This window comes from Arachis ipaensis, chromosome B2, assembly GCF_059453495.1.
Source record: "Arachis ipaensis isolate K30076 ecotype BB chromosome B2, ASM5945349v1, whole genome shotgun sequence".
NCBI lineage: Eukaryota > Viridiplantae > Streptophyta > Magnoliopsida > Fabales > Fabaceae > Arachis > Arachis ipaensis.
Genome location: NC_142437.1, coordinates 19539368 through 19611456, shown reverse-complemented (window position 1 = coordinate 19611456; position 72089 = coordinate 19539368). Strand labels below are relative to the sequence as shown.

At 35.4% G+C, this 72089-nt stretch overlaps 2 protein-coding genes across 9 annotated transcripts in view; one reads left to right on the top strand and one right to left on the bottom strand.

Annotated features, from left to right (window-relative positions):
• Nucleotides 1-4367, bottom strand: part of LOC107625029 (putative methyltransferase PMT3) — a 5066-nt gene extending 699 nt beyond the window's left edge. The window contains exons 1-9 of one of the 5 annotated variants that reach the window (XR_015905184.1): nucleotides 4179-4341; nucleotides 3400-3508; nucleotides 3060-3280; nucleotides 2778-2942; nucleotides 2479-2661; nucleotides 1782-2376; nucleotides 1245-1357; nucleotides 640-860; nucleotides 57-174 (exon numbers count right to left, since the gene is read on the bottom strand). Coding sequence is in view for 3 of the 5 variants with exons in the window: in XM_016327554.3 (XP_016183040.1) it covers nucleotides 640-860; nucleotides 1245-1357; nucleotides 1782-2376; nucleotides 2479-2661; nucleotides 2778-2942; nucleotides 3060-3280; nucleotide 3409 (1499 nt within the window). In the remaining 2 variants the exon portion in view is untranslated. Of the gene's footprint in view, nucleotides 1-56; nucleotides 175-639; nucleotides 861-1244; nucleotides 1358-1781; nucleotides 2377-2478; nucleotides 2662-2777; nucleotides 2943-3059; nucleotides 3281-3399; nucleotides 3509-4178 lie in introns of all 5 variants that reach the window. The other 4 variants (XR_015905185.1, XM_016327556.3, XM_016327554.3 and 1 more) reach the window with 4 other exon arrangements.
• Nucleotides 4368-22968: 18601 nt separating this feature from the next.
• Nucleotides 22969-31728, top strand: LOC107625031 (Serine/Threonine-kinase). Of its 4 annotated transcripts, none has more exons than XM_016327558.3 (10): nucleotides 22969-23034; nucleotides 23907-24020; nucleotides 24100-24173; nucleotides 25178-25258; nucleotides 25362-25454; nucleotides 25703-25822; nucleotides 26115-26186; nucleotides 27073-27150; nucleotides 28181-28577; nucleotides 28729-29037. In XM_016327558.3, the coding sequence occupies exons 2-9, from the start codon at nucleotides 23930-23932 to the stop codon at nucleotides 28370-28372; spliced, it is 801 nt and encodes a 266-aa protein (XP_016183044.1). In that variant the 5' UTR covers nucleotides 22969-23034; nucleotides 23907-23929; the 3' UTR covers nucleotides 28373-28577; nucleotides 28729-29037. The 4 variants fall into 4 exon arrangements, with proteins under 4 accessions (XP_016183044.1, XP_020971273.1, XP_088361525.1 ...); XM_088505399.1 differs by lacking the exon at nucleotides 22969-23034 and adding an exon at nucleotides 31413-31728 and having other exon boundaries at nucleotides 23853-24020; nucleotides 28729-28799; XM_021115614.2 differs by lacking the exon at nucleotides 25703-25822.
• Nucleotides 31729-72089: the final 40361 nt, after the last annotated feature.

Below are 72089 nucleotides of genomic sequence, written 5' to 3'. Positions count from 1 at the left end.
TTAAGCCTTTGAGTCTAATATTAATAGGAAATCAGTATTTTGAGTTGGTAACTTGCTTTTTGTTTGTCAATAACCCCAACATCCAACCTCTGCTTCGCTGTTCGTGAATCGGATAGCACTAGCATTGTCCCCTAGGCGGAGTTTGCGATATAGATCAAAAGACACCACAATGCCCTATCAAAAATCATATTTGTATTTAGACAATTTATATTGAATCTTAGTAATTTTCTCTAAAGTTTTATTAGGTCTCTTTCTACCACTAGTAATAATACTACACTCGATCCACTCTTCTAACTCGAGCCTTGATAGACCTTCTCCAAACATATCCATACCACTTGTGACAAGATTCTACCATCTCTATAACCAACACTACCCTTACTCGATTTGTGATGCAATCATTTCCTAACCATATCTAACCTAGTGAGACCGACCACTCATCCAGTCTATCTGAATCATACGACACCACAAAATCCCAATGTAAACATCTCTAGTCAAATCTTTAAATTTTTAAAAAAAAGTAATAATGGCTCAAAATAGAATACTAAAAAGAAACAAAAATCAAAATTAGTTAGAACTGGCAGGAATTGCTATTATATGTAGCCTAGTGAAGAACATTCCTTTTACAAAGATGAGTCATACCAGTTGTGAACCGTTCCCAACAGTCCTCTGTCGTATATTATCTTCAGTGTGTTTGGCCCATTTTCTGGCACCACATTCATAACCCAAACATCTTTGTCCTTCAAAGCAGCAGCAAATGAACCTAACTTTGCCTTCATGTCCATCACATTCCGGATCGTGTCAGGCTTAATTTTATTGCCAAGCATGGTCCAATAATCATTGACTCGTTGTTGCCAAACTTCCTGCACAAAATTAGTCCTTTCATAAACTTGACGCTTATATACATGTCTTTGCTTTTGTGCCAATGCCCCGAGAGTATAGATAATCAGATATACTATCAAGCTAATCATGTATTCAATTCAATTATGGAAAAAAGATCTGATAGAAAATGACACTTCAACAGTCACCAGGATTGCGATGCAATCATCTCAAATAAATTTGATCTTATCTCAGTTATATCTCTCTGTATTTTCGGTATGTTAATAGTTTCCAACGGGTCCTTCTCCACCCTCTCAAATATTTTATCTGATATTTTTATTATCTTTAGTGTAGGTAAAATTTAAGAAATCACACTAAACATTATTGAAGAAATTAAAAGGGGGAAAAGGATATATATATTGAATTACCATGTCCTTGTTAAAAAAATCGGCAGAATAATTGAAGTCCGCAAGACGAGGAGGAGGGGTAGTCAATCGTGCCGGCCAAGGAGCCAAACCGCTTCCTCTTGCTTTGTGCATTTCTGATGAAACCAGCAGGATATGTAGTTATTGACATTGAATTTTCAACTTTTAAGATTCATGAATTAACATGAGAAATTGCTACTGGAACAAAACCAAACCATGCAACATTAATAGATATAAACAGAGAGATGAAGCATCTATCTAAAAAATAAAAAAGCTACTTATTTACATAATCAACTCTTCATCACTCTTGTAAGAAACCGTATGATCACAAGGCAGAAATTTGCTGCAGTTGTTTTTTATCCCGAAAAAAAAAAAAAAAACAAAAAAAGCTGCAGTTGTTTGTTTCATCTTTCAGATTAGCGTTTTTAGAGCAATGTAATGTATGGTTTCGGAACATTCTAATGAGTTTTATCCTATGCCCTCGACATTTTTTTATATATCAGAAAAATTATTGTAAGGAAGAGCGAGGTTATCACTTACGATCAGAGTAACGTGTGATGCAAGCTTCCATATTAACTCCCCAAACAGCATCAGGATCATCATTGGATTTGCAAAGCGGTGGCCGAGTATCAGGCTCTCTTCTTAAGTAGCAATCGTTTGTAAGTGGCTTCACCCATATAACAGTTTGGTTCTTCTTGGCAGCTATTTTCCAACACATCCGCTCCACAAGAGCACTCATTTCTTTCCAAATTCTCTTATCCTCTTCATCTTGAGCATAAGCTTCAGGAGATGAGTAGGCGAAGTAGCCTCCTGGTCGAAGCAGTCTATCCAGCTCAAGAAGAAGAATACCGTCCCTTTGAAGCCAATCAATTCTACAACGAGAACAATGAGCAAGTTCAAATGATCTACTAGGGTACGGTAGTCTTTTAGTTCCTAAAACACCAAGATATGCCGGAATTCCTCTCTCTAAAGCAAACTGGATTTGATTTTCATGAACATCGTTTGGTGCTAATGACATTGCAATTACATCAGAAGAAAGTAGGTATCCTCCAAAGCTTGCAACACCACAGCCAACATCAAAAACATTGCGGAGCCTTCCTCTATTGTTTATATTATTATCTGGGAAGTTGAGCATCTGCAATACCAGTCATGAAGGAGAAGTTATAATGTTTTTGATGAATAAATTAAGCTTTTGTGATTATTTTAGTCCCAACCCAAACAGGAGTAACTAGCTTACATTGGCAATTGATGCAATATATTTATCGGCACCGTGATGGAAGTGAGTTCCTCCACCAGGAAAAACAATCTTTTCGCCTTTTACAACCATCCAGTTTTGGTCAGATTTTTCAGTTGCAAGATGGGTATGAGGTATATTTGCCTTCCATACCTGATCTCTACTTTTTGGCCACTTAATTGGAATCTATAATCATCAAGAACCATATAAGACACTTAAAGCCTAAGAACATAAAAACTTCTAAATATTTCGTACTTTCTTAGTTCCATCTATGAAGAAACAACAAGAGAGAGGACAGTTACCTTGTACCCTGGCGGAGGGGGAATCAAACAATTATAACGCCTCTCGGGCATTGGGCAATGTCGTTCATAATGCTCCATCAAATTCAAATCAAGCTTCAATCTTGTTTGGTATATGAGATTTCTGTCTAGGCATGGAATGAGTTCCGATAGACGATCATCGCAGACCTTAAACATGTAGTAGAACAGTAAATATAACTTGAATGTTCACATTGGAAAGTAACATTTGAGACTAGCAGAAATCTAAACACTGTGTCCCGTTAAGTCCAGATCAAGATAACTCACTGGAATGGTCTTTGGTACAACACTGGTTCCGGATGAAGATTCATCATTAACTCCATCCCCCTTCCAGCTAAATTGTTTCAAAGATTTGTTAACAGCCGAAGACTCGCTGCTATTCTGAGAATACAAGTAAATCAAACCACCAATAGTCACGAAAACCAACATAATCGTGACCAACCGTTTTCTCGGGCTCCCATCTGCTCGCCCTCTCGCCATTCTGGCCACTACATAAGAATCACACTTATCACCATGACTTCAACTAGCATACAACTGAAAGGAACAAAGATAATTCAAAAGTAAAAGCAACTATTTTAGTTAAACAACCATCCCAAATTTTCCTCACCGCACTCACTCACTTCTGAGTTCAGGAGGGCAACAATCAAATAAATGAACTTGTTCCACAAACCAACTACTTGATGAAGTTGAGAACACCTTGAAACATGATCTGAAAACTGAAAAAATAAAAATAAAAAATTAAACACAAGAAGAAATGAAACAGCATCACCACCCATCACTTAACAGTTAAAGGACAATATCACCTCTTTGTAGGACCTGCTTCACATTCTCTCACCAAACAAAAAATGATATAAATTAATTTTTTAAAATTATAGCCGCAATAATGAGCATCAAAGCGAAATCTAATAAATAAATCAACAACAATTGAAGTATTGAACTATCTTTCTTTTTTTTGTAATATTCCAAACATGGAAGATGAGCAGAAATTTCAACTGGCACTGTCAAAACCAGCTATATGAATAAATGCATATTAAAATTACTTTGAAATGATGAAAAGGAAGCATAAGGGTAAAAAGGAAATCACCGACAGTTGGGGACGTTTAAAAGAATCAAAACTTCAGTGGAAACAAAATTTTGGGTGCCACAGGCAAAGAGACATATATATATAACTGAAATGGTGAAAAGGTTCGATTTTTGCAATGAAAGTGGCAAATGAAACACAAAAAATGATAAGGGTAAGAAAAAGGGCGTTGAGTAGAGGTTGAAAATGGATCTGGGGTGTTGAAAAGGGTGGAATCTGGTGCCATGGATATGGAGAGAAAGAAAGAAACAACGTTGTATAATTATTAGAGAACACAGCATAGTACTAGTAGCACAATTACGTACCTATGACTCAGTTGAGGCTTGAGAGTTCGTTTCAGTTCAGAGGTTGCAACTTGCAAAGAGAAGAGAAAGTGGAAGCTGTGACATTGGATTTGGAACTGCGTAGCATCCAAAACTGGGATAGGCACATGGTTCCTTTTGTGCAAAGGAATATCGGAGAATTTTCACGGATATATTGATATTTCATTAATTTTTAAACGTGAATCTTACTTATAAAAAATATATATAATAAATAATTAAGATCAATCATAACAATTATTGAAATATTAATGTACTAATATACTTAAAAAATTTTCAGGATTATTATATAAGTATTTTATGAAATATTTAAGACAATGCTATTTTAACTACTAAAAGTAATTTAATAACTCGTAATTTAGGATAAATTATTTAAATTGTTCTTAATGGTTAAATAACATATTTAAAAGAATAATTTAGATAAGAGATAAATATCAATTTGGTATTTAAAAAATTCAGTCGCTAATAAAATAGTATCTAATAGATATTATCAATAATATGGTCTCTGAACGATTTTTAAATTTAATAAAAATAAATATCCATCATTTAACTCCGTTTTCATTAACAGAAAACGCTGATTTGAAAAAAAAAAATTGATAAAATCTCTAATTAATCCTTTGTTTACAGACCTTAATCCCATCCTCTCTTGCCCCTAACTCCCAGGGTCACCAACCTCTCACCCTATCCCAATTCTTCTATCATTCTAACTTTTCACCACACAACTTTATTATCGTGTTATTTTTTACCAACAATAACAAGAATGAATTTTTTACATATAAGAAACGAAAGAGACAAAGACTTTGGATCTGGCTACATTTTTCGAATTCAAACACTTGGTTAAACAATTCTCTGCGAAATTTTCCAAAGGCTTTACCGGCAAATCGAACCCTACTGTGACAGTGAAACTCAAAAAATTCTCTATCGTCATCGCGATACTCGGAAGTAGGTATGGACGCCGCTGATGGCGAGGTTTCGAGTAGCGCCAAAGAAGGGTTGTAACTCCGTGCTTTTCTTGGGGGTTCTCTTTATTTCTATCACAATACGTTCTTAGAGGTTGGAATTTAGTATTTATGTTCTTCTTCTTCTCATCTTTGTTGTGGTGGTGTTCTTCTTCTCGTCTGCGGTGCTGTTTTCATTTTTTTTCTTCTTTTTTATTGTTACTTTAATGTGTTTTGTTTTGATTATATTTGATTGTCATTGTTTCTATTTTTTTTATGGTTGCATTCTCGTTGCTTCCATTTTTCTTCTTCCTCACCTCTTTGTTTTTGGGATTTTCGTGTGATTATGGATAAAAAAATTGGTTCATTCAAAAAAAAAAAAGAGTGACAGTAGAACAAAGGGTAAATTAAAATTTTTATCAATTTTTTTTTTACCAACTCAGTGTTTTTGGTCAATGAAAATAGAGTTAAACGATGGATGGTCACTTTTGTCAAATTTAAAAATCGTTCAGGAATTATTTTGTCGATAACATCTGTTAGGTACCATTTTATTAAGAGTTAAGTACGATTTTGGTCCCTAACGTAGAGGCCAAAAATTTATTTCGTCCCGGCCTTTTTTTTTGCTACAAAATAGTCCCGAAAGTTTCAGTTTGTTTTAAAATCGTCCTTCAAACAATTATACCCTCACCCCTATCACAGTTTCATCATCTCCTCTCTTGCTCTGTTTCTTCATCTTCTTCATCCGTGCGTAGTGATTTCCATAAACTTGTTTTCATAGTAATTCCTCGGATTTGAGTTGGAATCAAATTCAAACTTGTTTACAAAACTTGAAGATTATAAAAGCTGACCAAGATACTTAAATAATAATCAATAAATTCAGCAGCATCTAATATTCCATATTCAAGCCAAACCAGAAATAGAGATTCACCCAATCAACAGAGCATGACATTGCAGCAACATCAACAAATCAGAATATACATCAAGCAAAAAATTCAGATATTAATCAGACAACAATTTGAAAATAGATCTACGAGCAGAAAATTTCACAATAAATTTTGATTATGCAAGACAAACAAGAAATACAGTTCACACAGAAGAATCGGATTTCAATTTACTAGCTCAACCACAGTAGCTACAAGCAATGTCAACAGAAATTACAAATCAAGCCACAATTCAGTATGGGCGGTGAGGGTCGTGGAGCAGCGGCGAGGACCAGAAGCATCGGCGGCAATGGCGGCAGTGGAGGGCATGAATCCCTCTCTCTCTCTTCGCGGTCAACGACGGGGGCTCAACGGCGGCAACGAGCCCAGTACGACAACGCAGCTCAACGGCGACGACGGCAGCTCCCTCCCTCCCTTCTCCCTTCCCCCTCGTGATCCCTTCCCCCATATGACCCTCTGTTTTCTTTCTTTCTTTATTTTTTTTAATTTTATATTTATTTTATATTTTTTAATCAAGGGTAATTTAGTAATAAAAAATAAAATTTTGGTAAAAAAGACGATTTTAAAACAAACTAAAACCTTCGAGATCATTTTGTAGCAAAAAAAGATCGGAGACGAAATAAATTTTCGACCTCTACGTTATGAACCAAAATCGTACTTAACCCTTTTATTAACGTTTAAATCTTTTGAGTATCGAATTAGTATTTACCTCTTTAGATAATTTATTTATTGTTATTAATCATCAATGTATTTTTAGTTGTTACATCCTATTTCTCAATATTTGATTTTTGAATTGTTCCAAGAAAAAAAATACAAACATATGATTAAGTTATTTCTTTAGTAAATTTTTTTACTATAATATTCTTGTTAAGTGTCAAATGATATATTAAAAATAATATTATAATAATTTTTAAAAAAAATTACATTTGTAAAAAGTCTAATAATACTTATAAATAGTGGAGAAAGAAAAGTATTAAATCTAAATTTAAATGAGAAAAAAGATATATTCTACGTAAAACTATATGCTAAGAGTGAGTATAAATTTTAATTAAAATAAATCTTAACAAATATAGATAGAGATAAGTCTGAGCTTCTTTTAGCTGCTAGATTTATACAATACTACAACAACAATGTGAGATATCATTTCTTCTTTTTCGACTAAATTTGTGAATTTTTAGTGTAAAATTTTATTTGAGTAAAGTGACAAATAAATCTTTAAAGATTTATATTTTGGATAGATTAGCCCTTAAAGAAAAAAAAGTATCAATAAAGTTTTTTAGGATAATAAATGCGAACAAATGAGTTCAAATTAAGACCTCCTATCTTAATCGTATGGACTAATTTAAAGATAATATATCCATATCTACTATTCTAAAAGACTTTATTGGTATTTCTTTTTTTTAGAGACTAATCTGTCAGAAATATAAATTCTCAAAGAATTTATTTATCACTTTACTCTTTGTTTATAAAAGAAACACTTCTCTTAATGCATATTTTTTTTTAGTTCTAAAAGATCTGTACCACCAAACTCAAATTATCCATAACAATTAGGCACGGACCCATAGTAACGAGGGGGCACTTGCCCACTCCCATTTCATTTTTTTAAACCTATATATATATAGCCTCAAACTCACTTTATTTTTTTATTATTTTGACTATTAGTTAACTTAATTAAATTTAGTCTTCTTCTATTCTCAAATTTCAGTCGTTACTCATTTATTCTATTAAATCCTTTTCTTAGTTTTATATTTTTAATATTCTTTTTCTATTTCTTGTCTAGTGGTCATCTTCTCTTCATCAAAAGGTAAATTTTAAATTCTCTATTTTATTTTATATAGCTCTTTATGACTCTATGTATCTTTTAATTTCATTGTTTCTCTTTTTTATATTTTCAATTACAAATTTTAATTCAAATAATTATAGTTTAGGTATTAATCTATTTTTTTATTCTCTTCATAAATTTATATATTTTATTTTATTCTCAATTTAGTGATGCTTATTATTTATTTATTTATCTTTCGTTCTATTCTATTATATATAATTATGTTGCATATAAATTTTTAAAATGAATTGATCAATTTACTAATTTAGAATATATATTTTTTATTTTTAAAAATAGTAATAAAAAATATTTCAAAAGAAAGCTACCACTAGATTCTGAAGTCACTCCATTAGTCTCTTCTAATAAAAAGAAGTTCTTAGAATTCAATGTGAAAAACCTGGTAGCTGATCCTTGACAACGACCCAAAATTTCAAATTATGATCAAAATGACAGAGATAAAATGTGCACTTTTAAATTAATATATATTTTGATAGTAATGTGTATTATTTTTACCCCCAACATAAATTTTTTGGACCCGTCACTGCATAACAGAGACAAAATACCACAAAAAATGAGAAATACACCATAAAAGAATTAATAGATCAATAAACCTAAAAGAAGAACCAGAACAACAAATACATAAAACTAAAGGGGAGAGAGGGAGGGAAGTCAAGAGAGATCCTTTATATTTTCTATACAAGCATGTATCGTTTACTTGACATGTGATTTGCAGTTCTGAATACTTTGATGCAAGAATTAAAATTAAACTCCAAAAGACCCAATTTAATATCTGTTCATCTTGAACCACTCATTCCCATAATTTTAAAATAGACAACTGTTGATTGCTCTTTTTGACACATCGTTTCATATCCTATGGAAAAAGTTTTATAAGAAACTTTCTAATTGTTGAAATTTTTCACTAACTTTTACGTAGCTAACCATATTTTGCTGTAACTTATAGTATATTTGAACTTTGATTGAATTTCAACAAACACATATTTCATGGGGTCAGCTTTTTACGAACGACTTTTACCGCTTTTGTAGTTGTGACAAAATTCAACTTGGAATGGTCTTACGATACGATAGCTCTAGTATAAGTGTAACTATTATTGTACTTCCTTATCTTCCAATAATACTTCTCCCAGATCATACTAAACTGAAAAGTCAATCACAGTTTATTTTATTTTGTGTATATTGGACATAGAATATTATTAGTTCTGACTCATACACTCAGTAATTAATATTCTATAAATGGTATAATCTTTGATTGCTATAATTACATCTTTTTAGAGCTGAATTCAATTCTCACAACGAACTCACTATCCACAACAATAAGAGGCTCTATTACAATATCACAAAACAAAACTAAAGAATTCAAGACATAACGACAGGATAAAAGATCTTTAACAGCAAATGTATAAATTATAAATATCCATATCTTTAACCTCAAATACATACATCATAAATATTCAAATATGAAAATAGAAATTTATAAAAATTATAAATAATATATACACACACAAATATCCAACTTTCATATGCATTTAAGTACTTAGGAAACTGCAATGAATGCATAACCTTTAGATCCAACATGTAGATAAAAAATGATTACAATGTGTTCATAACATGCAACGAAAGAAAAGAAAGTAATCCTAAAGATTTATTTTGTGCTTAAATTTTATTCTAGTAACATAGATTATATCTAAATATCTAAGTATGTTAGTAAAAATAACTTTCTCCTTCGACGGTACAAAGGAGCTATGTGTATCCACATCGAGACCAACTTTTACTGTCAACTCTTTGATTAATGAATATTTGATATAAATTGAGAAACTTCTTTGCAACTCTTTACACACCATAAAATTTTTCTCCAAAAATTAGACTCACATATATTTATGAGTGTAGGGGTAATGGAATAACAATCTTGCATTGATTGGTCTATTTTCTCTACTCTTGTCATACATATATTGTAAGACTAATTATCAATTGTTTGTGATAAAATAAATCTTCAAAAATACTTGCAAGAACAAATCTCACTAAAGCCATTTGTCTAATGGCATCCCAACTCCTAAAGTTGTTTAATTTAAAATAGATCGCTCAATAAAGTATATTCCTACTAGCCTAAACAAAATTTTTTATTGCCGTATTATCTTATTTTAGGCATTATACATGTTCTCAAGATATTTAGTAATAGATAGTGAGTGGATGCGTTAGAAATTGAAACTCATAGCTTTCAAAACAATCTATATTGCAACAAAGTAATATTCCAAATACTTCACAAATTCTCACCATTCCATCATCGATTTTATTGGATGATATTATATTAGTAGGATTATCATATCAATGACAATGCAATCCTTTTATATATAAGAACAATTATTAAATTATAGCTAATTTATTACTTTCAAGTATGTCACATAAATGTGGAGATATTTAAAAATCTAAAATATAAAAATAAATTAAGAAATCTATAATTCTAACAAAAAATAGGGCAAATCACAAAAATAAGCCAAAGGAGAAAATAATTTACGTGAATCAGGCAAAATAAAAACTGCTTCATGAATCCACCAATGCACGTTTATATGTAGTTCGAACCAGCTAAATTCGAACTCCATTTCTACATAATTCGAACCAGCTTGGTTCGAATTATACACAAACACACGCACACACTAATTCGAACCAGCTTGGTTCGAATTACACACAGTAATTCATGGTATAATTCGAATTATACTGTTAAAAATTAATAATTTATTAAAAAAAAATTTATTAAAAAATTATTAAAAAAATATATATTTTATTTCATACGTTAAAAAAAGCTAACAAAATATTTAATTACGAGACTTCTTTAAAATATTAATGAGCTATCAATTCGAATTCCATACAATACTTTTCTGTCTATTTTTAATAGTTCACAAATATTTTTTAATAAATTTTTTTAATAAATTTTTTTAAATTATACTACAAAAAATATTTTATCCTATGTAAAATAATTTTAAAAAAATGGCTTAAAAAATGTTAGGAGTACTATAAAAATTTTTAATGTTCTAATAACTTAGGTAAATACATGCATGTACTCAAATTTTAAATAAAATATTCTACATAGTCAATAATAATTTAGAAATGAAAGAAAATATTTTATTCCATACAAAATAATTAAAAAATATATTTTATTCTATACAAAATAATTTTAAAAAATGACTTAAAAGATGTTATGAGTAATATAAAAGTTTCTAATATTCTAATGATTTAGGTAAATACATGATAAAAATATTTTTTCTTTAATTTCTAAATTATTAGTGACTATGTGGAGTATTTCTTTAATGTCCAAAGTCATTAGGACATTACAAATTTTTATAATACTTCAAACATTTTTTAAGCCATTTTAAAAATTATTTTATATAGAATAAAATATTTTTTTGTGTGGTATAATTTAAAAAAATTTATTAAAAAATATTCATGAGCTATCAAGAATGGGAAGAAGAGTATTGTATAGAATTCGAATTGCTCACCATATAATTTGAATCAGAGTGATTAGAACTTCTCCATGCGTAATTCGAATCATGTAATATCTCACCATATAATTTAAATAATTTTATTAAAAAATTATCATGAATATTTTTTAATGAATTTATTTAAATTATACCACAAAAAAATATTTTATTCTATACAAAATAATTTAAAAAATGGCTTAAAAAATGTTAGAAGTATTATAAAAATTTGTAATGTCCTAATGACTTTGGACATTAAAGAAATACTCCACATAGTCACTAATAATTTAGAAATTAAAAAAAAATATTTTTATCATGTATTTACCTAAATCACTAGAATATTAGAAACTTTTATAGTACTCATAACATCTTTTAAGCCATTTTTAAAAATTATTTTGTATAGAATAAAATATATTTTTTAATTATTTTGTATGGAATAAAATATTTTCTTTCATTTCTAAATTATTATTGACTATGTAGAATATTTTATTTAAAATTTGAGTACATACATGTATTTATCTAAGTTATTAGAACATTACAAATTTTTATAGTACTCCTAACATTTTTTAAGCCATTTTTTTTAAATTGTTTTGCATAGGATAAAATATTTTTTGTAGTATAATTTAAAAAAATTTATTAAAAAATATTCATTAGCTATTAAAAATGGACAGAAAAGTATTGTATGGAATTCGAATTGATAGCTCATTAATATTTTAAAGAAGTCTCGTAATTAAATATTTTGTTAGCTTTTTTTTAACGAATGAAATAAAATATATATTTTTTAATTTTTAAATTATTAATTTTTTTAATAAATTTTTAATAAAATTTTTTAATAAATTATTAATTTTTTAACAGCATAATTCGAATTATACCATGAATTACTGTGTGTAATTCGAACCAAGCTAGTTCGAATTAGTGTGTGCGTGTGTTTGTGTATAATTCGAACCAAGCTGGTTCAAATTATGTAGAAATGGAGTTAGAATTTAGCTGGTTTGAACTACATATAAACGTGCATTGGTGGATTCATGAAGCAATTTTTGTTTTGGCTAATTCACGTAAATTATTTTCTCCCTTAGCTTATTTCTGTTTTTTGCCCAAAAAATATTAAAATAATAAATGAGTACCTTGGTTATCAAGTTATTACTTATACCTATTTCAAATAAACATGCTTAAATTATATCAGATATACTTATAATCCTAAATAATTACTTGGTTCTTAGGCAATTATTTAATTAAATTATGTTTTATACCCCTAGATTGTCTAGGTTCGAGTATAAAATTAATTCTCCTTATACATCATAATATGCACAAACAAATTCTATCCTTGAATACAAGTATCCTAGTTGTCAGGCTCTTTATAAATAAAAGATAAATTTAATTTTATCAGTCTCTTAATTTTTAGGACTTATCTCCATTGTTAGATAATTTCTATAAATACTCACTACAAGAAAGGCGCTAAGAATCGTCGGATTTAGCGTCGACGGTTACCAGCGGATTTTGCGTCGAATACAAGGTAGCTTATATTTTTCAAAAATATTTACTGTCGGATTTTACATTCCGACGCTAATTTCGACTGTGATTAGTGGCACGAAATATGATTTTGTTGGCATGACAGTTACTAGAGAATTTACCGTCGATTTTAGCCGGCAGTAAATAGATTTAATGAAACGCTGTGTTGCACCAATTTACCGTTGGATTAATCTGACGCTAAAGTGTTTTAAGATTCAAACGTGAACGCTTCCTTCCTCACTTGTCCGAGTTCACTCTCTCTTCTCTCTCTCTCTCTCTCTCTCTCTTCTCTGGCTTTCTCTCTCTACTCTTGTGCTCCGTTGTCAAAGGAGGTGCTGCTGGCATCGCCGTCACCTGCCAGAGCCTCTAGTGCCACCGCCGCTGGACGTTGTTGCCCCTAGAGCTGTCGGTTACGGCCGGGGAGGTTGGACGCCGCCACTATTCTTGGTAGCCACTATCATCGGTGTTGCCGTCACTACTAATACTGCCATTGTTCCAGCATCCTGCAGCCACGATCAAAGGTAAGTTTGGAATAGTTTTTTAATTTTATTAAGATTTTTATGTGAGTTTAGGATTTTTTGGTAAATAGTTTATGAAATTATTGATTAAATTAGTGTAATGGAGTTTATGATTAGGATTAGGTATAGATTTTTTTGGTTGTTTTTCGGATTTTTTTTGTGACTTTAGAATTTTGTTAGGCATTTTATCAAATTGTTGGCTAAATTATGGTAATGGAGTTTGTGGTTAGGGTTTGGCTTGTGGTTTTTAGTTTTTTCAGATTTTGTTGTGAATATAGGATTTTGTTATGTACTTTGTTATCAAATTATTGATTAAAAGATTTTCTATCTCTAACTATAATCAATTGTTTAAGTTTTATGTTCGATTTTTTTTTTCTAGGATAGCATTTTAGGATGGAAGTGGAAGAAGATCGCGCAGAGGCACCTTCTCGAAACCTTTGTTTGCTGAAAAATTTTAGAATTATAAGGGGTTGCGCACTAGAACGGTTAGGATTTGATATGTTATTGAATTTGTGTTTGTTCTAATACATGCTTGCAATTGTTTTGTTTGTAAAAATTGTTCTATTTATTTGATGGATGTCTTTGAATTAAGGGGAAGTTCTGCCGTAATTTTGTACGATTTGTTTTAAAACTTGTTTGGTTTGTAGAAGATTCAAATTATAGGGTATGCTATGCCAGATTTTGTAAAAACTTTAATAATTTTGTCTTATTTGTCGAATTCTAGGGTGTGTGATTCAAAATAATTCCAAGTCATCATCTATGGATATATGATAGAAATAACAGTGGACGGGGGAATTAAAACTTGAATGCTTTGAGGGGGTTGACGCATTTTGTTGGGTATGTGTTCAACATGGAACCGTTTATGTCTGAAGGGGTATCTAAGTTTCTGTGTGAAAAGTGTCGGCTGGCTAAGTGGTTAAGACCTGTAGATATAACGCTTTACCTTTATCGTAATGGGTTCAAGGATGGGTATTGGATGTGGACGAAGCATGGAGAAGTGGACAAACAGGGAATTAACAGGCCTGGCTTGAATTTCAATAGGTCTAACTGTTGATCAATGAGGGTTCGAGTCGAAAGAGAACTAAACATCGAAGACATGATTTGGGAGGGTAACCAACAGAGATACAACGAGATGGTGTTTGATGCAATAGGTATTACAGAGCAGGAAGAGGCTGAACAAGAGCCTAACCTAGAGGCAAAGATATTTTATCATTTGTTAGAATCTGCTGCGAGACCATTGTTTGAGGGAAGCGTTCATTCGAAGTTGTTTGCATGTGTTAGAATGATGAATATTAAGTCAGAGTCAAATCGTATGCAAGAGTCTTTTGATAAGTGAGCCACCTTTTACAATAATTGGTACCTGTCAAGACCTCTGACATCCCACAAAGCCATTACAAAGCAAAGAAGCTAGTTTCGAAATTGGGTCTAAAGTCGTTGAAAATTGATTATTGCTTGAATGGGTGCATGCTGTATTACAAGGGGGATACAGACCTAGTTGAATGCAGATTCTGTAAATCACCGAGGTTTCAAGTCGAGAGAGAACAAATTGGTTAGCATCAGTTAAAGAGAGTTCCAATAAAACAGATGCACTACTTGCCGTTGATCCCTAGGCTGAAACGATTATATGCATCGATGAGTTTGACCCCTCACATGACCTGGCATAGTAACAACAAGAGAGATGATGGAACTATGACGCATCCGTCACATGGAGAAGCCTGGAAGTATTTTGATTGTGTCCATCCTATGTTTGCGAGTGAGGCTAGAAACGTTAGATTAGCTTTGTGCTTTGATGGTTCACACCAAGCTCCAATTTCGGTAACCCGTACTCATGTTAGCTTGTAGTCGTGAAATGTACATGAAGGACCCATACATGTTTCTAACTTGCATCATACCTAATCCCACCAATTCAAAGGCCAAAATAGATGTCTTCTTGCAGCCCTTGGTGAATGAGTTAAAGAAGTTGTGGATTGATAGTGTAGAAACGTATGATATTTTGACGAAGATAAACTTTCAACTGCGGGCTGCCTTGATATTAACCATTAACGACTTTCCTGCATACGACATGTTGTTAGGTTGGTCCACTCAGGGTAGAATAGCATGCCCCATTTGTATGAGGATATGAAGGCATTTTGGTTGCTGAATGGCGGTAAGAATTTGTGGTTTGATTGCCATCAAAGATTCCTCGACTATAATCATCCTTTTCAGGGTATCAGGGACTCATTCAAAAAGAATACAACTGAACACGAAAAGACACCCAAAAAGTTTAGTAATTGGCAAGTTTGGGATCGTCTCAGTAAAATCCCAAAGATCGTTGAAAATGGGGCAGCTTTGAGGCCTCCGGGATATGGCAGGGAGCATAATTGGACTAAACAGAGTATATTCTTGGAGTTGCTTTATTGGAGAGACAACTTGGTTCGACATTGTCTTGATGTGATGCACATTGAGAAAAACGTGTTCGATAATCTCTTGCACACAATAATGGACGATGAGCGAATAAAAGATAACGATAACGCACGGTTAGACTTAATGGATATTTGCAAGCGGCCAAATCTGAACTTAAGGAGACTTGATAATGGGCAGTGGGCTAAACCAAAGGAGATGTTTGCTCTAACTCAAATGTAAATATCATTGATATAGATCGTGACTATTTTTTTGTTCACCTTGCAGATGAGGAGAATTACTCTCATGCCCTTATGTATGGTGGCGGCTCATTATCTTATTGTTCAAAGGTGGAGACCATTTTTTCTTACATCTGAAAAGGAAGTAAAGAAGATTGCGACATGGATTAGATTTTGAACCTTCCTATAGAGCTCTATAATCCTTAATTCCTATGGAGACTGGGTGCTCTAGGCCAAATGCTTAAAATCGATTGTACAACATCTATTCATTCGGGAGGCAAATTTGCTCGCATTAGTGTTGAGATTGATCTTGCAAAGAAACTTGTCCTCGCATCTCTATCCTTGGGTGTGTACTCAATATTGAATATGAAGTACTACATCAGATATATTTTTCTTGTGATATTTATGGACATCAATCGGAGCTATGTGGTAAAACAGCAACTGCTAACGAGAACAACCAGGAAATGGAGAACATCCTGGGAGAGAAAACAATGTTGAGAAAGAGAATTTTGGTGAGAATCACGTTAATGATAATCTAAATTTGGAAAAGACTCATGCATCTGAGATACAACGTGATATGCGGACCAATCAGTCTCCACCAAATTTTGGCCCATGGATGATGGTGAGAAGACATTATAGGCATGGAAAGGAAAACATGCCTATGGGAGAAAATGCTAATTATCATAATTCTAATTTTGATTCCAAATACGGATACAAGGATATTTCGGAAGAACAATATATGAATAACAACTCGAGATTTAGTGTTTTGTATGAAGAGCATGAACATGAAACTAATATGCATGAGATGCATGAAGACAATGCTTCCTAAGAGTGCTAGGCCAATAATTGGGCCACAAATGCATAAGGCCGAGAAAGATGATGAAAGGACCCAACCCATCACGGGAAAAGTTCTAAGGCAAGGGGCTGGAAAGAACCCACAAGGAAATAAGAAAAATACTCTTATGGGGATTGGATCAGGATCTAAGGAGAAGGGAATTAAGCCCATGTCTAAGAATATTGACAAACAAATTATTATACAACAAGCCTCCAACAATGATGAAGCTCGACCTAAAATAAAAGAAAAGAACCTGGATGTGGTAGCTATGGAAATTGTGATTTTGAAAATATGATATGTCTACAGCAGGAACAATAAGATGCCTTTGAAGTTTCGAAGAAAGCTGATGCTGTTCTGGATAATTTTATGGTAAAGGTTGATATCATAATCCAAGTTGGGAAGCAAGATTTGTCTTAACACCAAGAATCTTGGGAGCAACTCGGAAAATGATTTAGAGAGACCCTCGGACAGGGATACGGTGATGTTGGATGAAGACCATACTAATTGATGAAGTGCCTCTCTTGTCAAACCCGTTTCAGGTAGCAGGGTTCATACCCAATCTTGATTTTTTAATCTTTGATGGTTGCTTTCTCCGTCTATGGTTTTATGATGATGAACATAATTAGTTTGAATTGTCGCGGTGCTGGAGGTAAATTCTTTCCTTCTCTTATTAGAGATTTGAATAGAGAGTATAATTCTGATTTTATAATCTTGCTGGAAACCCATGTGTCTGGTCCAAGAGGCAAAACTATCCGAGAAAAAATAGGTCTTGATGGATCGTTTATTGTGGAATCCTAAGGACATTCAGGATGCATATGGTGTTTGTTGAATTCTAGGTATTAGAACGTTAATGTATTGACTTATAATAATTAATTTGTACATCTGGAGGTATCATTTCGTAACGATCCTTGGTTAATTCCAGCTGTATATGGTAGTCCTAATCGCACCACAACACGCTCCTTATATACAATATCATATATCTGGTTGGACATATTAATCATTCCTAGTGCTTATTAGGGATTTCAATGCCATTCTCCATCAGCCTAAGCAAAGGGGTGGGTTTGTTCGAAATGCTTTGGATGCCTTTTCGGAGTTCTAAAATTGTATTTTTGAATGTGGATTAATTGATTTTGATTATGATGGATGGCCTTTTACTTGAAAAAAAGGCTACTTAGTAAAAAGATTATATTGTGGTCTCAGCAACTTGGATTAGCAAATCCGATTCCCTAAAGCTTGTATCAAGCATCTCCCCTCCCTTAAATCAAATCATTCTCCAATCTATCTACAGTTTGTAGCAGATGTTTCTCTTAATAGGGGTTGAAGGTCATTCCGCTTCTTGGTAGCCTGGCTCACCCACCTCGACTTTAAGAATGTTGTGAAAATTCTTGGTATATGGATGACTCTTGGTGTGAAGGCATCTTCTCTTTTAAAAATTCTCTCAAGGAATGTAATGCTAATATTTTTGGTGATATCTTAAAAAAGAAAAGGAAAATCCTGAGAAGGCTTCATGATATTTCTAGTAGGCTGAATCAGGAAAGTCATTCTTATTTTGAAGAACTCCAAATACAACTCTAGAAGGAGTATAAAAAGACTCTTGCTCAAGAAGAAATTTTGTGGCACCAGAAATTTAGAAGCAAGTGGATTGAATTTGGAGATTGAAACACAATTTTATCATGGTTCCATGATGATTAGAAGAAGGAAAAATAGAGTCAATTTTCTACAAGATGATGCTGGTAATTCTATTACTAATCTAAATACTCTTGAAAATATGGCCCTTACTTTTTTTCTCTGAGCTTTATAATGATATAGCACCTAACTCTACTTTTAATTTGTAGGGGACCTTCCTTGTTATTTGTAGAAAGGACTTGATGAGTATTGGCAAAAGCATCCTCCCTTTGGAAATTAAAATCGTTGTGTTTGGCATGGATGGTTATAAAGTCCTAGGAAGAGATGAGTTTTAAGCTATTTTCTTCCAAAGTTAGTGGGAAAAAGTGGGTAATGATCTCTACTCTCTTATTGGGGACATTTTTCAAAATCCAGCAAAGGTGAAAGATATAAATGAGACTCTTATCACTCTTATACCTAAGGTCGAGCCTGTCACTAGTCTAAAACAGTTGTGGCCGATAAGTTACAAGGTGATTACCAAGGTCTTAGCTAACCGTTTGAAGGTGATTATGGAGAAGTTAGTGAGACCCCCAATACAGCTTTATTCTAGGACGTCATAGCTCTAACAATATTATTATCAGTCAAGAAATCATCTACTCCATGAGGAATAAAAAGGACACAAAAGGATGGATGGCCATCAAAATTGATCTAGGAAGGCCCATGATATACTTAAATGGAGTTTCATTCAAGATATACTTGTTGATATTGGTATTTGCTCTCACATTATAAATCTCATCATGTCTTGTATTACCACGACTAAGATGAGGCTGCTTTGAAACGGCGAAGAGTTAGAGAAATTCATTCCATCCAAGGGCATTCAATAAGGGGATCCTATCTTTTCATATATTTGTGTCCTTTATATTGAGAGGTTGTCTCAGCTTATTAATGTCGCAGTTGAGCATGGCTTCTGGAAACCGATCTATCTCAAGAGGGATGGCCCCCAGATCTCTCATCTATGCTTTGCAGATGACCTTATTCTTTGTTGAAGCGAGTGTGGACCAAGAAAATATTATTACAAGATGCCTTGAAGCCTTTTGTACAAGCTCTGGACAAAAAGTCAGTCTTGACAAGACGCGAGTTTTCTTATCCAAAAATATTGGGAATCATGTCAGGACTAAAGTAAGCGAAGCCCTCCATTTTGCTAGGACGGACAACCTTGGGAAATATCTTGGGGTTCCCCTACTGCACTTAAAGGTGTCTAAATGTACTTTCAATGACATCATCAATAAGCTCAATTCCAGAATTAATTCATGGAAGGTCTCCTCTGTCTCTCTAGCTGGAAGAACTACCTTGGTGAAATCCATTCTCTCTTCTACTTCTTTATATACTATGCAAATTGCTTTACTTCCAACTGCTACTTGTAATGCTATTGATTGTAAATGCAAGAGTTTCATTTGGAGAGATACCAACCAAGCTAGGAAAATTCATCTCCTGAGTGGGAAAAAAGTAGGCAAGCCAAAGAAGTCAAGTGGCCTAAGGATTCTTCAAGCAAGCAAAATGAACCAAGCCCTAATGATGAAGAAAGGTTGGGGCTTTATAGCTAAAAAGGATGCCTTGTAGACCAAAGTTCTTAAAGCAAAATATGATGCCGGCAATGACATTATTCCTATTGTTGAGTGGAGGAGAAATAGATCAAATCTTTGGAAAGGAATATGTAGTTCCTAGCCGGAAGTTTAACAACACAACATATGGAGAATCGGAGATGGTTACAAAATAATTTTTTATTTTGGAACCATAATTGGGTCCCAAATTTGGGAAAATTAGAGTCGTATGCTCTCCAGTAAATGCTGATATTAATCATGGCAATAATTTGATGGATTTTTGTCTATTTCAAGACATTGAGATATAAACAAGTTAAAAGGTTGCCTGCACGAGGAGGTGGTCCAAAAGATCGCTGCCATATCACCACCTTTCCCTTGAAAACAGTTAGATCATATTGCTTGGAGCCTCTCGAATGATGGTTCTTTCCAATGTAAGGGAGCCTAACAGACCCTCATGGATCACTCTATCCAACCGAGTAAAGTCTTCAACCTCATCTGGAAATGGCATGGCCCTGAGCGCATAAGATTATTCCTTTGGCTAGTCGCTCACAGTGCCATCCTCACCAACACAGAGAGGAGACGGTGCCACCTGACCATTGCAACTGTGTGTCTCCGGTGCAATATTCATGATGAGATAGCCTTACACACTCTTAGGGACTGCGATTTTGCTAAGATTGTTTGGTTTTCCTTTCTTCCTTTGAGTTGGCACAGGAAGCTCTTTAATTCTGATTTGCAGGAATGGCTTTTATGAAACCTCTCACAAGACCATAATTGATAAATCACTTTCAGCATGGCTACCTCTTCTCTCTGGTTCACCCGAAAACAAAATGATTTTGACACCTCCCTGCACAATTCTTGAACATATCAAAACAAGGATTGATGAGCCGAACCGACTCTCCAAGTATATTCCGCAGCAGTTCATTCATCGTGTCAGCCACGAATGCTATATTCGCTGGAATCCTCCATAGGAAAACATAATCAAACTCATGTTGATAACTCTTTTTTGAATCACTCCAATAATGCATCATGTGGTGGTGTTTCTCGGAACCACCTAGGAGAATTTTTGAAGGGTTTCTCGTGTAATCTTGGGAGTTACTCAATTATGCATGCTGGGCTCTGGGAGATTAATTATGGACTCCAAATAGCAATGGCTAATAATTATAATCTTTTTATTGTGGAGTTTGATTCATAAGCATTAAAGTTCATAACCCAAGGGTGTATTGTTGTCCATCCCTGTACTAGTGCGCTCCCCTTGTGAAAGATATCGAGATCAAGTCCACTAGAGTTCCCAACATTACATGGGTGCACACTCCTCATGAAGGAAATTTCGCCGCTGATCATCTTGCAAAGAAGGGACAAAACCTTCCCCTTGGCCTTCACACCTTTGATGTTGCACCCTTTGATATTAGTCATATCTTAGCTTTTGATTGTTCGGGCACTCTTATATTAAAAGGTTTTAGTTAGTTTCTTTTTCTTTTGGGGTCTGCAGACCCCGTTCATCCAAAAAAAATAAAAAAATACAACTCAATCCCTTATAATTTTTGCAAAAATCTATATGAACAAAGATATATTTTGCACCACCATATTTAAATAAGGCCAAACAAAGACACTAAAGGGTTGTCGAAAAACATCAACAAAAAAAAAAAAAATCTACATCATTATAGTAAATCTTACATCACATTTGAGAATTACACCAAATAATAAGTCATACCAAAATATAATCAAAGTTAACTCAAAAATCTAATTATCATAATTTTCACAAAATACCATAAATAACTCAATCAATACTAGATCAATCTAAAAATGAATTGAATTACTGTAATTTTTTGAGAATCTATCAAGTCCCAAAAGCTCTTGTCCAAATGTAAATTATTAAAGAATTTTAAAATAACTTTCACCACCTATGCAAAAGACAAAAAGATTTTTATTTAGGCAAATAATTACTTGATTAATCTATCAATTCTGTTTCCATACCTAATATATGATATGTAATGCTTCACCAATTGAATAGAAATTAGAAACAAGTATCACATTGATGTTAGCAAGAGTTAGAATTACTTAAATATTATTAAGAACACAATTTAAAGACCTTGCCACCTTGAATATCTTTTTTAAAATTTAGAACCTATCTCCTTCACTCAACAAGAATATGAATTATCACAATCTTCATCAATATAGGATGAAACTTAGAATGGTAATAATATTTTACTTCAAAAAAAATTATCACAGAAAAACAGAGAATATAAACAACACAAAACGAGCTGAATTCATGGCAAGACACTGCAAAATTAGGTACACTCATGGTAAAATGTTGCAAAACTATTTTTTTTCATGGCAAACACACACTAAAAATATAGAAAAAAGAAGAAAGAACCAAGAGCAGTAAATGCACGAGAGAAAAAATGACTAAAACAACGACAATAAGTTACCCTTAACACAGTGACATCGGTGATGACAAAGAATAGCTCCTAGCGGTAACGACGAAAGGTGAAGCTTAAACAACGATCCGATAAATTATAAAAGAAAGGACGAAAGAACAGAAAAGTTCTAATCTATTAAAAAACGAGATGAAATTAGAATAGAAAAATTTGAATGTGGATAAATTTTAAAAAAATATTATTAAAATTTTAATTTTAATTTTTTTTATATTCCTACGTTTTAAAGGTATTGAAATCCCAAACTAAAATTTTAGTTACATTCTCTTTTTTTTGTCAGTAGATTAAACAACTCTCAATTCTAGATATCTCAATAAATTAGACAATCTCTAATTCTAAATATACAATATATTTACGTATTCTTCATATATTTATCAAATTTTTACCTCAATTGCAACTTCTAAGATTTAAATCCTAGACTTTTGAAGTGAGAAGGAGAAGATATGTCATATGAGTTAGGAAGGAGAGAAAAGTGAACTGAAATTTCAGCATCAGTGTTTGAGTGGTGTCCCTCTGCGTCTCATTAAGTATGTGTTTGGATTCACGTTAAGCAAACTGGAGTTTGAATGGAAGTGATTTTGTAGAATTAATTTTGGATAAAAGTGAGTTTGTGCCAACATAATTTATATTTGACAATTTTTACTAAAATTAATTTTGATAAAATAAATATTGTTTGGATAATATTAGTTAAAATCACTTCTAGATAAATAATTAATTAATTATTAAAAAAATATAATATTAAATTATAATATTATTTTTTAAAGTATATTTAATTTTTTTTATATATTTTTAGTATTTTTTATATAGTATTTTTTTATAGTATTTTATTTTAATATGTTATAATTTTTTATTATTATAATAAAAATTAATATTTATTTATGAAATTAAAAATAACATATAAAAATTGATAATTTTAAAATATTTTTTATAGTAAAAATGAATATTTATTTATTAAATTAAAAATAATATAAAAAATAATATATTTTAGTATTTTTTTTAAATATTTTTAATAATTTTATTTTTATTATTATTTTAAGTTTTAATTTTTTATAAATTATATTTTTATTATTATTTATAATTAATTTTTTATTTAATTTATTATTTTTAATAGAAACAATAATATATATTATAAAAAATTAAAATAATAAACAGTGTCCAAAAATTAGAATAATTGTTTTAATATTTTTAATATTTATTTAAAAAAAATTATAAAAAAATCAATAATAATTAGCAACAACTTAAACGTGCATTGAATAAATACAAAAGTTATAATTTTTTGTTTTTAATGAACGAGTTTTTGACTCGCAAAATCAAAGTTGCTAAATATCAAAGAACAACATTTAAAACACTGAAGCGCACTTTTATCCTCTCTCTCCAGTGTTTCACAAACACCCCCTAAGTAGTTGAAATAAACGCGGCAGCAGTCATGGATGACCTTCCAGAATCTTCCTCCAAAGGCACCAAACGCCGCCGCATGGATGATTCCGCCGCCGACGCTGCAACCTCCTCGTCACTGCGTACGCACCTTCTCTTCTTCTTCGCCTCTCTCTCTCTCTCTCTCTCTAGGTTGTTTGTGAATTTGAGCATATTTTGCAGAGGACGATCTCACATTCAGCGATACGCTCGTCGCGCTTCAAATCATGCGAGCTCAGTTCCCTGACATTGATAAGGTTTGGTTCCTCCTTCTACGAACACTTCCTAGTTTGATTTTGATTTCAGCTTCAGCATCTCTCTCTCTCTGTTTTATAATGAACTAGCTGTTAGTTATTTGTGTTGAGTATAAAACTAGATTATGCTAGGGTCCATTTGGTTAGTGTCTCATAGACACAAATACATAGAGATTTTCTTGTAGCACTTAGAATCTGAAACATAGAAGGAAGAGTCTGCGTGTCCTGTCTCACCTTGTCTCTCGATCTAAACGCAGTGTTAGTACTCAAATTAGTGTTTGAAAGATACTCAGGATAGTGAATTACTCCTTTAGGTATTTATTGTATCGAGTCGGATCTTTATAGTATTAAATGAACTATCCTTATAAGTATCAAAGTGATGGGTAGGATAGGTGTAAATTGGGGAACTAAATTGATATTGATATCTTATAACATTCTCAAAATCGCATTCGAACTTACTTCATGTCATGTATATATTTGATTTGTTGGACTAGTTCAAGTATTTACTAGAAGAGGTTTATTTTGATATAATTGTTTCCATCGTGAATTAATCATGTATTTTTTTACAGCATTAAAGTCGTTATTATAGGATTCAAACACTTGTAATGGTATGTCAATGTATAATTGAATGATAATATGAAAAAGCTTTTAAGGTGATATCAAAATTTAATCCTTTGTTACTCAAGTGCCATGTAACATTGTTGTAATTGAGTGCTACATAACATTATATGGTTGGACTTGGATGAATTATTGCATGTTACTTGAGTGCATTTAAGGTGGTTGTACTAGTGTATATCTTTAATTTCTGTAATAAAGGAAGATTAGGTATTTAGAAAAGAATACACTTTTTATTTGATAGCAAAATACAACATATACCTAAATGAAGGTTGGTCATATTGTGAGTCAGAGTAAGCACAATCCTTTCTGATACTTTTAGAGCATGTGAATTTTAGTTGTGTTTATTGTAATAGATTTAAAGTGTCAATAATGACGTTTGAATTTTTCAGGTGTCGGTTCAGCCTTTTATATTAAAATCCCAGTTGTATAGCAGTGTAAAGGACAGAACGCAGGTGGACAGGGAATTGGAGGTCTGATAAATTTCATAATCTTTGTGTTTTAATTTGCTAAACATTAAAGCTTTGATGGATACGTGGTAATTGGGTGATATATCTTATTTGTGCAATTGTGCAGTCTCTAAGGAGGGACAAAGTTCTGCGTATTTTCAAATTAAATACTGGACAAGATGATTATGCTATAATGTTTTTGGATGACTACATAAAGCAGGTTAGTTTGTATTATTATGAATTTATGATTCCAACTTTCAGGAATGCAGTGTTGGGCCATAGTATAAAATGTTCATTCTAGTTTTAGTGCTACTGAATTGTCCCCATCTTGGATGCCTTAGTTTATTTCCTTTTTGATTTAAGAATGTAGTTCACTACAATATGAGTTGTTTCTGCTGACCTATTTATGCTTCTGAAAGGACTGTCACTGAAATGTTCCATTTATCTTTTCTGACTATTGATCCATAGATAGATCAAGTTTTTAAAAGAATGGAAGGAAAGAAAGAAATGGAATATGAAGTTTTTGGGTGGTTCAAAAATTATGTTCTGGATTTGAAGCTGGAAACTGGCATTGAACATCAGGAGCTTGTGAGTGAGATTCACTAATAAGCTTATTTATACCATATAATAATTCCCAGTTCTGTTTATTACACTGTCTACTCTATAACAAATCCTTATAATATGGCAAATGCCTTTACTTTGGAAGAATCGGAATGCTAAACATAGGAGTGTCAAGTGCATCATACAGATTTATATTCAGATATACTAATATAAAAGATGATATTTTCTGATTTATCAGCTCAAAATCTTTGTACTTTGTTATCTCAGGGAATTTACTGAATCAATTTCTATAATTAGCGAAGTGTGCTTCTTGATGCAGTGCTCACTCTTGTCACTTGGGGGGAAGGTGAAGGACAGCCACATCACCCTTTTAATTAATGCCGGTGTCATTGTGAGTAAACATGAAATATAAAAGCTCTGTTTACTTTTTTTATTCATTGGTTGGCCGTAGTTACCCTTCTGTAGTTATAACTATATTTATGTTTGTACAATTGTACATACTAGATAGAGTATGAAGTCTTTGAGTGAGTGATTAAACAAAGAGGGCAACCACATTAGATATTTTTGGGAGGAAAGTTTTTTGTAGTTTCTTCACAAATTGGGAAAGTCCGAAGACAATGATACATGACAGTTTTCTAATTTTCTTTGATGGATTACATAATGTCATAAGGGATTTTGAAACTTTTGCTTCCTTTTAGTGATTAAACTTTAATAGTATTTTTAATTATTATCTCTTCTCAATATACCAAAATGCTTGCTGAGAACAATCACAAGACTAAATGTTACTTGGTTTTCTGAGAAGTATGATACAGCTGTTTATCTTGTATTCTATTTCTATGCAAATGGTGCCCAATTTTACACATATTCATTTCTTTTCTATCTCTTTCTTTTGGTACAAAATAAATAATTTGTTTCATTAGGGATATTAAGAAAATTGTACCATTCAATAATGCACTTTTTATGTTTTCTGTTAAGCAGTATTGTCTGCAATGAGAATGTTGTAACCTTTCTCTATCATTTCATGCTTTAAGATGCAACAAGATATAGCAAACTTTTTCTTTGGTTAAGCAAATTTTGCACGTCCTCCTATTGTTGGATATACGGAACTTCACTTTATAGGTTCCAGGAATACTTGTCAACACAAGATTCCTGTGGGAAACTTGTGTAGTTTTATGTTGATTATCTCCTTCATATATCTATTTTCGACTACAATGCTGTATGATTATATTCCTTTTTCGTCTTAATATTTATGTATAATTTTATTGCATGCTTTCCAGATTCGACAGCTTATTGATCCAAACATGTATTGGTTTGCAATCCCAAATGTTGGCACACTTCTTAAGGGTCTTGCTCAGGTATGAAGATTTAATGTTTACTGTATTTTTATGTATAGATACTCATGATATAGTTTGATCTCTGTATGTTCCAAGTTAAATTGCATAATATGTTTATTGTACTTTAAGGTGACTTCAACTACGTTTTAAATATTTGAACATGTAAACAATCGGGGTTTTGTCTAGGAATTAGTTTGAGACCCTTTCTAATTCTGAAATCTCAATTACTGACTAACTAATCCCCTCCACTCCCTATATTTAACTGACTTCTCTAAGTGACCGACCAAGGAGAGTGAAACAAAGGGAAGGATATAAATTCCCTAAAAAGTACTTATTTTTATTGAGTTTGTTTCAATTTATTTATGTTAATTTTATTTAATTTATTTTCCAAACTTATATTTGTCTTAACACAATATGTCATATATTTAGTTATGTTAATATGTGGAACTTGTTAATTCCTTAAAATTATATGACATTATATTTTCTTGTTAATAAATAGAAGAAAATTGCACCAATGAGTTATAGCTCAAATGACATAGTCTTCCCATACTCACCTAAGAGGTCGCGGGTTCGAGTCTCCCTATCTTTGGTAAAAAAAAAAAAAAATTGCATTCTTTTATCTGATAAAAAAAGTAACGTAAAATTAAGGAAAAAAAATTCTACTAATAAAACCAGAAAAGGTAACCTGATATTTCTGGACTCACTCCTGCTAGAAGGCCTATTGTATATTTTATCATAACTCTCATCTCTACTCTACTAAGTAAATCTTTAACCTCTTTTATCCATTTTAACTCCATTTAGAATTTTGCAAATTTCAATCTGAATTCTCAAAATACAATTTGCATCAGGTACTTTAGTAAGCATAAATTACAACATAGGAAAATATTGAATTTAGTCTCTTGGTTGGGATGTGATTTAGTAGTTACATGGATTTGATGGTATTTCAGATTTGTACTCTTTACCAGAATGATAGTTATGCAGAATTATTTTTGAAGATCATGAGGAAATAGTTTTGAGATCACATTAAAGTTGTTCTCACTTTGTTGTTCAGGGTAGAAATGAACTTATTTCACTTCTCAGTCGTCGTAGATATAAGGAGATGATGTTAGCCACCTTGGAGAAGAAGCGTCTTCGAATGTCTCCACTTGATATGAGATTTCATCTTCGTGACTTGATTGGTTCCGGACATCTCAGAACTGACCATACACCAACTGGTTTAATCATTCGAGTCTCAAAAGATTGAGATTCAGAGAGTCCTAGATGTGCTTTGATCCATCAAATGAATTCATTTGATCAATTGCTCCTGTTAACTCTTATTTTCAAGAAGAGGTTCAGTTATCTATGCTTTGGATTTAGATATAATTGGTACAACTTGGATAAAAATGATAGCCACATTTATCCTTGTTGATCAAGAGACCAGACTCAAAATGGACCACTTGATTACCTATGTAAGCAAATCTTTTTTAATTTCCAATTGTCTTTGCATGGGGCAAATTATTTAACCAGCATTTTCATTACCCCCCTTTAAAAATGGTGTGAATGTGAACAGTAATGATTAACTAAAGTACTTATGTTCATGTAAGTTCATGTGATTTTCAGGTTACCGGAATCAATTATGAACTATCTGACCTGGCTGTGTGCTATCAGGGCTGCTACTTCGATTCTTATTGGTATGACAGTTATTTATTTTGTATGAATCTCTGAGTACCCACGACCAGTTTTCTAAATATTCAATTCAAATTATAGTTGGTTAACTTAAAAGTGATATCTGATATGAGAAAGTCCCATGACCAAACAATCATTACCCAAGTTCTCTAGTTTTAAATTGTTACTTGGAGCAAAACTTCTAGTTCATTTTATTTGTCACTCTTACTACTTACCACTAAATATTTATTACAAGATTTCCAATTTTATTTTTTGCATACAATTCTCAGCACAATTAATGACACAAAGGGAATTAGTTTAACAGAAGTGGGCTAAGTTTTGTACGAACTTTACCCATAAAGTCTAGGGTTAGGGCTTAAAGTTAAATCTGATAAGCTCACTCGGACAGAGATCGAGCCGTTTACATTCCGGTCATATGGTTTAGGTTTTCTCACTTATCTTTTTCAATTTAAAAAAATGAAATATTAATATAACAATTATATAACAAATCATAGTTGATAAATATAGGATATTTGGGTAAACATATTCCTAATTAATCATTGCGGAACCAACTTGGGTTGGTCGAGTGGTCAGCTTACTCGTCCGCTTAAGCAAGTGTCGGAGGTTCGAATCCTGCCTTGTGCATGCAGCAACTTATTGGCCAGCGACAGACCCTTGAATGGAGCTCCGATTCGCGACGGGATCTTCTAGTGTATGGTGTTGGACTGTTGGATAATACTTTTTTTAATGAAGTGAACTTTCACATCTTTGAGGATCAAAACAATACTTAATTCTTAACTTTGATTAGTGTATATTGTGGCTATGTCCATCTTTATGTTTTTTTTTTTTCTTTTTTCAAAATGGAATGGAAAAGAAGTTGTTTTCGAGAGATTTGAGCTGGGTTAATATTTTTGAAAAATTATACAAGGATAAATTCAAAGAATAAGTTAATTACAAATTAATTCTACCGTAGTTAAATATTAACTTTGGTTAACTTTGGGTAACTCAGATCAAGTGTGGTTAATGATCAATTTAAAAAATGAGAAACTCTTGGGGTTAGCAACTTTTAGTAATTTTGGTCATTGGTCAAAACAAACACTAAATTGTTATTTTAATAATTTATGTATGCAAATTTTAAAAAATGTGGGTGTAAATCTTATTGATTTATGAGTGTAAACTGTATTGATTCATATATGCAAAACTCTAGTAAATATAGGTGTAAATTATATACTTGTGTGCAAAATGTCCGTAAATATGAGTGCAAATTATTACTGAGTAAGTGCTGGTAAAAAATAATAATATTTGTTGGTCATGTAACATTACTCTTAGAAAAAATAACCAATCAACAATTGACATATCGCAAAAGATAAATTATAAATTAATTTAAAGGGGGTTAACTAGAATTTAGAAACCACATAGGTAACCAATTAGAGGTGCGGGGTACTGCATCTAAGATTTTAAAATTAAAAAATAAACTACAACCTAATTTTAAAATTAAAAAAAATAAAAACTTTTGCGCACACAAAAAAGTAAAAAACATGTCCTATTATTTCAACCCATAACATTTTGGGACTATGATCTCCCTCTCCTCCGCTGCCGTGACGTCGCCTCTCCATTACTCTCTACACCATTGAACCCTCCTGGTCCTTCACCAATTGTCACGCCGCCACACACCCGCGCCTCCTTTTCCAAACAATCTTCGTCGTGACGCCCATCTTCTCGCGCAAGAACGGTGCGACTGCGATCTCCCTCTCCTCCGCTGTCGCGACATCGCCTCCCCTTCACTCTCTGCGTCGTCGGCCCCTCCTGGTCGCCGGTCATCCTGCCACCACACACCTGCGCCTCCTTCCAAAACGCTTCTCACCGTGACGCCTATTTCCTCACGCAAGAATGGAGCAGCCACCCCTCCATATCTTTGCACAAATATCTTTTTCTTCTTAGTTTGGATAATTTTTTTTACTAGTTTTGGATTTTCTTTCTCCTATATTTTGGATTTTTTTGGTGTGTTTTGCATGATTTTTTTTTTGTTTTACAAAGGAGGCCTTAAGGCCGAAAAAGGAAAAAAATAGTAAACTCTAGGAAAATACAATCCACTACAATTAGCTAAAACCAACAAGAAAATTTGGCTGGGGATTGTTCATAATAGGCTTCATGTTGACCTAAGTTCAGAATGAGGTTGGCTAGCTCATCAGCTATTTGATTGGCTTCCCAGTAGACATGTCTTAGCTCCACCCTTTAGTTACGACTAAGGAGATAAGGAGATTAGATATCCATCTAATAATACACGTTAGAGTTGGATGCTTACAAGGGGGATTTCTAATCATCTCAATAGCACCTTTGGAATCAGACTCAACAATAAGCTTCTTGATCCCCCTCTCCCAAGTTATTTCCGAGCCTTGAAAAATAGCATTAATTTCTGCTTCAATAGCACTTTTAGATGTTTCTTTTCTTAGTTTTTGGATGTTCTTTTTCCAATAATTTTGAATGTCTCGTTTTATTAGGTTTTAAACTTTTTTAAATGATTTTAGATATCTTGTTTTTCTTAAATTTTGAATGTTTCTTTTTGTTACGTTTCAGATGTTTCTTTTTATTAGTTCTTGGATATTCTTTTTACAACGACGTTCTTTTTCTTTTTGTAGGTTTTGGATGATTGTTTTTATTTTTTAGATGTTTATTTTTCCTAGGTTTCGGATATGTCTTTTTTTTTATATGTTTTGGATGTTTTTATATATGTTTTGTTTTTGGGATTTGGATGATCTTTTTAATAGTTTTAGATGTCCTTTTTCTTAGTTTTCGGATGTTATTTTTTCAATATTTTTGTATGTCTCGTTTTGTTAGGTTTTGACTTTTTTTAAATAATTTTAGATATCTCTTTTTGTTAAGTTTTGGATGTTTCTTTTTGTTACATTTCAGATATTTCATTTTATTATATTTTGGATATTATTTTTACAATAATTTTAGATGTTTGTTTTCATTTAGGTTTAGATGTTTTTCTTTTTAGAGTTTGGATGTTTCTTTTTATTTGGTTTTAGATGTTTCTCATGATAATTTGAATTCATATTTCTTGAGTAAAGTATCGTTTTTGTCCCTAACGTTTGGTGTAAGTCTCAAAGTTGTCCCTAACGTTTAAATTGTTCTATTTAGGTTCTTAACGTTTCAAAATTGACTCAATATTGTTCTGCCGTTAGAGATCTGTTAACGGAATTGACGGCGGGACAAAATTGAGACGATTTTGAAACGTTAGGGACTTAAATAGGACAAAAAATTTGGGGACAAAACGATATATGAAAATAAATTTTAATTTTATACTTCACTAATATCAATTTTTTACGGTACATAGTTATTCAATTATTTTTTGATCACATCTAAGTAAATTACAGTTAATCACATTACTTTGATTCTAAATATTTTTTTTTATAATTTTACTCTTGAAGATTTTTACTCATCATGAAATGTTTGTAGAATGACTAGAATCACATTACATTATTGTATATGTATCATTTTTTTCACCCACAAATTTATGTACTAATCATTCTACAAATATTTTATGATGAGTAAAAATTTTTAAGAGTAAAATTATAAAAGAATAAATTTATTTAGAATAAAAGTAATGTGATTAAGTATAATTTATTTAGATGTGATTAAAAAATAATTGAATAACTATCTACCGTAAAAAAATTGATATTATTGAAGGATAAAATTAAAATTTATTTCTGTGTATCGTTTTTGTCTCTAACGTTTTCGTCCTATTTAAGTCTCCAACGTTTTAAAATCCTCTCAATTTTGTCTCGCCGTCAATTCTGTTGACAGATCTCTAACGGTAGGACAACATTGAGTCAATTTTGAAACGTTAAGGATTTAAATAGGACGAATTAAACGTTAGGAACAACTTTAAAACTTACTCCAAACGTTAAGGACAAAAACAATACTTTACTCCATATTTCTTTCAAAGAGAAAGTAAAAAAAAAATTACTGGTTGGCCGCCCCTTATTGGTTATTGTATAATTTTTTGAAAAGATTCAAATAATGGCAGGTCACTTTTTAAAAATTCCACATATGTATAAAAGAAAAGACAATAAATATGAAAAATAATAATGGTATCAAACAATTGCATAACATTTCATTTAATTTTAGAGAAAAAAAAAATCATAAATGATGCTTGATAATTATCTCAAAAATAATGTGGCTTTCAATAAAAAGAAATACTCTTTTCGACCATGGATCTTTATTTTTATGAGACGAGCTAGATCTTCCGTCAATATTTTTTCTCTGAATTAACGGAATATGCCTACATAGCACGTTAAACTGCTGATTTGTCCATTAAGTGCCACCTAGGATTGACAATTTTTTCCCTGGTTGTCTTTTGGGGGATAGTTGTCATGAGCCGTTTAGAGTTTTCTCTATTTTTTGTTACTTTTATTCATATATATTGGATAAATTTATTGTGTAAAAACTGATAAATATTAGTAATTTTAATTTTTTTTACGAGTTGTTAAGATATTATATTGTTAAGATTATGTTAAATTTTAAGTTTATTCAATTTAAATTAACCATCATAATTCACATAAACTCATTATTATTAAAAGAAGTGCATATTCTATTTTATAATAGATGATGAAAAAGTTGACACAATATTTTATCTAAAATAGATAAGAATATTTATGTCAACTAATCAAGTAAATATAACATTACAGACTCAAAGTTCAACATTTTGGAATAACTAATAACAAAGAGATAAAATTAACAACATTCAGCAATATCATTTTTATTAATATATATATATATAAATGATATTGCTGAATGTTGTTAGTTTGTTTATCTCTTTGTTATTAGTTATTCCAAAATGTTGAACTTTGAGTTTGTAATGTTATATTTACTTGATTAGTTGACATAAATATTATATATATATATATATATATATATATATATATATATATATTCTATTCAATTTCTATAAGTAAAAAAATAAAAAATCACTAATATTTTTTAGTTCTTGCATAGTAAATTTAGCCAATATATATGAAAAGATAACAAAAAATAGAAAAAAATCTTATACGGTTCGTGATAATTACCAAAAAAAACAAGGAGGCCCCAATAAAAGAAATCTATCAATCTTGGCTAGCGCTTGACAGACAAATTAGCTGATTAACGTGCCACATTAGTATACTTCGTTAACTCAAGAGAGATCATTCATGGACGGACTAATCAGTCTCACGGAGTTAAAGATCAAGGGCAGAATTTTTTTTTTTACTAGAGACCTTGTATAGTCCAAAAAAATTATCACGAGTCGAGATGGGTATTCACCCTTTAATTTTACTTGGGTTAAAAATTCAGATGTTTCCCACCTCCAATATCATTAATAATTTAATATTAAAGTGATTATTCAACTCTTTAAACAAAAAAAAAAAAAATCAAACTATGAGTTAAATTTTAGTTTGGCCCCTAAAATTTGACCCGATGCTCAGAATGACCCCTATAATTTCCTTTGCCGCAATTAGAACTTCCAAATTTGCAATCGTAGCTCCAGGTTGCCCCTGCGATCATCTACGTCATCGGAATGCTGATCTGGCGCAATTGCATGACACAGTGGATACAACCAAAATCACGTTGTCTCACTTTTGCACCCAATCCCACTCATTAAGTGTCGTCGTTTAAGTATTATTGGGGTTAAAACTATCCACCTTCATACTAAGATGATCATAAATTCAAAACACCAACAAAACCTTGACCTTTCCTCTTCTTCTTCTCTTGAATACACTACTGTGAAACCCCAGAGCTCCCCTTGTAGCCGTTCTGGAAAGGTATTTGAATTGGTGATAGTTGGCGAGACTGAAGAAACTTTTTCACTGTTCACACAGAGGTTAGTCACGGAGCCCTTTACCTCTGACATTATTGTACTCTGTTCTTCCTCTTTATTATTTGTTGATGATTTTTCGTATATTTTGTGTTCCATAACTGTTGTGTTTAATTTATGCATTCAGTTTAGGACTTATGGTTCACTGCTAGGGGTTTTTTCTTTGCTTTGCTAGGAAGTTAGTTATTTTGATCAGTCAGAGTTTGGTTGTTTTTAGACTGTAGGTTGTGTGTAGTTAGTCTTGAAATGTCTTTGCAGACGGAGGATCGCATAACCATAGTATTTCACCATGGAGGTAGGTTTGTTACCAAGGAGAATGGTTTTTTAGATTATGCCAGAGACAACACAGATGAATTGGTTGGGTTAGATGAAGACACGATGGATGTATTTTCAATTAGAGACTACTACAAAGTTTCAGGATATGATAACATAGTGGAGTGTTGGTGGTTGGCTCCTGGAAGGCCTCTAAAGACTGGGTTGAGAGCTCTATCACATGATGTTGAGTTGTTGGAGATGTGTTATCATGCAAAGTGTAACCAAGGGATTGTACGCGTTTACTTTGAACATGGAGTGTCCCAACCAGAATTGAATGATGACTGTCCAAAGTTGTGAGATTTCTCCAAACTCCATTCCCACACCACCCAAGTAAGAATGACAAGAAAGCCTCACCTAAGAAGAATGTCATAAACCCAGACACATACAAGCAGTTCTAAGACAACCATAGAACCCAATTCAACCTACAAGGTCAAAGAAGTTGCCCCCAAGAGAAGAACAACTCAACCCCCAAGTTCTGCAAATATGGACCCAATGCAAGGAGTAAGCTCCAAGATAGCAGCAAGATTGGCAGGGTTTATGAAGTTTGTCCCCACCCTCGGCTTCATACCTCAAAGGAAGAAGTGATGCATTGTATTTTGTAACTTTTACTTGGCTTGAAGTTGAGTTCAACTTTATGATTGCTTTTAGGAATGAGTTTATGTAATGATGTAACTGTATTTTGGCAAAATTGTGTTTCATGAGTTTATGTTTGTTTACATTTACATGGTTTTATCTTGGAGGGTTTAAGAAATCTATGTAATGATGATACTATATAAACATCAATGTTATAAGTCCTTATTATTTTGAATGTTAGAACAGCTAGTGCTATCATAAACATTGTTATCATCTTGGAAATGGTACTTGTATATTAGTTATTATCAACCATATTCAATCTAGTGCTATTATTTTGATTTTCCGTCATTTTGATTTCCAATTATTTTGATTTGCAGTTTTAAAATTGTACACCATGCCAGAATTGAACAAATTTTCATACTCAATAATCAATTACATTCATGTTAATTTCATTTCTACAATCAACAATAATATAACATACTATTTCCCTACAACCAAACCATAACTAATGCACACAATTGCAATCAGAAATAAGCTTAAAACACAACTCCATATTTTTAAAATCCTAACATTAGCCTCCAAATTCTTAATTGTCCAACTTAAGCTCATCATTCAATGGTCAACATTTCTTTTAGGTTCAACTCTCACAACAATGGTGTCATCCTCCTCGTCTGCCCAAACAAAAATACAACACCATTTCTTCCCCGTAGCCTGATGATTACACAAGAAAAAAACATAAAATACAACTCATAATGGGAAACAATTAGCTCTGAGAATTCAACAACTCACATTATAATTTGGACACCCAAAAAGAGGATGCTGGGGATTGGCCTCTGTACCAAACCAGCAAAGAACAAGGCACATTCCACATCCACACCATTGAGAAAGCTTCCCTGCTCTGCTACGACTGGTGGTTCTCGCCCACGTTCCATGTGAACGTGACCTACTTGAGCTCCCTGAACCTTGACTGTTGCTCCCAATCATCCCTATGAAAATGACAATGGGTTATCAGTTTGGGGATTTGGGGGCTTTGTCTAGGGATTTATTTCAATCGCAGGGGCTAGATTGAGATAAAATATCGTCTCCATGTCATATAACCGTTACCAATCCCATTCTGCACTTAACAGGCCACGTGTAGTCCACCATATCATGCAATAGCGCCAGATTAGCATTCTAGTGACGGAGATGATTATAGGAGCAACCCGGAGCCACGACTGCAAATTTGGGAATTCTAATTGGGGATAAAAAAATTGTAGGGGTCATTTTGCGCATCGGGTCAAATTTCAGGGCCAAATTGAGATTTAACTCGTCAAACTATCTTAAAAAATTTCAGTATCTTCGTAATAAATATTTGATCACTAATTTTTCTTTTTTTTTGACTTAATTTAATCACTAATTTACTGCCAAACGAAATCATGGATCAAATACCAATTAAAACAACAATAAACTAGGCATCCAAGCGTTTTTTAAACCAATTCTCTAACCATGTCATCACGCATTTCATCCTTTTTGTATGTGTGCTTTACTTCTTCTTCTTCTTCTTCTTCTTCTTCTTCTTCTTCTTCTTTCTTATTTAATTTTTTTCCTCCTTCTTTTTCCTCCTCATCCTCCTTCATTATCATCATCATTGTTCCACTACAAGAAAAACGTTGAGTACCGTCGGTAATATGTTTACCGTCGGAATAAATTCGACGGTATAAACCTCGCTGGTAATTATTTATCGACGGATTTCTTCATCTGTCGTTAATTACCATCATAATATTTTTGCTGGAAATTTTTACCATCAGATGTTTTCCCCAATAAATCCAACGGTAGTATATTATTAATTAATAATTAAATTAATAACTACAGGCAGATATAACCGATGGTAAACTTAAATTTTTTAATTTTTAAAAATAATTATTTGAAAATTAATATATAATTTTAAATATTTAAATTCAATAATTCCTAAACTAATAAATAAGAAAATACAACACTAATTAACTCATAAAATAATTAACCAGATAATAATAAACTTAGAAAATCGACAACAATAAACAATAAGTCAATAAAATATTTAATGGCCTCAATAATAAATTAGACAATTAACAACAATCAACTAATTAACTCAGAAAATAATTATAAATAGAAAAAAAACGTAATTCATGCATATTAAACAGCTGACTTCGAAACTTGAGAGTAATAAAGATCAAACATTCACGCTAACTTAGTAACCTAAACTCTAGCAATACTTATGTGAAAATGAGATTGGAGAAGATTGGTTTTCAAACTAATAAGTTACAAGCTAATCAACCTTAGAACGCAGTACAATAAATTTCTCCTACCATAACAAATTTAGATATGATATCAGAATCTCAAAATGGAGAATAAAGGAGGTTTTGAATTTCTTCTAAGATGATGACAGAACCAGAGGTTACATTACAAGCTTTCTTACTAATAGTAACAAAACAGCATAATCAAATTCAAGCTACAAAAAGTATGCATATAAATCATTTCTACTATACTTGAATAAGGTATTAAACAACTAGCTGACTCTACTGTACTTTATTTCCAGTTCCATTTACGTCAACAGCAAAACTGCTGTAGATTTGAGAACTAAGATTCTTTCAATACCTTACACAAATTTAAAGAGCAGGTGCTTTAGTGCTGGAGGGCATATTCTCAGATACCGGTGCAGTGAGAGGAGTATATATGCGTGCTTTCTTGAGAATTTTAGCAACAATCTAATGTTTACGCTTACTCAAAGGCCTAAAAGGATCCAGTCGAACCTGAAAGAACAACAGCAAAAGAGATTGCTTACTAAGTTTTATTAAAAAATCTAGAGGGTATATTAACATTTAACAACTAAGTTATAAGAATAATACAACTACCAAGCCTTATTCCGTTAAGAGAGATCAGCTATATAGATCAAATGCCATCATAATTAGTACATGATCACAATTTCTGATCACAATTTCTATTCTTAACCCAAAATACTCTTGCTATAGGATAAATCAAATTAAAGCTTTAGTCATTCTTGTATAAAACCCTAAGATCAACCAAACTATTAGCTCACCTAACCCAATTATAGTTTAGCCATGATTAGAAACAACAACATTACTCTTTCTTTCATTTTGGTTCCCACGGACAGCACCCCCTCCCAAACCATGATTACACCACATGGCCAATTAACCTAGTGAATGCTTAATCACCAATCCTAAGCACATGTGTTACTTCATCCTTTCCCCTGAGACATGAAATGTATATAGAGCCCACACCTACCCCCTTTCACTCATACCACTACTTACAAAACATACCATCTAATTCAAAGAATGGAGAAAGAGAGAAGACCGAGAGTGACCCAGTAGAAGAACACGGTCAGCATGCAACCTTTTCCAACCCTTTCGACCTCCATAGGCGCTTGAAGCAATATAGTTCACACATTCCTCTATCAACCTTTGCTGTTTTGGAATTCCTCACTAGATAAGCTAGCTTCGATTTCTTATCCTCGGTTCAATTCGGTTTTCACCATCACAAAGCAGCCCAGCCTTGTCTTTCCTTCCAGTTTGTGTAGCTCAAGGGCATTTTCCCTAACTCCTCTGAACCACCGAACCATCTAGCCTGAGGAGGTGAATGCTTCATCTTTCCTCTTCCTGTGATCATGGGTTTGGCCTCAAGGTCATAATGATGATGATGAATGAAATTAAATTATGATGCATTAGGTGTTGTAGCCGAGCAAGTGAGCTTAAGAGCAAAGTCCTTCAATTTTCGACACCACCAAGTAAGGAATAGGACAGTTAGATTGTTATTCTTGTGGCTGTGCCTGCTGATGAGAATTGATGAATTATCATATACTTGATTGATGATAAATATAGCTTTATTATATGTTTGAATGATGATCAGTGCATACGAATTGTTTTGTTTGATATAGTGCTGAAAAGGGAAAGTTTGATTATGATTAAGTACTTGAAATTGTGAAATTTATTGAATTTGGGTTCTTGGGATGTGTTGGCTGTGAAAGCATCTTTGAATAACTTAAGAAAGGTTAGATGTGTGATTCTGTAAGGGTTATAAGGTTAAATGTGGGATATGGTATGTAAGGTTGTTAAATTACTTAGTGCAGAATTTTCTGCATATTTGGCAGCAACTTAAAATAAAACCTGAGAACAATCTAAGCATTATTTTTTATCCAAATTATTTTTCTATCAAACTTAAATAAGTCAATATTTTTCCATAAAAATTTCAGGAAATTTGGCCAAGTGGTTTGGAAGATGTGAATTTTTGAAATTTAGTAATTGCTGCAGAATTTTCTGGTTTTCTGGTTCTGCAGTATCGAATTCCGGCCACTAGAACTTTTGATTTATTTGACATTTTGAGTTTCTTCCAAAAGGATTTTAAAGATATGTAAGCATATTTTAAGTGAGTACAAATTTCATATCCATAGCTATTTTTTAGAGTTAGTTATGTCTCTTGGAAGTTAGACTGTTCGCTAGAAATTCAGAACCAATTTAAAGAAATAGTACAGCACTTCCAATTGTCATTTAATTAACCAAACGAGGTGCTATAGACCTGAAACTTGTTTGTCCTAAAATTAGGAGTGTTGGGTGTAGCCTCACCAAAATCTAGAAGTAACGGATAAGAATTGAATTTATCATAGATTTTTCAAAAACAGAGCTGCCTGCTATATTTTTCTGAATCTTCTTAGGTGCAGTAGCAGATTTTTATTAAGTTTGTTATCAAATCCAATTCTAATGCAAATACGGTAAAACTTTGATTTTGATCCAAAGGGTATATCCAGATTTGGCAACATACATGACCTTAGTTAAATGAAACGAAAATGGTAGACTTTTCCCAAAAGAATTAATATTAAATAGTGATGCGGAGGGTTGTGTAATTAAATGGCGATGCGGAGGTACGTATAAAAAAGTGGCGATACAGAGGTGTGTGTATGTAATTGGTGATGTGGAGGTATAATGAAGAGAAAATAAAATGAGAAACAATGAATGAAACAAAAAGTTGAGAATTGTATATTAAATGGGCCTTGTGCCGAATTGCTAATGCGAAAGTGCCCGCCTAACTGATAGCCTTTTTTTTTTATCATGATGCCAAGATATCTTAACTGACACGGGTTCACCCATGATGATAATTGTGCCTGACTGACACGGTAAAGAAACCATATTCGGGGTTCACACCAAGTAACGTCGGGTTGCGGGTAGACAACCGACGCATGAGCTCATAGCCTGCGCTAGGAACAGGCATGCATCATCTTGTTTGCACATATGAACTTCCTGTGAATTATTTATTGCCATTTTCTAATTGTTTATACTATTTACTTGTATGTATATTTGTGCCCTGTGTTTCTGTGTTTGTTCTGTTTCTGTTTCACGACAACTTAGAGATAAAAACCTTAGGTTCCCTTTTTACCTTGCTGAGAACTCTAGGTGCTCACTCTTCTTTTTCTTCTTTTTCCCTTCCCCAGATGGGGTCGGCAGAGGAGTTCTATGAGATTCGTCTTATTTTGAGCTATGAGGACTCGACGCGGGACATGTCTTCATATGGAGCATGCTGTGGACCCGCATCTACGTTTGACACGAGCCTGAGTTTCACGTTTCTGTACAATGCCCTCTCTTTGACTTTGGCATGCCGTACGCATTCACGTTATCCAAGTTACACCTAGTTGGAGATCAATCCCCCTCTTCTCGCCCTATTTTCTTGGTAGGACCACGCCACGATATCCCTCACTCAGATTCTTCGCACGCATGTGAGACCGACTTGGACCTTGCACAACACTTTCCTATTTTTGCACCTCAGACTGGGCCCATCGAGTCCGACGACCTTTTGGAGTTCGTGGAAACAGCCATGGAGGCCAACCCTTTGGATGACTTTTCCGTCTGGAATGATGAGTGGTGTGGTATTTTACAACCCACAAACTTACCGGCAAGTGCACTGGGTCGTACCAAGTAATACCTTACGTGAGTAAAGGTCGATCCCATGAGGATTGATGGATTAAGCAACAATAGTATTTGATAGGATTAGTTAGACAAACAGAAAAGAGTATTTGAATATTCAATCGTGCAGAAATTAAAATAGTAAAGTAAATAAATTGGGAAGAAAATATGGAGAAAATAGTTAAGGTTTCAGAGTTATCTATTTTTCCGGATTAACTTTTCTTACTAACTAATTTAAACATGTAGGATTTAATTTATGGCAACTATATGTGACTAGACCCTAATTCCTTAGACCTTTCTAGTCTCCTCTAAAATTCATCAACAGCCAATTCCTTGGTCAATTAATTCCAATTAAAGGTTGATGATCAATTTCCAGTTTATATACCACAAAAACTCTAATTACCCAAAAATAAAAGGATTATATGTCACGTATCCCGTTAAATCCAGATAATTAAAATTTAGGAGAATATATTTTCAAGCTGTTGTTCAAGTAAAGAGTTTTTCCAAGTTTTACAAGAACTCAAATAGAAAAAGGGTCATACTTCTGTTCCACCCAAATTCATAAAATAAAGAGCGAAAACAATTCTTAAATTATAAATCCATACAAAAATTAAAATAGAAAAATGAAATAAAATTAATCCATAGAAATAGACAGAGCTCCTAACCTTAACAATGGAGGATTAGTTGCTCATAGTTCAGAGTAGAAGACTAGGATTGTAAATTGGGATGGAATGGGATCCTCTCCAAGACCTCTACAAAGGAAGGAAAGCTTCCTCCTTTTATAACTAATCCTAATAAATTTAAAAATCTAATATCTAAAACTAAAAATTAAAATAATATATTTTCCTAATTTAAGATTTGAATTTAAATTTGAATTAATTAACAGATCTTCAGTTGATGGGTGGGGACCACTTGTTCTGTCCATTCTGCAGCTTCTAATATGTGTTTTCTGGGCTAAAAATTGAGTTAAAACAGCCCAGAAATCGCCCCCAGCGTTTTTCTGTATTTTCTGCACGTGGCGCATGTGACGCGTCCGCGTCGTCCACGCGTTCGCGTCAGGCACGCGATCGCGTCATTGCGATCTCCTCCATTCCGCGTGGTCGCGTGAGCCATGCGTCCACGTCGGTATTCGCTGGTCATCTCCTTGGTTTCTTCTCTTTCTCTGCAGAAACTTCATCAAATCCATCCAAATGCTATCTAAAATAAATAAAATTGTACAAAACTCAAAATAGCATCCATAGTGGCTAAAATATAATTAATTCTTAATTAAACTCAACACATTAGATGCAAATTTACTAGGAAAAGATAGGAAAGATGCTCACGCATCACAACACCAAACTTAAACTGTTGCTTGTCCTCAAGCAACAAAAATTAATATAAGTTTAGGATGTGAATTTGCATGAGAATGAGAGTTCGATTAAGCCCATGTCTCTTCTTATAGTGGGGTTTACAACTGCAACCCTGAACAATTTTGGCATCTCACTTTATCCTTTGAAGTTCAGAATGATTGGCATCCATAAGAACTCAGAATTCAGATAGTGTTATTGATTCTCCTAGTTCAGTATGTTGATTCTTGAACACAGCTACTTTATGAGTCTTGGCCGTGACCCTAAGCATTTTGTTTTCCAGTATTACCACCGAATACATAAATGTCACAGACACATAACTGGGTGAACCTTTTCAGATTGTGACTCAGCTTTGCTAGAGTTCCCAGTTAGAGGTGCCCAGAGTTCTTAAGCACACTCTTTTTGCTTTGGATCACGACTTTAACCGCTCAGTCTCCAACTTTTCACTTGACACCTTCACGCCACAAGCACATGGTTAGGGACAGCTTGATTTAGCCGCTTAGGTCAGGATTTTATTCCTTTGGGTCTTCCTATCCATTAATGCTCAAAGTCTTGGATCCTTTTTTACCCTTTGCCTTTTAGTTTAAAGGGTTATTGGCTTTTTCTGCTTGCTCTTTTTTTTCTATATATATATATTCGCAAGCTTCGTAGTTTTCACTGTTTTTTCTTGCTTCAAGAATCAATTTTATGATTTTTTCAGATTATCAATAACATTTCTCTTTTTTCATCATTCTTTCAAGAACCAACAATTTTAACATTCATAAACTTCACTATAAAAAATATGTACTATTCATGTCATGCATTCAGAATCACAGAAAATACCACCACATTTAAGTAAATAAGTCTATTCTTCAATATAGACCCACTTTCTCATGCAATATATCACTCCTGTATTTTTTATTTGAATTTAAGCTCAGTGAGTAATACATGAGACATCTTTTCAGAATTAAAGCAATAGGGAGAACTAAACTAGTCCTAGGATTCTTAACTAATAAAGGATCATGCAATAAACAAAACAAAGTAGTAGGAAATCGGAACATACATAATAAAAGCGGGAGGGAATAAAAAATGAAAGGAACTCAACCACCTGGGTTATCTTAGCGGTCGTTTTATTCTTCAGGTTGTGCTCCTTTGTGAAGATGATTCGCCTCCCTTTAGTGCCATAAGAATAAACAGAAAACCCTTAAGCGAAGCGTCAACACCAAACTTAAAGGTTTGCATGTCCTCAAGCAAATAAGAACTGAAAATAGAAGAGACAAATATTAAGATGAAAGAAAAAATAAAAGGATAAGAGAATAAGAGAGAATTAGAATTGGGAGAGAGAGAGAAAGAAAACTGGGCGGTGCAAGTGACGCGTTCGGGTACGGCATGCGTACGCGTGGGTCGCGCACTCTTCATAATGATGCGTTAGCGTCAGGCACGCGTCCGCGTGCCCTGGATTTTATGCGATTCGCGTGAAGCCAGCCGTGCGCCCGCGTGACTTTCTGTTCGCATGGCTTGGGAGCCAAATTTTCATACGACGCGTTCGCGTCGTGCATGCGCTCGCGTGGATGGCCATATGTGCAACTGACGTGAACGCGTCAGTCACGCGTCTGCGTGACCAACTTTGTGCTTTTAGCACACTTCTTGCCACAAGCCAGCACAACTTTCTGTCCAAACGCTCTTTGACGTCAAATTTACAGGTCACGCGTTCGCGTCGGTGACGCGTCTGCGTGAATGGCGAACATCACAAACGACGCGAACGCGTGGGGTACGCATTCGTGTGGGATCGTTTGTGCTAAAAGCATGAGTCCAGCGCCACTCCCGCACAACTCTCTGTCAATTTTCATTTTGCACGCACAGATGATTGACGCGTTCGCGTCAATGACGCTTGCGCGTCGTGTGCCTCCCCCGCTTTTTTTTTTTTTGAAATTTAGCTTGAGGTGTTCGGTTCCTGGAAGAACATAGATGCATGATCAGAAAATTAGAAAGAACTCAATAAAAATAAATTAACTAAGAAAACTACTACTACGAAAAATAGCTAAAGATACGAAATTATCGGGTTGCCTCCCGACAAGCGCTTCTTTAACGTCACTAGCTTGACGATCAGCTCTGCTAGTTCAGCAGATGAGTGGACCTCTGGCGATCAATCTCGCCTCCAAGATAGTGCTTCAACCTCTGGCCATTCACTGTAAATTTTCTGTCAGAATTCTCTTCCTGTATTTCCACATGACCATATGGTGAAGCTCTAGTAACCACAAACGGTCCTGACCACCGGGATTTCAGCTTCCCGGGAAAGAATTTGAGCCTTGAATTATACAGAAGCACTCTTTGTCCTGGCTCAAAGACTCTGATGGCAATCTTCTTGTCATGCAGTAGCTTGGTTCTCTCCTTATAGAGCTTGGCATTCTCATAGGCTGAATATTTGAATTCATCAAGCTCATTCAACTGAAGCATCCGTTTAATTCCCGCAGCTTCCGAATCAAGATTCAGGTACCTGATTGCCCAATAAGCCTTGTGCTCCAGCTCAACTGGCAAGTGACAGGCTTTGCCATAGACCAACTGATATGGGGACATGCCAATTGGAGTCTTGTATGCGGTCCGGTAAGCCCAGAGAGCATCATCAAGCTTCCTAGACCAGTTCTTTCTTGAAACACTGACGGTCTTCTCTAGAATCCTCTTAAGTTCCCTGTTGGAAACTTCAACCTGTCTACTTGTCTGAGGGTGATAGGGGGTTGCCACTTTATGACGGACTCTATATCTATGCAGAAGAGAGTCCAGCTGTCTGTTACAGAAGTGACTTCCTCCATCACTAATGAGTGTCCTTGGGACACCAAACCGGCTGAAGATATATCTCTGAAGAAAACTCATTACCACCTTGGCATCATTGGTGGGCAAAGCCACAGCTTCCACCCACTTGGACACATAGTCGACTGCCACGAGAATATAGTTGTTTGAATGTGAGGGTGGGAAAGGTCCTATGAAATTAATACCCCACACATCAAACAACTCAACCTCAAGAATCCCTTGCTATGGCATTTCATGGTTGGCAGGGAGATTCGTGGCTTTTTCACATCTGTCACAGTGTTTTACAAATGCTCTTGAGTCTCTGAAGAGATTCGGCCAGTAAAACCCGCTCTGAAGGACCTTTGTAGCTGTCCTTTCACCACCAAAGTGGCCTCCATACTCAGAACCATGACAGTGCCAAAGAATCTACTATTTTTCTTCATCTGGGACACACCTCCGAATAATTCCATCTGAACACCTTTTAAAAAGGTATGGTTCCTCCCAAATGTAGTACTTTGCATCAGTCAATAGCTTCTTCACTTGTTGCCTACTATACTCCCTTGGGATAAAATTCATGGCTTTATAATTTGCAATGTCTGCAAACCATGGAGCCTGCTGAATGAGGAACAATTGCTCATCTAGAAATGTCTCAGTTACAGCTGTGGGTGGTTGCACTCCTGCTTCAGGCTCAATTCTGGAGAGATTGTCAGCTACTTGATTTTCTGATCCTTTCCTATCTTTTATCTCAATATCAAACTCCTGAAGGAGCAACACCCATCTGATTAATCTTGGTTTAGAATCCTGCTTGGTTAGAAGGTACTTTAAAGCAGCATGGTCAATATAAACAATAACCTTAGAACCAAGTAAATAGGACCTAAACTTATCAACAGCAAACACAACAGCTAATAATTCCTTTTCTGTAGTTGTGTAATTTTTTTGAGCATCATTTAACACATGACTGGCATAATAAAATACATGTACAAGCTTACCATGCATCTGTCCTAAAACAGCTCCTATAGCAAAATCACTAGTATCACACATTAATTCAAATGGTAAATCCCAGTCAGGGGGAGCTATAATGGGAGCAGAGGTAAGGTTTGCTTTCAGAGTTTCAAAAGCATGCAGACAATTAGAATCAAAGACAAAAGGAACATCAACAACCAACAGGTTGCTCAATGGTTTAACAATTTTAGAAAAATTCTTTATAAATCTTCTATAAAATCCTGCATGACCCAAGAAACTCCTAATTGCCTTAACATTAGTTGGTGGTGGTAATTTTTCAATTACCTCCACCTTTGCTCTGTCAACCTCAATTCCCTTACTTGAAATCCGGTGTCCAAGAACAATGCCTTCTGTAACCATAAAATGGCATTTTTCCCAATTTAAAACAAGGTTTGATTCTTGACACCGTTTCAAGACAAGAGATAAATGTTTAAGGCAGGATTCAAAAGAATTACCAAAAACAGAAAAGTCATCCATAAATATCTCAATAAACTTTTCAACCATATCAGAAAAATTGAAAGCATACACCTCTGAAAAGTTGCTAGAGCATTGCAAAGTCCAAATGGCATTCTCCTGTAGGCAAACACTCCAAAAGGGCATGTGAATGCTGTTTTCTCTTGATCTTGAGGGTCCACTGCAATTTGATTATATCCAAAATATCCATCTAGAAAATAATAAAAAGCATGACCAGCTAACCTCTCAAGCATCTGATCAATGAAAGGGAGGGGGAAATGATCATTCCTTGTAGCAGTGTTGAGCCTCTTGTAATCTATGCACATTCTCCATCCTGTGACTGTTCTTGTAGGAATAAGCTCATTCTTTTCATTCTTGATCATTGTCATCCCTCCTTTCTTGGGAACTACCTGCACAGGACTTACCCAAGGACTATCAGAAATAGGGTAAATAATACCTGCTTCTCATAATTTCATTACCTCTTTTTGGACCACCTCTTTCATAGTTGGATTGAGTCTCCTTTGTGGTTGCACAACTGGTTTAGCATCATCTTCAAGAAGGATCTTGTGCATACACTTGGTTGGACTAATCCCTTTCAAGTCACTAATGGTCCACCCAAGAGCTGTTTTATGGCTCTTGAGCACTGAAACAAGCGCCTCTTCCTCTTCAGGCTTCAGGGAAGAGCTAATAATTACTGGATATGAATCATTTCCACCCAAGAACACATATTTCAGAGAAGGGGGTAAGGGTTTGAGCTCAAGCTTGGGGCTTTCTCCTCCTTGATTGGCGTGTTCATCAACTCCTTTTGGGGTGGTGAATCGTCAACTTCAACTAATTCATACTCAGAAATAGGATCCAGCACATCATTAAGTACCTCAGTTTCCAGTACTTCTTGAACAAGTGGTTTGATAAACCACTATTTTATGGTTTATATTGTGTTTAATTGTGTGGTTTTATCATGATCCTTACCCACTTATTCATTAATTTAGCATGCATTTATATTTCCTTTCTGAAATTATTACATGATTGAAAACTGCTTCCTAGAGACTTTTAATTATGCATTTTAATTCTCCTTTATTCCATTCAATGCCGTGATATGTGTGTTAAGTGTTTCAGGCTTTATGGGGCATGAATGAGTTGGAGATTGGAAAGGAAGCTAGCAAAAATGGAAGGAACAAAAGAAATTGAGGAGATAACCAGCGAGAAGTGACGCGGCCGCATGGCTCATGCGACCGTGCGAAAGAGGAGAAATCGCAGTGACGCGGCCGCATGGCTCACGTGACCGAGCGGACTGGAAAAGCACGAGCGAGGCGGAGGCGTGGACAACACGAACGCGTGGCAAGGAAAAGCACGAATGACGCATTCGCATGGATGACGCGATCGCGTGACATGCGCGATCTGCATAATCTGTAGGATTCGCTGGGGGCGATTTTGGACCCTATTTTAACCCAGTTCTCGGCCCAGAACAGCAGACTAGAGCCAGAGAACATGCAGAAACCAGGAACAACATTCATTCTACACAGTTTTAGTTTTTAGATCTAGTTTTACTCCTCCCCTAGGTTTTTTTCTCTCTAGACATTCATAGTTCTTAGGATTTAATTTTCGATTGCTCTTTGCATTGGAACACTGAGAAGAGTTATTACCTCATCAAGACTTCGTCATTCTAGTTCGTTTTCTTTACTTGGTTTACTCTTCCATGTTCTTTGCTTTGTTTAATTTTACCATTGGAATATTCTTAGGATTATTTAATACAAGGATCACTTTTATTTTTAATTGCCTATTTTAATTTTCATTTACAATGTCTTTCTTTAATTCCTTTTCATATGCTATGAATTTTACCTTTACAATGAGTGAGTAGTTCCCTACTTGATGGGGAGTTGATTGAAAGGAACCCTTGAGTTGGAAGGTTCAAGAGAAATATTGTAATTGGGTTATTGTTGGTTTGCTCTCTAGTTCCTGACACCGATCCTCCCAAGAGTGGATTGGGACTTGTGGATAGAACAGCATTCCAATTTGTTTTACCTTCCCTTACTTAGTAAAGGATAATTAAACGAAATAACTCTCAATTGTCAATTAATCTTAAGAGTGTTCCATCAAGAATAGGGCTTCCATGTAATCAACTCCCAGTCAAGGCTTTTATTTACATTATTCAATTTCATCAATTTAATTTCCTGTTTACTCAACTCAAACCTTTTCGAAAACATCTGATTAATAAAATAGCACCCTTTCCTGCAACTCGTTGGGAGACGACCTGGGATTCATACTCCCAGTATTTTAAATTTCAATTTTCTGTGACACCTTTCTAAATTGAGCGGTGGATTTCTGACGAGTTAAGAACTATACTTGCAACGCATATATTCTAATAATTTTTAATTCACTAATTTCTGCCCGCATCAATTTTTGGCGCCGTTGTCGGGAAGTTGCAATAGAGTGCTAAAGTTATTAATTGGATTTTTATTTATTTATTTGTATTTTATTTTATTTTGCTACTATGAGCTGCTTGTTTCTTTCCTAGATGACGCCTTCACTTCCTGATCTACGCTTGCCAGTATTTGATCCTGAGATTGAAAGAACCATCTCAGGAATAAGGCGAGCTCGGCGTCGGTTAGTCCTCTCTGAGGGCGGATTTGAAATGCCATTTGAGGAAGAAATCAGCCCTCGTTCTACTGATTCGGTTGATTTATGTACAGGTAACATGGCGGCAGCCAGAAGAGTTACTATCCAGGAGGAAGGAGCCCCTGATTTTACAATGCAACCGTTTCAAGTGCATCACCCAGCGGTGGCTACAGATTTTGAAATAAAGACCGCACTGCTCAATTTGATGCCCAAGTTTCATGGCTTGCCTGCTCAAGAGCCTATCAAGCACCTGAGAGATTTCCAGGCAGCCTGTTCTACTGTCAGGCGAGATGGTACAGATGAAACTTCAATTATGCTGAAAGCTTTCCCGTTTTCTCTTGAGGGAAAAGCAAGAGAGTGGTACTACACTCAACCCCTAGCAAATGTATCCAACTGGGATACGCTCAGAAAAGAGTTTTTGGAGAAATTCTTTCCATCTGAAGTTACTGATAAACTGAGGAAAGACATTTCCATGATTGTTAAAGATGACAACGAGACTCTCTTTGAATACTGGGAGCGCTTCAATAGTCTTCTGGAAGCATGCTCCCACCACATGATCGACAAGATAGTGTTACTCAGCTACATCACACAGGGTATGAGGCCCCAAGATAAGACCACATTGGAAAGTGCTAGCAATGGGTCTATGAAAAAGTACAAGACCACTGATGAGGCATGGCAATTGATCAGAGACTTAGCTGAATCTACTAGGAACCACAGACAGAAGCAAGGCCGTTCAAAAGCCGTTACAGAGGTATCCTCTAACAGAGAGACTGCTGCTCTGACTCAGAGTATCTGTGAAATGACCAACTTGCTGAAGCAAATGCAATTGAATCAACAACAAGTTCAGCAAGCTCAACCTCCTTCACCACAGTAAAACCAACAGTTAGTCCCACAGAGAGTTTGCAGAATCTGTGCTGATTATAGCCATTATACTGATGAATGCCCGCAGCTCCAACAGGAAGACAACATGGTGGCATCCACTCATAACTTCTATGACCGCCCCAATCAAGGGTACAATCAAAGTGGAAATCATAACCATGGATGGCAGGACAATTCTAACCAGCATTGGAGGAGCAACAATAACAGAGGAGGCAGAGATAATCAGGGAAATCAGAGGTGGAATAATAATAACAACAGGCAGCAGAACTAACCTTACAGAGCACCTCACCTGAGGCAATCCCAAGGACCACAGAATACCCAACAGCAGACCTCTCAATTTACTCACCCTTCTTCGTCTCCTAATGAAGAGTTACTAAAATTTTTTGAGCGAAGTCAACAGACCATGGAAAATAACATTAATGCCAGTCTGAATGGTCTGACCGCTACTTTGCAAGATCTTGTCTCACAGATTGGATCAATGCAAAATTCCAATAACCAACCTTCAAGTTCCACTGGAATTCCCTCTCAACCATTACCCAATCCGAAGGGGGGCATTAATGCCATCACCCTAAGGTCCGGAACCACACTGCAGGAGAGGAATCAGGAGGAGCCAAGCCCACCAGAGCACGCCTCAGCTGAAGAGGTTGTAGAAATAGAAGATGTTGAAGAGGAAGAAGACATACAGGACATAACTGAAAAATAAGAAGCCCAACCACAGGAGGAAGCACCAAGAGACACTGCAGAAAACACCACTCCCATTCCATTTCCACAACTTGCAAGGAAGCCCAGGAAGCAGCTGGAACCCGATCCCAAAATGGTAGAAATATTCAAAAAGGTTGAGGTAACTGTTCCTCTTTTTGATGTTATTCAACAGGTACCTAAATATGCAAAGTTTCTAAAAGATTTATGTATACATAAAGACAAAATTAATGAATTAGAAACTATTCCTTTAGGTAGTTCCATATCTGCTTTAATGGGAGGATTACCTGAGAAGTGTAGTGACCCAGGTCCTTGTATAGTTAGTTGTACTATTGGTGTAGTAATTTATGATTGCATGTGTGATTTAGGAGCCTGTGTTAGTATAATGCCTTTGTCTATATATGATATTTTGAGGCTCCCTCCCTTAAAAAGGTCGGCAGCTCGTTTTGTGTTAGCAGACAAAAGCATTATTACAGTGGCTGGAGTTGCTGAAGATGTTTTAGTGAACATTAAAGGGCTTACATTTTCCACTGATTTTTATATCTTGGAGATGCCCCATAATGACTCAGATAAGCCATCATCAATCCTACTTGGGAGACCATTCCTGAAGACATCAAAATTCAAATTGGACGCTTTTTCAGGAACATACTCTTTTGAAATAGATGGCCGAATAGTAATCTTCAATCTGAATGGAGTCATAAACAACCCTCCAGAAGATCATTCTATCTTCCAGTACGATGTCATAGATGAAACTGTAGCTGCAGTTCACAAGGAAGAGTTAGAAGAGAGGCACACTGGACAAGGTCCAGGTGTGGGGATCCTCTTGACTGACAATGAGGGCACTTCGGCATTTTCACAAGTTCCAGACAATCCAGAGCCTGCCCATGATCAGAATTTGGAATTAAAACCTCTTTCTCTACATCTCAAATATGGTTATCTTGAAGATGAGCAGAAGTTTTCAGTTATCATTGCAAGGAAACTTACTTCTCAACAAGAAGAGCAGCTACTTGATGTACTGAGGAGGCACAAAAAGGCAATTGGGTGGAGTTTGGCAGACATAGTAGGCATCAACCCTCAAGTATGTGAGCACAGAATATTTTTAGAAGAGGGAGCAAGACCTGTCTGTCAACCCCAAAGAAGATTGAATCCCACTATCTTGGAAGTTGTCAAAAAGGAAGTGATTAGGCTATTGGAAGCAGGTATCATCTATCCCATTTCAGACAGTGAATGGGTTAGCCCAGTACAAGTGGTGCCCAAGAAGTCTGGAGTCACTACAGTGAAGAATGAGCAGGGAGAGCTCATAGCAACTAGAGTTCAGAATGCTTGGAGAGTCTGCATTGATTACAGGCGTCTCAACCAAGCCACCCGTAAGGATCACTACCCACTTCCATTCATTGATCAAATGCTGGATCGCCTGTCAGGTAAATCACATTATTGCTTTTTAGATGGTTACACAGGTTATTTCCAGATTCATATAGCTCCTGAGGATCAGGAAAAGACCACTTTTACATGTCCTTTTGGGACTTATGCTTACAATAGAATGCCTTTTGGCTTGTGCAATGCACCAGTTACTTTCCAAAGGTGTATGATGAGTCTTTTCTCTGATCTTATTGAGGACTGTATAGAGGTTTTTATGGATGATTTTAGCGTTTATGGTGATTCTTTTAGCCTTTGCTTAGATGAATTATCTAGAGTATTAGATAGATGTGTTAATACAAACCTTGTATTAAATTTTGAAAAATGTCATTTTATGGTAAAACAAGGGATTGTATTAGGACATGTGGTATCTAATAATGGCATTTCTATAGACCCAGCAAAGGTGAATGTTATTTCTAGTTTACCTTACCCCTCCTCTGTGAGGGAAGTCCGTTCGTTCCTTGGCCATGCAGGTTTTTACAGGAGATTTATTAAGGACTTTAGTAAGGTAGCACTTCCCTTATCCAGATTACTGCAGAAGGATATTGAGTTCGAGTTCAGTGAAGATTGCAAATAAGCGTTTGATAAGCTGAAGGCCGCCCTGACTCAAGCTCCAATTGTGAGAGAACCAGACTGGAGCCAGCCGTTTGAAATCATGTGCGATGCTTCCAACCATGCGGTAGGAGCAGCGCTGGCTCAGCACGAAGGTAAGGATCCTTTTGTTATTGCTTATGCGTCTAAGACTTTAGACGCTGCCTAGTCCAATTATACTACTACTGAGAAAGAGCTTCTTGCTATTGTTTTTGCTCTGGATAAATTCCGAGCTTATTTACTTGGTACTAGAGTAGTAGTGTATTCAGACCATGCAGCTTTAAAGTATCTATTATCTAAAAAGGAGTCCAAACCAAGGCTTATACTTTGGATACTACTATTACAAGAATTTGATTTAGAAATAAAGGAGAGGAGTGGTAACCAGAATTTAGTGGCAGACCACTTGAGTCGCCTTGAGCACATTAAGGATGATTCTACTCCTATAGATGATAATTTTCCATTTGATAACCTGCAAGCAGTATCTGAGGTACCTCCTTGGTATGCACCTGTAGCTAATTATCTAGTTAGCCGCACATTTTCTCCAAACTTTTCTAAGCATCAAAGAGACAAGCTGAAAAGTGAGTCTAAATATTATATATGGGATGACCCATATTTATGGAGATGTGGCGCTGATAAGGTAATTAGATGGTGTGTACCTCAATCAGAATTCCAGTCTATTTTAGAGGCCTGTCACTCATCTGAGAGTGGAGGACATTTTGGCCCGCAAAGAATTGCTAGAAAAATCTTAGACTGTGGATTCTGGTGGCCTACTCTTTTTAGAGACGCTGCTGAATTTTGTAGAACTTGTATCCCATGCCAAAAATTTGGTAATATATCCAGAAGGGATGAAATGCCTCAACAATATATGCTTTTCTGTGAAATTTTTTATGTTTGGGGCATTGACTTCATGGGTCCATTTCCAAATTCCAATGGTTATTTTTATATATTGTTAGCTGTGGATTACGTTTCCAAATGGGTGGAAGCAATTCCTACCCACACTGATGACGCTAACACTGTTGTTTCCTTTGTGAGAAACCATATTATCTGTCGCTTTGGATCACCACGAGCAATCGTGAGTGATCAAGGCACCCATTTTTGTAATAGGAGACTAACAGGATTAATGAAGAAGCATGGGATAATTCGTAAGGTTGCAATAGCATACCATCCTCAGACCAATGGGCAAGCCGAGGTGTCAAATAGAGAGATAAAGCGAATCTTGCAGAAGATAGTAAAGTCTCATAGAAGAGACTGGAGTACCAGGCTACAAGATGCACTATGGGCATACAGAACAGCATACAAAACACCTATTGGGATGATTCCTTTTCGCTTAGTTTATGGAAAAGCTTGTCATCTCCCGGTGGAAATAGAGCACAAAGCCTTTTGGGCAGTCAAGGAGTGCAATATGGGAATTGAGAAAGCCAAAGCTAAAAGGAAGTTGCAACTGCAAGAACTGTAGAGCCTTCGCCTAGAAGCTTATGAGAACTCAAGACTACACAAGGAGAAGATGAAGGCTGTACATGACCAGAACATCAAGAGGAAAGAGTTCCAACCTGGGGACTCAGTCCTCCTTTACAAATCTCGACTGAGGCTCATGCCAGGCAAGTTGAGATCAAGATGGGAATGTCCATACAGAGTAGAGAAGGCCGAACCGTACGGAGTTTATCACCTTAGCCATCCTTTGAGCTCGGAGCTTATCAAAGTTAATGGACATCGTTTAAAGCTGTACCATGGCGAAAAGCGGAAGAAAGACAAGGAACTTGAGATCTTCCTCTTGGAAGATCCCCACATAGCCAAAGACTGAGCTAGTGGAGCGTCCAACTTACGGACGTTAAAGCAAAGTGCTAGGTGGGAGACAACCCACCATGGTATGATCGTTCTTTTCTCTATTTTTAGTTTTCTTATCCAATAACTCTTCTCTTTATTAGTATATTTCGTGCATCTGCATTTACATACTTTTAATTAAAAAAAAAAAAGAAAAATGCCACGCGACGCGACTGCATCAGCGACGCGTCCGCGTCGCAAGGACAGGGGAGAAAAATAAAAACGAACAGAGAGTCACGCTGGAGCGTGGCTTGAGGAGTGCTAGTGGCACAAATCAGCCCACGCGACCGCGTCGCCGACGCGTCCGCGTCGTATGGGCATAATGACCTCCCACGCGACCGCGTGCCCCACGCGACTGCGTGCCCTGATTTTCGACGTAGAAAGGGTGCACAGCTGAAAGTTGTGCTAGAGTGGTGCTGGACGCGCAGTCCCCCTCACGCGACCGCGTGCCTCACGCGGCCGCGTCGTACCCCATAAACTGCCCACTCACGCGATCGCATGCCCCATGTTATCGCGTCACCTACAATTTGGCATTTAGTAAGTTTGAACAGAGAGTTGTGAGAGTGTGAGGCAACCCTCGCGCCACTAGCACAAACTAGGGTCACGCGACCGCGTGACCGACGCGACCGCGTCAATCACCTTCAGCGCAAGTCGCGCGACCGCGTGCCTCATGCGATCGCGTCGCTTGCGGCGCACAGTTTTCCTAATTTTGCCAAATATCATATCTTTTTCTCTCCAAATCCTATTTTCTCTTTTCCCTCCTTATTTCTTCCTCCTCCCTTCTTCCTTCTATCTCACCTTTCACTCTCTCTCCCTCACCTCCATTAACAAGGTTTTATTTTCTTCTTCACCTTTTTCTTTTCTATCATTCTTCTTATTTTATATGTTATTTTCTTTTCTTTTCTTTTTCTTTTCATTATTCGTATTTTCTTTCTTCTTCTTTCCTTTTTACATGGTGTTAGAATTTTATTTGAGTCACTATTCTTCATTAGATGCTTGTGGATTGTTGCAAATTATTTGGCAATTATATATTATTTTCTTTAAAGGGTTGCTTGCATGTTCACTTTAATACTTTCTATACTTTATTTACCATGCATGCTATGTGTTTGTGAAAAAGCCCATATGGCATTATGCACTTCTCTATGTTATTCTACTATTCAATGCTTGCTTTTCACAAATTCCCTTTACTATTATATTAATTGAATTTAATTGTCAATACAAACGTGATGGTTTGCTACAAAGTGATGCTTGATCTATGCTACTCATGCCCTTTGCCGGCATGCCAATAAACACCTTGCATTCACTTGTCATCATATGCACTAACTATTTTCCATTAATGCTCTTTCACATGTACTCATGAGCGTGTGTTAACATCATTTACCTTTTAATGTGCATTTATAACCATCCTTTTTCGTTCTCTTCCTTGCTATATATCTCTTTGAATTTAATTTACTTTCTCTTCCCCTTTCAGGATGGCCACCAAGAAAGGAAAAGAGAAAGCTACTCCCAAACCCCCAGCAAGGAGAGGAACTAAAAGAGCACTAGTGGCAGAGCCTTCTTCAACTGTAGTCAAGCCCTCAACAAAAAGAGTTAAGAGGATCATAAAGGTTGATGAAAAGGAGAAAGCCTTTCAAGCAAAGGACACTGCGCGATTTTCCAATCGCTACTGTGAGCATATGTTCCCCATCCTGGCTGAAAGGAGTTATAACAACGAACACCTTCTTATCCTCCCGCCCAATATTGCTACTTTTGTTGAGCCGCAAATTAAACAAAGACAATGGGGTTTCCTACAGAGACAACCAAGGCAGGTCAATCTTTCTTGGGTAGTCGAGTTCTACTCTAACTTCCACCTGCCTACCCTGCAGTCTGTCTTTGTTCGTCAGAAGCAAGTCCCCATTACAGAAGAGGCTATTCAACAAGCTTTGAGTCTTCCCCCTATTCCAGAAGGATTGGACGCCTTTCAAGAAGCCGCACTCAAGCGCCAGATGTACCAATTTGACTGGGAAGCTGTTCTCAGAGTTATCGCACTACCTGGCAGTTGTTGGATCTACGGATACCATCGTACCTGCCCTAAGGGAATATCGGCTTCGGCACTTACCTTAGAGGCTCGCGTATAGGCACAGATCATGTCCCATTACGTCTTTCCGAGCACTCACGAGTCCTCCTTCACTGTAGACATGGCCGTTCTACTATGGTGCATCCTTACAGACCAGCCTCTGAATCTACCAAGACATATCCGGAATGCCATGGGACACGTACAAATTGCGGGCAACTTACCTTTTCCCGCCTTGGTCTCAGATCTTGTCTCAGCAGCCGGAGTCTCCTACAGAGCTGGGGACACCAAAGCCATGCTCCCACAGGATGATCAGTATGTCCCTAATGGGAAATACCTCAGACTCTCAGCAGCCACTACAAGCCTTCCTACTGCTCCAGTTGAAGATATTCCTTCTTCAACACCACAAGCACCTACAACTGATGAACTGCTCCAGCAGATAATCAAAAGGTTGGATCGGCAAGAACAGAAAGCGAAGTTAAGAGAGCGCCGTAACGAGTGCCGATTCAAACACCTCAAGGAGCTACTCAAGGGACACTTCAAGGACTCAGACACCCCGGACTCCACTTCCTTTACCAGCAAAGGGAGCCATGATGGTCCCGACTGTGGAGATACTGCTACCAGCCCACCTCTGTTCCTGACAGATGGCACCGAGGACGGTGCAAAGCCTTAAGTGTGGGGAGGTCGGTCAGTACCTGACTTCCGGAGGTAATTTCTCTTCCCTAGCACCAATAAATTAGGATATTTAGTTAGATTTTCTTTCTTTTATAGAATAGGATAAATTGCATAGTAATAGGTTAGTTGCATGTGTAAATCATGTTGCTTGTATGCGAAGTTTGTATTCGTAGGTTTTGATGAATGACAAACCAACAAACGACATGAAAGACAAACCAACAAACAACTTTTGAATGAACAAGCATGTTGAAAGATCAACCAACATTCAACGTTGAGGAATGAAGAGTTGAAAGCAACACAACAACAACAAGAAACTCAAGTCCACAACTTTTGAAGACAAGTATAGTGTCTTAGGACTTAGGTAACTTCTTGTTAAGAACCAATTGCTAAATCTCTCAACACACACTCACAAAATGTTTTGATTATCATATCATATGCACATCTTGCAATTCGATGCTAGCCAAATGGTTTAAAACTTGTTTTCAAAGGTACAAAAGCATAGGAATTGACTCCAACAAGTTTGAGATCAATCCTAAGTATTTTGAAGTGATTTTAAGCCATTCTTTAAGGTTTGCATCGATGCACTCTCATCTTGCATCGATGCAAAGCATGCGACGACTTGTTGCATCGATGCAAAGATGTTTGCATCGATGCAACCTAGCTGAAAATTCAAATTTCAGCTTCAAAGACACATTTGCATCGATGCAAAGTGTTATGCATCGATGCAAATGATTCAAAAACATAAAAAACGGCTAGTTTTGACAAAAAAGCTCCATCCCATTAACTCCCCAACGTTTCTAAGGTTTGGGGAGTCTATAAATAGATGGATTGAAGCCTTATTTCATATACGTGAGTATTTGCAAACTATCTTGTTCATATTCTTTCATTCTACACATTTTTTAAGGTGTTATAATACACAATTTGAGAGAGCAATATCAATTGGTTCAATAGTGCTAAACTTGTAATCATACACTCTTCTAGAGAGTACTCATTTCATCTCAACAATTCTTTGAGAATTGTTTTCTTGTAACACTTTGTAAATTGGAGTGTGATCTCCAAGGTTGAGTCAAGAGTTATAAACACTATAGTCGGTGAGGATACCAAAGAAGTATACTAAGTACTCAAGGCAAATCTTAGAGAAGGTATCTCTAAGTGGAGTGGGTTAGTCTACGAGTGGTGATCATATACCGTGAGGTGTTAGAAACTAAGGACTCGGATTGTAAAAGGTTTTGCGCGAGCACCTTGAAGCTTGGCAATAGTGGAACTTCTCAATAGCGATTGAGAAAGAAAGTGGACGTAGGACAAGGATTGTGCCGAACCACTCTAAATAGCGTTTGCATCTCTCCAAACTCATCTCTTCAATATTATTGTCTTTTACCTTTGAGCAAATAAATTGTGATCGAAAAGTAGCTTCGTAAGTACTTAAGGAATAGCTTAAGTCCGATTGGTGAAAAGCTTGATCAATTTATTTGAGTTGGTGTCTATTGGAAAGTAAAAGCTCCTTATAAATTCTTAGCAATTGAGTTAAGCTCTTGGAAAAATACTAGTACAATAACACTTTTGTATATTGTCTTTAACTTTCGCAAAAAGATTCATTGTTGTTGCAATACTCAATTCACCCCCCCCTCTTGAGTAATTGTGCATAGGTTCTACAAGTGGCATCAGAGCTTAACCCTTTGAAAGACTTAACCGTTTAAGGGAAAAGATCATGGCAAGCACAAGCTTTAACAACAACAACACTAGTGAAGGTAACTCAACCGCTAGACCTCCTCTTTTTAGCGGAACAAATTACTCTTATTGGAAAAATAAGATGAGAATTTGGATCCGTTCTCAAGATGTGAGAATTTGGAAAGTGATTGAGAATGGAAATCACATTCCAACAAAGACAACAAGCGCTAAAGAAGGAGAAGTCTCCGTCTCAAAGCAAGTACCGAAAGGAGAAGATGAATATAGTGACGATGATTGGAAGAAAGTGGCAATGAATGATAAAGCCATCAACTTCATTCATTGTGCACTTAACGAGCATGATTATATGAAGATCTCTACATGTGAAACCGCTAAAGAGATTTGGGATAAACTCCAAATCACTTACGAAGGAACCGACCACGTTAAAGAATCAAAGGTATTTATGTTGGTTCATGAATGGGAAAATTTTAAAATGAAAGATGAAGAGAGCATTGAAGAAGCTCTTGAAAGACTCTCCAAGATCTTCAACAACCTAAGCATGCTTGGCACAAAATACAATGATAAACAAATTGTGACCAAGGTGCTTACAAGCCTTACACCAAAATGGAACTCCAAAGTGAACGCCATTGTGGAAGGAAGGCTCTATGATCAACTTACATTTGATCAACTACGAGGTAATCTTCTCACCTATGAGATGACTATGCTAAATAGACAAAAAGGTGAAGAAAGCAAGAAGAAAAGTCTCGCCCTTAAAACAACATCACTACAAGAAGAGAGTGATGATAATGAAGAAGAAGGAGATGAAGAATTTGCACTCTTATTAAAAAGATTCAATAAGTTTGCAATGAAGAAAAACTTCAAGAGCAAAACAAAGGTACCAAAATGCTATGAGTGTGGAGAAGTTGGACACATTAAACCCAATTGTCCAAAACTTCAAAAGGAGGACAAAAACAAGAAATTTAAGAAGAAGGAGAAAGCATACATATCATGGGAGAACGAGGATGAATCCGACTCCGATGACGACGAGGTTGCAAATCTTTGCTTAATGGCAAGCGAAGAAAAGGTACGTGTTGGAGCTAAGGATACAAATTGGTATGTTGATAGTGGATGCTCCAAACACATGACCGGCGATGAATCAAAATTCACCGCAATAGAGCCTACAAACGGAGGAAACGTGATCTATGGAGACAACAACACCGGCAAAGTAATCGGCGTTGGAAAAGTTGGTAAAAATTCTTCTACCTCCATAGATAATGTTATACTTGTCAAAGGTCTCAAACATAATCTCATTAGTGTTAGCCAACTTTGTGACAAAGGAAACTTAGTCACCTTTGATTCAAAATGTTGTTTGATAAAAAGGTAAGACACTAATGAAATTGTGCTAATTGGACACCGTGTTGACAATGTATACATGATTAATCTAGATGAAGTTTCCTCAAATGATGTGAAATGCCTTGTTAGTAAAAATGATGAAACTTGGTTATGGCATCGTAGAGTAGCTCATGCTAACATGGACCATCTTAGCAAGTTGGTCTCTAAAGAGTTAGTAATTGGCTTACCAAAGCTACGTTTTGAAAAAGACGTCCTTTGCGACGCATGTCAAAAGGGAAAACAAGTAAAGGCCTCTTTTAAATCCAAAAACATTGTTTCAACAACAAGGCCATTACAACTTTTGCACATGGATTTATTTGGTCCTTCCAGGACTATGAGCTTTGGTGGCAATTACTATGCTTTAGTTATTGTTGATGATTACTCTCGATTTACATGGACCTTGTTCCTAGCAAACAAGAGTGATGCATTTCGAGCATTCAAAAGATTAGCCAAAGTTATTCAAAATGAAAAGAATTTGCATATATCATCTATTAGAAGTGATCATGGTGGAGAATTTGAAAACAATCTTTTTGAAACTTTTTGTGAAGAAAATGGCATTGAGCATAATTTTTCCTCTCCTAGAACACCACAACAAAATGGTGTGGTTGAAAGGAAAAATCGTCATTTAGAAGAAATAGCGAGAACTATGCTCAATGAGGCTAATATTCCTAAGTACTTTTGGGCGGATGCGGTTAGCACCGCGTGTTATGTTATGAATAGGATTATCATTCGACCTATTCTTAAGAAAACACCGTACGAATTGTACAAAGGAAGAAAGCCAAATATTTTCCACCTTCACGTCTTTGGCTGTAAATGCTTTATTCTAAATAATGGAAAAGATAACTTAGGCAAATTTGATGCTAAGGCTGATGAAGGAATCTTCTTAGGCTACTCTTTAACTAGCAAAGCTTTTAGAGTATATAATAAACGCATCATGACTATGGAAGAAAGTATTCATGTCGCTTTTGATGAAACTAACCGTTGTTGTGCTAGAAAAGATTTTGATGAAAATGTAGAAAACTTTGATTCACTAAATTTGAATGGTGAAGACAAAGAAAAAGATTTAAATGAAGCCTCTACAAGCTCAACAAAGGATAGTGTTCAAGTTGAAGAAATTGAACCATCACAAGCAAAAATAAATGCACTTCCAAAGGACTGGCGTACTTCAAAGGATCATCCTCTAGACAACGTCATTGGTGATGTTTCGAAAGGGGTAACAACTCGATCCACTTTTAGAAATTTATTTGCATATAGTGCTTTTGTTTCTCAAATTGAACCATCTACCATTGAGTCTGCAATTGATGATGAACATTGGGCTATGGCAATGCAAGAGGAGCTTAACCAATTCAAACGAAATGACGTTTGGGAATTGGTGCCTAAACCAAGTAATCAAACAATTGTAGGAACAAAATAGGTTTTTAGAAATAAACTCGATGAAAATGGTACAATTGTTAGAAACAAAGCTAGATTGGTAGCTAAAGGTTATAATCAAGAGGAAGGCATTGATTATGGCGAAACTTATGCTCCCGTAGCTAGATTAGAAGCTATTAGGATGTTACTTGCTTTTGCATCCTCTTATAACTTCAAACTTTATCAAATGGATGTTAAGAGTGCCTTTCTTAATGGTTTCATTCAAGAAGAAGTATATGTTGAACAACCTCCCGGTTTTGAGGATTATGAAAATCCTAATCATGTTTTTAAACTCAAGAAAGCTCTTTATGGTCTTAAACAAGCTCCAAGAGCTTGGTATGAACGCTTGAGCAAGTTTTTAATAGAAAAGGGTTTTAGAAGAGGGAAGGTTGATACAACTTTATTTATCATGATTGAAAACAAAAATATCCTTTTGGTACAAGTTTACGTCGATGACATAATATTTGGTTCAACTAACGAATCACTTTGCAAGTTTTTCTCAAACCTCATGCAAAGTGAATTTGAAATGTCCATGATGGGCGAACTCAACTTCTTCCTTGGTCTTCAAATCAAACAAGGAAAAGAAGGAACTTTCGTTAGCCAAACCAAATATTGCAAGGAATTGCTCAAAAGATTTGGAATGGACAATGCTAAGGCAATGGACACACCAATGAGCACTACTTGCTACCTTGACAAAGATGAACAAGGTAAAAACATAGATGTAAAGAAGTATAGAGGCATGATAGGATCATTACTTTATCTAACAGCAAGTAGGCCAGATATCATGTTTAGTGTATGCATGTGTGCGAGATACCAAGCTAATCCTAAGGAATCTCACTTAAGTGCGGTGAAAAGGATTATGAAGTATCTCATAGGAACATTAAATGTTGGATTGTGGTATCCGAAAGGATCCACTTGTGATTTGATTGGTTATTCCGATTCCGATTTTGCCGGTTGCAAATTGGATAGGAAAAGCACTAGCGGCACTTGTCACTTGCTAGGAAACTCTTTTGTTTCATGGCATAGTAAGAAACAAGTAAGTGTAGCCTTATCTACCGCCGAAGCCGAGTATGTAGCCGCCGGTAGTTGTTGCGCCCAAATTTTATGGATGAAACAACAACTTGTGGACTATGGACTCATGCTTGATCACATTCCTATCAAATGTGATAATACTAGTGCAATAAATTTAACCAAGAATCCGGTTCAACATTCAAGAACCAAGCATATTGAGATTAGACATCACTTCATAAGAGACCATGTTGAAAAGGGTGATGTGGTTATTGAATTTGTCGAAACTAGTAAACAACTAGCGGACATCTTCACTAAACCTTTATGTAAAGAAAGTTTTTTTAACATCCGAAATGAACTTGGTATCTTGGATTCTAACCTAATATGATTTGTTTGAATTCATTGTATTTATATTGCTATTTTTGTATCTCTTACTAACTTAAGCATTGGAGATATCCAATTAGCCATTGTTTTGTAGGTTTATGAGTTGATGAATGAGTGATTAATCTTGAGGTAGATTGAAGAATTTGAAGATTATAAACAATGGAGGATCAACAAATTGAAGTTTATAATGGTTTAAGTGAGTATATAATGATGGAACTCAAAGGATTGAAGAAAGAACCACCAAAGGATGAAAATTTGGTGATTTTGGGCAAAATGATGCATGTTGCATCGATGCAACCAAGCTTTGCATCGATGCAAAGCACACAACGTGCTACGTGCATCGATGCAAAGCCTATTGCATCGATGCAAACACGACCAAATTGCACAAAAACACGTGAATTTGGCATTTTTGAGCAACAAAACCCCACTTTTTCATCATCTTCAACCTCACAACTCATATCCCCACATTCAAACCTCCATAACCTCCAAAACAAGCTCACATATAGCTTCATACAACTCACAAAACTTTGATACCCACTACAAACAAATTACATATTTGAAGTCCCCACATTCTCCTCTACAAAACCCATAAAACAAAATCATCCACAATGCCTAGAATCAAGAGAACCATCAAGAAGTCAAAAGGCTCTTCAAGTGTGGTTCCACCTCCAAATGATCATCCTTTGGCAAGGTACTTTGCCTCTAATGAAGATCTTCAATTCTATGAGGCAAGGCTTGCCGGAAGAAAGGAAATTCCTCCGAGGTATTTGGATCCGACCCTTCTTGTCATTCATAACTTTGATACTCTTAAGGCTATTCTAGTTCATCAAGGCCTCATGGATTTTGTTCAAATTAAGAGTAAATATTATCCAGATTTAGTTGCCATAGCCTATAGTACACTCATGATTGAGATTGATGAGGAAGATGAATCAAATTTCACATTATTCTTCAAGATAGGAAGAAAGGATTATAGGCTAGATGGTGATGAGTTAGCCACCATTTGGGAGTTGCCAAATCAAGGTGACTTATTTCAAGGTGGTAAAACCCCAATTGATGAATGGGGTTATTCAAAGGACAATGCCATGCATTTGTTCAACCTTGTACAAGGAGCTCACTCCAAAATTAGTTGCAATTCAATGAGTGCGGAACATAGAACTTTGTTATATCTAGTCACCTATGTATTGCAACCTAGAATATCCGGGCATGCGAATGTAAATGATGAAGATTTGATTGTCATGTGGGCTATGATGAATGGGATTAAGATTAATTGGCCATACTTTATAGTACAACATATGATTAGGCTCAAGATGAAGGATAGGAATGGTGGATTAGGATTCCTTTGCCTATGGTCTAAAGTCTTTGATTATGTTGGTATTGATATATCAAATGAGATTGCCAAGGAAGTACCACCTCAATCTTGTATCAACACTCATATTCTCAACAAAATGGGAAGAAGAAATGTTGATGAACAAGGTCCTCAAGAGCAAGCTCCTCCACAAGCACCTCAAGCTCAAGAACCACCCTCCTTGGTTGATGTAATGAGAGAATTACAATCCATCAACCAAAACATCCAAAGGATTGAAGTAGAGCATGGTAGGCAACTTGAAGCACTTAATCGTCGTGTGTCTCGTGTAGATCATCGCACGGGTCGCTTGGATCGTCGTATTGATGACTTATATGAGCATTTCGGCATCCACCTACCGTATGAAGAGGATAATGATGATGATGAAGACCAAGATTGATTGTCTCCTCTTCATCAAGTCACTTTTTATTGCTTTATGTTTATTTGATTATATGAATTGTTAAACTAACTCCTAGTAAGCTAAGGATTTCTATTATGGTTTAAATACTTTGATATTTCCTTCATAATTTTGTTTAATGATTAATGCTTGTATGCTTATTTGGTGAATAACTCAAAATAGGCTTGGTACCCCTATTTTAAGTTAATGTGCATGCCTTGATATATTTCACTTCTTTAGGGAGAATTATGCATGCTTGTTATATATAAAAAGAGGAAATCAAATTCTTTTTGAAAGGGGGAATATCTCATCCTTGAGATTAATAGAGATATTGAACTTAAAAAAAATTCATTGTTTTATGCATGCTTCTATGACACATTTCAAACTCCTTTCTTTTTGATAATGTCAAAAGGGGGAAGAAAAGTTTGAGGATATTTGAAGTTTTGAACTTTTGAAAAAGAAGAAGTTTGAGGATTTGAAAAGAAGAAATAAGTTTGCGAAACAATGATTTCAAAAAGACTTCCGCTAAGCAAAAACTTTTTGATATCTAAATCGTTTTCTTTGATAAACGCCCTTTAAGGGAACAAATGCACATATTTAGGGGGAACTCCTGCAAAAATTTTTTTTGTGAAGTCTTCTCCAAAGCTTTCTATAAAACAAAGTGCATTATTGTTGCTTTCAAAATCATTTATAAATGCATATCCTCAAAATTGGTTTGTCATTATCAAAAAGGGGGAAATTGTAAATCATGTTGCTTGTATGCGAAGTTTGTATTCGTAGGTTTTGATGAATGACAAACCAACAAACGACATGAAAGACAAACCAACAAACAACTTTTGAATGAACAAGCATGTTGAAAGATCAACCAACATTCAACGTTGAGGAATGAAGAGTTGAAAGCAACACAACAACAACAAGAAACTCAAGTCCACAACTTTTGAAGACAAGTATAGTGTCTTAGGACTTAGGTAACTTCTTGTTAAGAACCAATTGCTAAATCTCTCAACACACACTCACAAAATGTTTTGATTATCATATCATATGCACATCTTGCAATTCGATGCTAGCCAAATGGTTTAAAACTTGTTTTCAAAGGTACAAAAGCATAGGAATTGACTCCAACAAGTTTGAGATCAATCCTAAGTATTTTGAAGTGATTTTAAGCCATTTTTTAAGGTTTGCATCGATGCACTCTCATCTTGCATCGATGCAAAGCATGCGACGACTTGTTGCATCGATGCAAAGATGTTTGCATCGATGCAACCTAGCTGAAAATTCAAATTTCAGCTTCAAAGACACATTTGCATCGATGCAAAGTGTTATGCATCGATGCAAATGATTCAAAAACATAAAAAACGGCTAGTTTTGACAAAAAGGCTCCATCCCATTAACTCCCCAACGTTTCTAAGGTTTGGGGAGTCTATAAATAGATGGATTGAAGCCTTATTTCATATACGTGAGTATTTGCAAACTATCTTGTTCATATTCTTTCATTCTACACATTTTTTAAGGTGTTATAATACACAATTTGAGAGAGCAATATCAATTGGTTCAATAGTGCTAAACTTGTAATCATACACTCTTCTAGAGAGTACTCATTTCATCTCAACAATTCTTTGAGAATTGTTTTCTTGTAACACTTTGTAAATTGGAGTGTGATCTCCAAGGTTGAGTCAAGAGTTATAAACACTATAGTCGGTGAGGATACCAAAGAAGTATACTAAGTACTCAAGGCAAATCTTAGAGAAGGTATCTCTAAGTGGAGTGGGTTAGTCTACGAGTGGTGATCATATACCGTGAGGTGTTAGAAACTAAGGACTCGGATTGTAAAAGGTTTTGCGCGAGCACCTTGAAGCTTGGCAATAGTGGAACTTCTCAATAGCGATTGAGAAAGAAAGTGGACGTAGGACAAGGATTGTGCCGAACCACTCTAAATAGCATTTGCATCTCTCCAAACTCATCTCTTCAATATTATTGTCTTTTACCTTTGAGCAAATAAATTGTGATCGAAAAGTAGCTTCGTAAGTACTTAAGGAATAGCTTAAGTCCGATTGGTGAAAAGCTTGATCAATTTATTTGAGTTGGTGTCTATTGGAAAGTAAAAGCTCCTTATAAATGCTTAGCAATTGAGTTAAGCTCTTGGAAAAATACTAGTACAATAACACTTTTGTATATTGTCTTTAACTTTCGCAAAAAGATTCATTGTTGTTGCAATACTCAATTCACCCCCCCTCTTGAGTAATTGTGCATAGGTTCTACAGCATGCATGCTCTACTTGATTGAAAAGACAATAAATTTCTTCTAAGACTCTATCTTTGGAACAAAATTTCACTAATTTAAAAAAAAATTATGATAAATTTGCTTGAAGTTGTATTTGGAACATGATGTTTGAGCTAAAGAACACACAACCTGTGAGGATTTGAGCCTTTATGCATGGTTACATTATTTAACCATAATTATTTTATTCTTGTGTGTTTACTTCTCTATGATTATAATCTATATTTTGTTTTATCTTATATGTCCAATATTTATTATATTTATATGCTTGCACATGATTGAGGCCATTATTTGTTTAAACTCACTCATCCAAATTAAGCCTACCCTTTTCAATTACCTTTGTTAACCACTTTGAGCCTTTAAATCCTATTTGTTATATATTTCACCACATTACTAGCTTTAAGCGAAAAAACAATTGTATATCCCAAATTGAATCTTTGGTTAGCTTAAGATAGAATTGTGTGTGCTAGTTAAATATGGAAAATTGTGGGAACAAAAGTTATTAAGGGAATGTGTCATGATAATTTAATGGGAATTTGGATACCTACTCATGTGAAACTATAAGAATTAAAAATCTATGTGCATTGATAAGCTATGTTTATTTTTATGTCTAAAAAAAATCAATAAATAAATAAGGGGACAAAATTACCCCAATGCTGAATTGAGAATTCAAAGATCAATGCACATATGATAAAAATTAAAATAAAAAGTTGATACATGAGTATGGAATATAAAAGGGAAATTCTGGGTAGCTAGGTATGAATTCTAAGGTTATGCAAGTTATATAGGTTGGGTTGACACTTGGGTTAATGAAAGATTCAATTTATAAGCTCACTTGACCATACATGTATCCCTACCTACCTTGGCTCCATTACAACCTTGAAAAGACCTCATGATGTTTGCATGGGTATATTAACTGTTGTTGATTGGTTAGGAGAAGAACAAAAGTTAGAGAGCATGATTAGAGAAGGATAGAGTGATTACCCTATACACTAGAGAGATTAGAGCGTACATACATCATCAGTGAGGGTTCAATGCTTGAATTTCCATGTTCCCTGCTTTCATGAGCTACCTTCTTGCACTTTTATCTGTCTTACTGTATAATGATAGAATTAGTGGAATTTGATTTGTAATTGTTTTGAAGAGTTTAATTACTTTTGATCAAGTGGACAGGAATCATATAGTTGCATTCACATATATAGGATTGCATTGCATTGCATGAGTTTCTGCATGTTCATACTTATTTACTTTATCTCCTTCAATTAAGCATGAGGACATGCTAATGTTTAAGTATGGGGAGGTTGATAAACCACTATTTTATGGTTTATATTGTGTTTAATTGTGTGATTTTATCATGATCCTTATCCACTTATTCATTAATTTAGCATGCATTTATATTTCCTTCCTGAAATTATTACATGATTGAAAACTGCTTCCTAGAGACTTTTAATTATGCATTTTAATTCTCCTTTATTCCATTCGATGCCGTGATCTGTGTGTTAAGCGTTTCAGGCTTTATGGGGCATGAATGAGTTGGAGATTGGAAAGGAAGCTAGCAAAAATGGAAGGAACACAAGAAATTGAGGAGATAACTAGCGAGAAGTGACGCGGCCGCATGGCTCATGCGACCGCGCGAAAGAGGAGAAATCGCAGTGACGCGGCCGCATGGCTCACGCGACCGCGCGGACTGGAAAAGCACGAGCGACGCGGAGGCGTGGACGACGCGAACGCGTGGCAAGGAAAAGCACGAATGACGCGTCTGCATGGATGACGCGATCGCGTGACATGCGCGATCTGCATAATCTGCAGGATTCGCTGGGGGCGATTTTGGACCCTATTTTGACCCAGTTCTCGGCCCAGAACAGCAGACTAGAGCCAGAGAACATGCAGAAACCAGGAACAACATTCATTCTACACAGTTTTAGTTTTTAGATCTAGTTTTACTCCTCCCCTAGGTTTTTTTCTCTCTAGACATTCATAGTTCTTAGAATTTAATTTTCGATTGCTCTTTGCATTGGAACACTGAGAAGAGTTATTACCTCATCAAGACTTCGTCATTCTAGTTTGTTTTCTTTACTTGGTTTACTCTTCCATGTTCTTTGCTTTGTTTAATTTTACCATTGGAATATTCTTAGGATTATTTAATACAAGGATCACTTTTATTTTTAATTGCCTATTTTAATTTTCATTTACAATGTCTTTCTTTAATTCCTTTTCATATGCTATGAATTTTACCTTTACAATGAGTGAGTAGTTCCCTACTTGATGGGGAGTTGATTGAAAGGAACCCTTGAGTTGGAAGGTTCAAGAGAAATATTGTAATTGGGTTATTGTTGGTTTGCTCTCTAGTTCCTGACACCGATCCTCCCAAGAGTGGATTGGGACTTGTGGATAGAACAGCATTCCAATTTGTTTTACCTTCCCTTACTTAGTAAAGGATAATTAAACGAAATAACTCTCAATTGTCAATTAATCTTAAGAGTGTTCCATCAAGAATAGGGCTTCCATGTAATCAACTCCCAGTCAAGGCTTTTATTTATATTATTCAATTTTATCAATTTAATTTCCTGTTTACTCAACTCAAACCTTTTCGAAAACATCTGATTAATAAAATAGCACCCTTTCCTGCAACTCGTTGGGAGACGACCTGGGATTCATACTCCCAGTATTTTAAATTTCAATTTTCTGTGACACCTTTCTAAATTGAGCGGTGGATTTCTGGCGAGTTAAGAACTATACTTGCAACGCATATATTCTAATAATTTTTAATTCACCAATTTCTGCCCGCATCATGGTTCAATAACATCTATTTTCATACACCCCCCAGAATCATTGGGGTGCTTGAGGGCTTCAAAAATATTTAGGACCACCTGTTCTTCATTGACCCTCAGGGTTAATTCACCCTTTTGCACATCAATCAGAGCTCTACCTGTAGCTAAAAAGGGTCTACCAAGTATAATAGAGGGTTTTACCTCCTCTTCCATGTCTAATATAACAAAATCAACAGGGAAAATAAATGGTCCTACTTTAACAAGTAAATCTTCAACCACACCCACAGGTAATTTAATAGAAAGATCAGCAAGTTGAAGAGAAATACGAGTGGGTTTTGCCTCCTCAATTTGAAGCTTTTTCATCACTGAAAGTGGCATGAGGTTGATGCTAGCTCCAAGATCACATAAAGCTCTCTGAATGCCGACTTCTCCAATGGTGCAGAGAATGACAAAGCTCCCTGGGTCTGGCATCTTCTCAGGAAGGGTGTGTTGAATAATAGCACTGCATTCCTTAGTTAACACCACGGTTTCTTGCTCCTTCCAATTCCTCTTGTGGGTCAACAACTCTTTCATAAATTTAGTATAGAGAGGCATTTGCTCCAGAGCCTCTGCAAAAGGAATGTTGATCTGCAGCTTCTTAAAGACATCTAAAAATTTAGAGAATTATTTTTCTTTGGACGCCTTCTGAAGCCTCTAAGGATATGGCATCTTTGGCTTGTATTCAGGAGCTTTTGGTAAGGTGGGATAAGTGTCAAGAGAGTCAGGAAATGGGTTGTCTGCACGCTTAGGAGGGGCGTGCTCCACTTCTTCCTTCTTCTTCTCTGGAGCTTCCTTTTCAACTAGATCTTCATTGACCTTGGTCTCAGAACCAGCTACCTTACCACTTCTCAATTGAATAGCCTTGCAATCTTCTCTTGGGTTCACCACTGTATCACCGGGGAATGTATTTGAAGACCTTTCAGGTAATTGCTTGCTCATTTGACCCATTTGAACCTCTAAGTTTCTAATGGAGGCTCTGGTTTCTTGCATGAAACTCATATCATCTCCCATTTAGAATCTTCTTGGGATTTAGATTTTGCCTGCTGAGGTGGTTGTTGTTGCTGAGACTGAAATTGGTGGTTATTATAGTTGTTCTGTTGAAAATCGCCCTGAGAACTATTGTTGAAGTTCTGAGGTCTCTGAGGTTGATCTCTCCACCCAAAATTTGGGTGATTCCTCCACCCCTGATTGTATGTCTTAGAATATGGATCATTGTTGGGATTTCTAGGACCACTCCCCATGTAATTCACCTGTTCAGAAGAGGGTTGAGCATTATCATAATTATCATTTTGCATAAAGTTACCTGCCATGTCATATGAGGTATCTTGGGGTGGATTTTGAGTGTTGATAGCTGAGACTTGCATGCCACCCATCTGTTGAGTAAGTAGATTTATCTGCTGAGACATAAGCTTGTTCTGAGCAAGAAGAGCATTAACAGCTTCTACTTCCAACACGCCTCTCTTCTGAGCGGTCTCAGAGTTCACAGGATTCCTGTTAGATGAGTATAAATATTGGTTGCTTGCAACCAATTCAATCAGCTCAATAGTCTCCTCTGGTGTCTTCTTCTTGTGCAATGAATCGCCTACAGAAGTATCTAAGCTCATCTTGGACATCTCACCCAAGCCTTCATAAAAGATATCTAGTT

Excerpts from the sequence above, each read along its gene's own strand:
- LOC107625031 (XM_088505399.1), top strand. The coding sequence starts at position 23,930 with ATGGATGACCTTCCAGAATCTTCCTCCAAAGGCACCAAACGCCGCCGC. Across the intron at positions 24,021-24,099 it reads TGCAACCTCCTCGTCACTGC|AGGACGATCTCACATTCAGC; the intron begins GTACGCACCTTC and ends CATATTTTGCAG. Across the intron at positions 25,259-25,361 it reads AGGTGGACAGGGAATTGGAG|TCTCTAAGGAGGGACAAAGT; the intron begins GTCTGATAAATT and ends GCAATTGTGCAG.